General features: G+C 38.4%; 6 protein-coding genes across 16 annotated transcripts in view; 2 read left to right on the forward strand and 4 right to left on the reverse strand.

The window, feature by feature from the left end:
* Positions 1 to 19,896: 19,896 nt before the first annotated feature.
* Positions 19,897 to 23,401, forward strand: LOC110884647. Of its 3 annotated transcripts, XM_035976384.1 has the most exons (4): positions 20,361 to 20,448; positions 20,516 to 22,153; positions 22,244 to 22,435; positions 22,577 to 23,401. In XM_035976384.1, exons 2-4 carry the CDS (start codon positions 20,541 to 20,543, stop codon positions 23,118 to 23,120), a joined length of 2,349 nt encoding a protein of 782 aa, XP_035832277.1. In that variant the 5' UTR covers positions 20,361 to 20,448; positions 20,516 to 20,540; the 3' UTR covers positions 23,121 to 23,401. The 3 variants fall into 3 exon arrangements, with proteins under 3 accessions (XP_021988068.1, XP_021988073.1, XP_035832277.1); XM_022132376.2 differs by having other exon boundaries at positions 19,897 to 22,153; XM_022132381.2 differs by having other exon boundaries at positions 19,899 to 22,153; positions 22,589 to 23,401.
* Positions 23,402 to 23,994: 593 nt separating this feature from the next.
* LOC110884658 (putative pentatricopeptide repeat-containing protein At3g49142) lies at positions 23,995 to 26,231 on the forward strand. Its single transcript, XM_022132388.2, has one exon. The coding sequence runs from the start codon at positions 24,176 to 24,178 to the stop codon at positions 26,141 to 26,143; it is 1,968 nt and encodes a 655-aa protein (XP_021988080.1). The 5' UTR covers positions 23,995 to 24,175; the 3' UTR covers positions 26,144 to 26,231.
* Positions 26,232 to 26,267: 36 nt separating this feature from the next.
* Positions 26,268 to 37,844, reverse strand: LOC110884667 (cellulose synthase A catalytic subunit 1 [UDP-forming]). Of its 2 annotated transcripts, XM_022132394.2 has the most exons (14): positions 37,682 to 37,844; positions 31,302 to 31,497; positions 30,940 to 31,124; positions 30,747 to 30,867; positions 30,479 to 30,668; positions 29,929 to 30,195; positions 29,507 to 29,852; positions 29,300 to 29,437; positions 28,490 to 28,615; positions 28,174 to 28,386; positions 27,746 to 28,010; positions 27,459 to 27,655; positions 27,037 to 27,387; positions 26,268 to 26,879 (listed from the first exon to the last, which is right to left on the reverse strand). In XM_022132394.2, exons 1-14 carry the CDS (start codon positions 37,769 to 37,771, stop codon positions 26,292 to 26,294), a joined length of 3,273 nt encoding a protein of 1,090 aa, XP_021988086.1. In that variant the 5' UTR covers positions 37,772 to 37,844; the 3' UTR covers positions 26,268 to 26,291. The 2 variants fall into 2 exon arrangements, with proteins under 2 accessions (XP_021988086.1, XP_035832271.1); XM_035976378.1 differs by lacking the exon at positions 37,682 to 37,844 and having other exon boundaries at positions 31,302 to 31,518.
* A 1,437-nt stretch (positions 37,845 to 39,281) lies between these two features.
* Positions 39,282 to 47,605, reverse strand: LOC110884626. Of its 5 annotated transcripts, none has more exons than XM_035976387.1 (7): positions 47,365 to 47,605; positions 47,015 to 47,143; positions 46,859 to 46,926; positions 42,173 to 42,174; positions 39,870 to 40,240; positions 39,592 to 39,686; positions 39,282 to 39,470 (listed from the first exon to the last, which is right to left on the reverse strand). In XM_035976387.1, the coding sequence occupies exons 1-7, from the start codon at positions 47,373 to 47,375 to the stop codon at positions 39,454 to 39,456; spliced, it is 693 nt and encodes a 230-aa protein (XP_035832280.1). In that variant the 5' UTR covers positions 47,376 to 47,605; the 3' UTR covers positions 39,282 to 39,453. The 5 variants fall into 5 exon arrangements, 2 of the variants coding, with proteins under 2 accessions (XP_035832280.1, XP_035832284.1); XM_035976391.1 differs by having other exon boundaries at positions 47,370 to 47,603; XR_004864604.1 differs by lacking the exon at positions 42,173 to 42,174 and having other exon boundaries at positions 47,365 to 47,603.
* Positions 47,606 to 50,299: 2,694 nt separating this feature from the next.
* On the reverse strand, positions 50,300 to 57,677 carry LOC110884615 (peptidyl-prolyl cis-trans isomerase CYP95). Of its 4 annotated transcripts, XM_022132344.2 has the most exons (14): positions 57,523 to 57,634; positions 56,402 to 56,521; positions 56,084 to 56,138; positions 55,749 to 55,837; positions 55,408 to 55,432; positions 55,280 to 55,318; positions 54,988 to 55,061; positions 53,972 to 54,089; positions 53,719 to 53,864; positions 52,906 to 53,272; positions 52,590 to 52,693; positions 51,498 to 52,413; positions 51,330 to 51,380; positions 50,300 to 50,872 (listed from the first exon to the last, which is right to left on the reverse strand). In XM_022132344.2, the coding sequence occupies exons 8-14, from the start codon at positions 54,043 to 54,045 to the stop codon at positions 50,512 to 50,514; spliced, it is 2,019 nt and encodes a 672-aa protein (XP_021988036.1). In that variant the 5' UTR covers positions 54,046 to 54,089; positions 54,988 to 55,061; positions 55,280 to 55,318; positions 55,408 to 55,432; positions 55,749 to 55,837; positions 56,084 to 56,138; positions 56,402 to 56,521; positions 57,523 to 57,634; the 3' UTR covers positions 50,300 to 50,511. The 4 variants fall into 4 exon arrangements, with proteins under 4 accessions (XP_021988036.1, XP_021988032.1, XP_021988043.1 ...); XM_022132340.2 differs by lacking the exon at positions 54,988 to 55,061 and having other exon boundaries at positions 57,523 to 57,677; XM_022132351.2 differs by lacking the exons at positions 56,084 to 56,138; positions 56,402 to 56,521; positions 57,523 to 57,634 and adding an exon at positions 55,569 to 55,618 and having other exon boundaries at positions 55,749 to 55,838.
* Positions 57,678 to 70,836: 13,159 nt separating this feature from the next.
* The window catches only part of LOC110884607 (GTP-binding nuclear protein Ran-3), a 2,801-nt gene continuing 2,514 nt past the window's right edge, over positions 70,837 to 71,123 (reverse strand). The window contains exon 8 of the mRNA XM_022132329.2: positions 70,837 to 71,123. This exon is cut by the window's right edge and continues 9 nt beyond it. Coding sequence (XP_021988021.1) covers positions 71,063 to 71,123 — 61 coding nt within the window. The 3' untranslated portion in view covers positions 70,837 to 71,062.

Consider the following 71,123-nt stretch of genomic DNA (forward strand, 5'->3'; position numbering starts at 1 on the left):
GCCTGTCGACAGCGGCACACGAACAATCTTCTCAGAACAAACTATCTCTGCGCGATGCTTAGATAACCAATCCATACCCACAATAATGTCGAAGCTTCCAAGTTGCATTGGCGTGAGGTCAATAGGAAAAACATGGTCGTTAAGGTTCAACTGGCAGTTGCGGAGAACAGAATCAAGAACAATGGGTTCACCACTGGCAACCTCTACTGTCAATGGTTTACCTAGTTTTGTTCTAGACACGCGAAGCATTGGCTCAAAAGATAATGACACAAAACTCTTATCGGCACCCGAATCAAAAAGAACAGATGCAGGCTGATTATTAATAAAGAACGTACCGTTCACCACTTCATTGTCTGCTTGTGCCTCTTGAGCATTCATGTTGAAGACTCGCCCTCGAGCCTGAGCCTGATTCTGGTTTGCATTCTGGTTCTGGTTGGCTAGCCTTGGGCACAAGTTTCTGTAGTGGGTCAGATCCCCACAGTTATAACAAGCACCTAGTAGGTAGTTTGGTCGTGCAGCCTGACCCTGTTGCTGAGCAGGAGGCTGAGCAACTTGTTGAACCGGGTTCTGAACTGCGCGATTTTGAGCAAACCGACAAACATCAGCAAGATGACCTGACTTCCCACAGTTAGTACAGAAACGGCACTGATGTTGCGGCTGATGGTGACTGTTGCATCGATTGCACAAAGGTGCACTTCCTGAATAGGGCTTCTTTGCTGGAGGCTGTGCGGCTTGGTTGGGAGCTGCCTGGTTAGCTTGGGCAGTGACAGCATAGTTTTGGGAAGCCTTACGCTTCTTTCCCCTTTTCGATGAACCAGAATCCCTTCCATTTTTGTTTTGACCTTTCTTGCTATCTTCCTTGTCAGACGACTGTTTCTTGCCCTTGTCACCCTTCCTGTGTAATTTATTCTTTCGAATCTGCGACTCAGTCAGTGTCGCTGATAACTCGATTGCCTGACGGAGTGTGGTAGGGTTGCTACCAGTAATAATGTCTTGTACCGAGTCAGGCAGGCCGTCGATGTACCTTTCGATGGCCTTGTCGAGTGGGGCAACCATAGTCGGGCAAAGTAGACTCAACTCCTCAAACCTATCAGTATATGCCCTGTGCTCGCCACTATCTTGCTTCAAATCATCAAACTCTTTCTCCAACGCGCGTTGCTCATGACGAGGACAAAACTCCCTCATCAGAAGAGCTCTCAGTTCAGCCCATGTCTGTGCTAGAGCAACATCTGCACCACGGTCTCTCATTACCCCATTCCACCATGTAAGAGCTCTCTTTTGAAACACGCTTGAAGAAAACTCGACCTTGCGATTATCCGGACACTGCACGTGGCGAAAAGTATTCTCGATGCTCTCGAACCATTGAAGAAGCCCAGTTGCTCCCTCAGAACCACTAAACCTGAGTGGTTTAGCCAAGTTAAAGTTCTTGAAATTGCATGTACCATTGTTGTTGTTGTTGGCCTGGTTCCATTGAGCAAAGAGATTTGGGAATTGAGCAGCCATCTGCTGCGCAATAATTTCTGCCAGCTCGGCAGTTGCTATCTGGTGTTCGCGTCGAGGAGGCATTCTAAAAGAGGAAAAGATGAAAGGAAACGAGTGAGATGATTGGATGAAGAGAATGAGATGAAACAGAATCAACAAAAGCAAAGATGGTGGTTACGCATCGCAAAGCAAACAAGCGACACGAAATGTCTAGTCAAAGTAAGTGGGTCAAAATAATGTATCGCGAAGACATGTTCGCCTATAAGTGAACACTCGCCCCAAGAGTTCCCAGGTAAGAGTGACTGGTCCGATTATGTGGATTTGTACGAACACTCTAGCCTTAGACAGAAAACTCAGGGTACAGGCATTCACTCTTCCAGTTCGCACGTGTTCACACTATTAAAACCCAAAAACCTTGACGAGATTTTGAAAATTCAAAGGGGTTCAAAACCATATAACAGAGGGTTCAAAACCTAGTAATCAATCATCCTAGAACAGATGATTAATTTTCAAAGCGGATTCGGAATCGAAGTTCTCGTTGTGGTTATCACCTAAGGATAGGTGATGTGCATGTTTTAAAATCTAAACACAAGCTAACTTGTGTTAGGGTCCTAGAAAGTTATAGTCTAGGTCAAAGCATTACTAATAACCTAATTCCCTATAACCATTGGCTCTTATACCAACTCTTCTGTCACACCCCGGCCGCGTATAACATGCAACCGCGGCGGAAACGCCGGGGAGTGTTGGGACAGAATTAATTGTTTCATAACCATGGAAATTAAAGTTACATTTTTATTTATCAAACAGAAGTATTACATTGTCTTAAACAGGAAACAAAGAGTTCATAACATAATTAAACTAGTCTATCTTCATTTTTAGTCTCTAAGGCACAGGTCCGCCCTAGTGTCATGATCATCATCCTATGCAATAGCTCCTGAAAACACATGTGAAAGTAGGTACGTCAGCATAAAAATGCCTGTGAGATACGTAGGTTTTGTGAAAATGGGCTTCATGACTTGAGTTTAAAGAAATGTTTAATCACAGTCAGTCATGAGCCTTGTAATTTGTCTTGCTTTGTAAACCTTTTGAAAAACGATAATATCAGATGATATGTATAGATAAGTGTAAGGTTAAACGAGTAACCAAGTAAAATGAGTTGAATAAGATAAGTTGTTTGTAAAAATAATGTCTTGTGAAGAGTATGTTATTTGTGTAAAATGTAATGTGTCTAAACTGAAATGACTTAGATAACGCCACGATATGTAATATTATACAAGCATTTATATATAGGAAGTACCAGCGGCGTATCCACCATGTTTGTATCATATTACATACGCCACGTTACTCCAACCATTTACCCAAACCAACCACCATGTAAATTGTTCATGTATAAATCAATTGTCAAGTGTTATTGTGTAAACCATATCGAAATGTCTATGTTCAATGTAAACCACCAAGTATGTATATCAATGTCAAAATGTTTATGTTTAATGTAGATCATGTAATGTGTACCCAAAATATATCTTGTATGGTAAGTGAGATGTATCAACTAAACCATATGTAAAATGCACAAAACAAGGTGTTGAAGTAAAACATGGTTTAAATCAACGTTATGTTTTGTGGAACAATGCATGCTCTACTGATATTAACATTTATGCGGTATTGTGAAAAATGCATACATCCAAGCCTTGAGACTGTGGCGATAAACCCTTAAACAAATTAAAGGTTTATCTAAGTTATGTATATCGAATTCGGTCATTCCTTCCAATCTAAACAAACCCAGGATTTCAGGAACGGGAGTTGTCAATTCCTATGGTACCACTACCTACTAACGAATGGCGTGATCAATGTTAATGAATGTATTGTTCCATGTTAAACAAACCAAATGTCATACCAAAAATGAAGGCATGTGATGTAAACAATTGTACTAGGTATGCACACAATGGGCATAAATAGCATGAAATGCAATGTGAAACAATGTACTAAGTACGCACACAATGGGCATACATAGCATGAAATGTAATGTAAAGCAATGTACTAAGTACGCACACAATGGGCATACATAGCATGAAATGTAATGTGAAACAATGTACTAAGTACGCACACAATGGGCATACATAGCATGAAATGTAATGAAATCATGTACTATAATGTACTAACGAACATAGCAGGTATATGATGTGAAAACAGGGAAAGCATGAAAGTAACAAGTAGGCACATGTGTTTCACCCCAAAACAATTTAGAAAACAGTAAAAGAGGGGTTCAATGTACTCACCTGAGATTACTTTGAATTCCTTGTGTAATAATCACACAATGCTAGAGATCACGGGATATCAAACGGCACCTAATAGGTAGCTATATTAATATACCGGACCAAAATCGGAGGATCGGATAGTATGCGGGTTCGTAAACCAAACGAGTATGGAGACTCGTGAAATATGGTTTAACAAAGCCTAAATACTAAAATGAAACCTAACCTAAGTGCTTGCGACCCATTACGACCCGTTTAGGTAGCTTATGCTACCTTAACGCATCGTTCGCGTAGAACGCGTTTGGAATGCCTAACATCGTGACCACAAGGTATAACCTCGGAAGGTTACAGCTATGGTCACCTAATGTGTTTGGTCGGATCCTAATGATCGACCAAATGGGTCGGGTTCGAAAGTATAAGCGATTGTTTAGATCGCTTACCTTACGACCCTATATATGCACTAAACTAAAAGTGACGAGCTAAGCATGTTAGGACATGCTTAACTAAGTTTAGAAAACAGGTTTGGCATCAAAACAAACGGCTTTGATGCTCACGAGTAGTTTGGTTAGAAAATACGCAAGAATGCGCATTTTGGCCGAAACTACGACTCGTCACTGAGCCTAGATAACGTGGTAATCAGTAGGTATAGTCACTACGGACTATAACCATCGTGATCACGCTCACGTTATGAAGTTCCATGAACTTTGTGTTGACCATAGGCTGGTCACACAGAAAGTCAAACAAAACTTTGACTTTCGGACTTGAAAAGCGAATAAAAGAACGAAAGAACACTTACGAAGGGTCCCCGAATGCTAATCTAGATCAAAATGGCTCAGGTATGAAACAAAGGTTCCAACTTAGAGCTTTTGATCAGATTTTTTGTGGGTTTTAACCAAAAGGGGGGGTATTTATAGGAAAAGTAAAGCCATTAGAATCGTTTTTTGAATATCGTGCCACGATCTTAAGCGTACAATTGTCAAGATGTTGTGGTGGCTCAAAATGACCCTTAACTCCTGAGATGGTGAAAGGGCATTGCCCTTTGGAGTGTTTGAAAGGCCAATTTTAGCAAGAAAACAAAGTTTCTGTTACTGAAGGGGCCATGCGGCCCGCATCAGGATCAGACAAAACTCAGGCGGGCCGCCTGGCTATGTCTGATCTGCACAAAGTTTCAGAATTGGCAGTTTTGGTCCCTGTTGCATGTTTAAGCCATTTCCGACACTTCTAAGGCCCGTAAAGCCAACTTTAAGGCCCTAAAATGATGCCTAAACATTGTGGACATGAAACATGCTCAAAAATATTCCGGATGTTGGTTTGTTTGGTCGTACGAACGCGATGTTCGCTTAATTACGACGGAATGCGCATAAGCGCGAAAAACGATCCAAATGACGCGACGAATGGATTTTTCTCATGCCAAACACTAAGGCATAATATAAGGGTGCTTACATAAATTTTTGGATGTCCGGATGTATTCAGAACGTACCGTGAAAGTGCAAACTTGTGCACTTTTTGACACTTTTAGTCCCTGAATGATCCAAAAGTTTATTTTAGCATACCAAACCCCTCAAAGCCTATTTCTAAGCTATGTAAAGGATATTTATGGTATGTTTAACTTATGGACATGTTCCGGAATGTGCGTTACAGTTCAAATTGGCATACTTTCGCAGTTTGTCAAGTTTAGTCCTTGTAAGCGAATTAACTTGTTTTTGCCATACCAAAGCCTTCAAAACTTATTTCTAAGTTATGTAAAGGTTATTTAAGGTATGTTGAGTATACGTTGATGTTCCGGAGTATTTGTCGCATTAAACCGAGTACGTTTATGCACCAGTTTGCGTATAATTCTCCAGAAAGCGATGTAGAGTTTAAAATCCATCAAAAGTCAAAACATGAAAAATGTAAAACACAACCAAACAAACATTGGGATCAAATAATATTGTTTTATTGATAATTGAACTGCTCATAATGATTACAAGCACAAATGTTACAATAGGACACTATATGACACAACTTAGCACTTTAACGGAATGGTATCAAACCGAACAACCGGACATTACCCGAAACACCAAAATAATGCTAGAAGCATTGTTTTTATTTTTATGAACTAGTTAGGGTCCCCGAACACCCTAACACACTATATATTACTTAACACACCACAAGACACTAACTAAACCTTTGATTTCCAACCAAACCACTAACAATCTAGTTGAAACTCAACCAAGCACCCCCCCCCCATCTTACGGTTACAAGGGGTGGAACCCACCCCCTTGATTTCCTTGAATTGTTTATGTGATTATGTTGGATCATTAAGGGACATATTGACCATTAGATAATGAGATGTTGGAAGATTTCTATTTAAACCACAAGTCCATCACCATTCATCATTCTCTAACTCAAACAACACTCTCACTCTCTCCTCTCTTCCTTTGTTTCGCCTGCCAACCACCATCACCATACCACCACCTTAAACTCATTTTCCATTCATTACACAAGCATACATAGGTGTTAAAGTGCATACAACGAAGCTCGGTGTGTTCGGAAGTTCAAGGACCTCTCTAGATTTCTTTTATCCACCCGTTTTCTCTAGTGTTTCTTCCCTAGCTTAAAAGCTAGTGGTAAGCTCCTTTGATCTTCATTTGCTTCATATTTTTGATGGTTAATAGTTAGGTTATGATGAAAACTTAAAAACACTAGAAGATCATATGCAAAAGTCTTGAACTAAAAGCTAACTTAATGATGAAATATTGTTAAAATGAAGATGTGATGATATGAATGATGTTGTCTTGTATTATTGATGATTTCTTGTTGCTTGTTTGATGATTACTAGAGATATGATGTTAAACATCATGGTTAAAACTTGTTAAAGTAAGATTAAAAGCTTAAGTTAACAAGTTAGGAGGTGATTAGTGATTTCCATAAAAGAATCACCTCCATGTTTGAGCATGAACTTGGTAACAATATGTTTTCTTGAAAAATTAGTAAACAAAGTAAGTTGGTGATCGTATGGATCCGAGACTTACAAATGGTTTTTCCTAAATAAACCAAGAGTAGAAGATAATTTTTGAAAGATTTTGACTTTTGTAAAACCTACACTATTTTAGTAACAAAATAAGCGTAGAAATATTTTTAGAACAAGAAGATCCAATAAATACACATTTTTGCAAAATGAGTTTACAAGTTGTAAACATCTAAAAACCCTGAGGATGAGATTTTAACAAAAGTAAACACACTTTGGAGGGTAACTAAACCCACTAAACACCCCACTAAGTTACTACGCGTTTTTACTAAAAACCAACTTCATGTTATTATGTAAAGTGCATTGTTTTTGCACTTGACTAGTGCAATGTTGTTGGTAACTTGTTGTTGATTGATTGAATGATTTCCGAAAAGAAAATGATATGCTAATAAGCATGGACACCTCCATTTACAAAGGAAACTCTGGCGAAATTTTCTAAAATTTCAACACTTAGAAAATATTTTTCTAAACAAGCGTTACAAGTATATTTTATAACTTGTGTTTCGGATATAAACTTCGCCATAATTTTTGGTAACAAAATACAAAGTGTCGGAGGTTGGTTTTTGTTAATAAGAATGGGTAAATATATATTTAGAAGAGAGTGAAAGCCCTGCCAGCAAACGAGTAGAGTACGCTACCTCCCACTTTCGATGGCACTGGAGGAGCAATCAACCTTCTACACTGGATCTGAAAAATCGAATATACATTCGAAGAGAGTGAAAGCCCTGCCAGCAAATGAGTAGAGTACGCTACTGGCATGTTGCAAGGGAAAGCGTGTTCTTGGTGGAACGCGCAAGTTCAGATGCTCGGGTTGGCAGACGCGAATGCCACCCTCTGGAGCGACTTCAAGGATTTGATTAAGGAAGAATTCTGCCACCTGGACGACATTCTGAAACTTGAAATAGAGTATTATGGGTTGAAGATGGAAGGATCAGAGATTGAGGCGTACACAAAGAGGTCCAACGACTTAGCTGCCTTATGTCCTAACTTGTCACAACCCATATCTAGACGAATCAAGCTATACCTCAAAGGCTTAGTCCCGGAAATCCATAGGTCTGTAATTGCGGCCAACCTTTCCACAATCCAGCAAGTCATTTGTTTGGCGCACCAGCTCACCGATCAGGCGGTGGAAGAGGGCAAGTTGCCCAAGCGTAACGTTTCCAAAGCAAACACTCTTAATAGCAACAAGCATATTTGGAGTGATCACCAAGGTGAGGGTCCTAACTCTATATGACAGGACCCGCACAGGAAACTAGTACAGCAGGGGCTGAACTACCAAAATCAGGGGGGATACCTAGGGAATAAACCGAGATGCCGCAAGTGCCAACGGCACCACAGCGGGGCATGTGCGGGATCGTGTTGCCAGCGGTGCAAGAAGATAGGACATATGGCTAGAGACTGCAGGAGCCCATATCCTGCAAACCGGAACCCGCAGCAGCATCAGCAGGGTAGCAAGAAGGGGTGTTTTCGATGTGGTGCTGAAAACCACTTCAAGAGGAACTGTCTGCAGATGAGACAGAATCGTGACAACAGCGGCAACCAGGGCGACGGGAACAATAACGGAGACAATAAGGATAACCGCAGGACTGGTGAACATGAGTTCCTGAATAGACAAGAGGAAGAAAGAAACAACCCCAACGTTGTGGCGGGTAAGTTCCCACCAGACAATTTCTTTGTTTCTATTTTAGTTGATTCGGGTACCGATGTTAGATATGTGTTCCTAAGAGTTAGTCAGGTGCTTAAGTGTACCCCATTACCCTTAAAACACCAAACATGTTGTAGAACTAGCTAATGGCGAAAGTCTTTAGGGCACACACACAATTAAGGGTTGTAACCTCGTCTTAGCTGGTCAGACCTTCTCTATCGATCTTATTCCTATCGTACTTGGTAGCTTCAACGTTGTTATTAGGAAGGATTCGTTATCTCACCAGCAAGCGGAAATTCGTTGCAACAAGAAGATTGTCCGCATCCCTCGTTCTGGTAAAGAACCCCTCGTAATTCGTGGCGACAAGAGTGGTGCTGTTGCGGGCATCATCTCTTTCCTTAAGGCCCAGAAGTGTTTGCGAAAGGGCCATACTGCTATCCTAGCCCTCGTTTCTGATACATCCTCGGAAGAAAGGAAGATAGAAGACATACCTATTGTACGTGATTTTCCTGAGGTATTTCCTGAGGAATTACCTGGGCTTCCTGTAGGTCCCTCTTCGGAGGATGACGAACCTCAAACCTTGTTATACGAACCCACTAGCGAGTGCGGAATCCAAGCTAGCAAGCAAACCGGGTTGAGACAAGCATAAACACAAACACACAAGGATTCACCGATTAACACCACTGTATTAATACGAATGAAGGTTCCGGTTACAAGCACAATGTTTACAAATCTAACTTGCAAACTCTCTAGTGTGTGTGTGTGTGTTTTGATAGAATGCTCTCAAACTCTCTCTATGTGTGCATCTATCTCACAAGCCTCTCAAGTCCCTTGTCTTGTCTAGCTTAACACAACACACTACATGGGTATTTATACCCACACACAGCAGGTCTGGTCAAAGGATTAGACAGACTGTCCGAAGGACTATCTGTCGACCACAATTTCCATCGAAGGATCCATATATACTTCGAAGGATAGCATATCCTTCGAAGTCCATCAGTATCCTTCGTGGTTTATCTTTCGAGCCAATCGAAGGATAGACATAATCCTTCGATTGCTCATCCTTCGACTCAGACACTTCACATAATATATTTCTAACTGTTGCGCCAGGTCAAACCAGGAGGACGGTTGACTTGGTCAACTTACAGGACTGACTAGGACATCGTTTACATATAGACCGAATACAGACAAAGTACAGACATAAGTGCATCAACAAACTCCCCCTTGGCTGTAGCTTTGTCTTTATTCTCTATAGGTGTAGACTCGTCTCGAACTTCGATGGTCTTTGGTCTTCGAGTTCTCGTTCCGTGAGTCGTGTCCACAAATATGTATCAACACTTCCGCCTCATCGTCAAGTTGAATTTCAAATCGAGCTAGCTCCTGGAGCAGTGCCCATAGCTCGAGCACCTTATCATCTAGCTCCATCAGAGCTTGAAGAACTTCTACGCGACTATAAGAACTCTTGTACAAGGGTTTTATTCGCCCTAGCTCTTCGCCTTGGGGAGCTCCAGAGTTATTCGTGAAAAAGAAAGACGGTACCTTCAGAATGTGTATTGGCTACCGCGAACTCATCAAGGTGACCGTGAATAATCGTTATCCCCTTCCACGCATTGATGACTTATTCGACCAGTTGCAAGGGTCGAGTTTCTATTCCAAGATTGATCTAAGATCAGGATACCATCAGCTGAGAGTCCGAGATGAGGACGTCTCCAAAACAGCATTCCGAACTTGTTACGGCCATTACGAGTTTCTGGTTATGCCTTTCGGATTAACGAATGCACCTGCGGTCTTCATGGATCTCATGAACCGAGTGTGCAAGCCTTACCTGGATAAGTTCGTCATAGTGTTCATCGACGACATCCTGATCCATTCTAAGAGTCAGAAGGAACACGAGCAACATCTGAGGCTTATTCTGGAACTTCTTCGAAAAGAGCAGTTGTACGCCAAGTTTTTGAAATATGACTTCTGGCTTCGCGAAGTCCACTTTCTAGGCCATGTGGTAAACAAGGATGGAATTCATGTGGACCCATCCAAGGTTGACTCAATCAAGAACTGGCCTGCACCCCGCACACCAACAGAAATCCACCAATTCTTGGGTTTGGCAGGATATTACAGAAGATTTATCAAGGATTTCACAAAGATTGCGCAACCTCTCACCTCACCGACTCAGAAGGGTGTCACCTATCGTTGGGGTGATGCACAGGAGTCCGCATTTCAGCAATTAAAAGATAGACTTTGTAGCGCGCCTATCCTCTCATTGCCTGAAGGCACAGATGATTTTGTGGTTTACTGCGACGCTTCCATTCAAGGACCTGGTTGCGTGTTGATGCAACGTGACAAGGTCATTGCCTATGCATCGCGCCAACTTAAAGTTCACGAAAGGAACTACACTACGCACGACCTGGAATCAGGAGCAGTTGTTTTCGCACTAAAGATATGGAGACATTACCTATACAGTACCAAGTGCACCATTTACACCGATCACAGGAGTCTCGAGCATATCTTCAAGCAAAAGGGATTAAACATGCGACAACACCGATGGGTCGAGCTCTTGAATGATTATGAATGCGCTATCAAATACCATCCGGGCAAGGCCAATGTTGTGGCCGACACCCTCAGTCGAAAGGATGCTATACCTAAGCGTGTACGTGCGTTACAGCTTACCATTCACTCTAGCCTCCCCGCTCAAATTCGTGATGCTCAGGTTGAAGCATTGAAAGCAGAGAACATCAGGGCTGAGTCCTTACGAGGATCGAGGCAGCGGCTAGAACAAAAGGAAGACGGCGCCTACTATGTAACAAGGCGCATCTGGGTGCCACTTTACAGAAACTTACGCGAGCTTGTGATGGATGAAGCGCACAAGTCTCGCTATTTAGTACATCCAGGTGCGGATAAGATGTACCACGACTTAAAGACTACATACTGGTGGCCTGGCATGAAAGCCAACATTGCAACCTACGTCAGTAAATGCTTGACTTGTGCTAGGGTCAAGGCCGAATACCAGAAACCATCAGGCCCACTCCAACAACCAGAGATCCCGAAATGGAAATGGGAGCAAATTTCCATGGATTTCGTCACTGGCCTGCCTAGGTCTCAACGCGGAAATGATACCATTTGGGTGATCGTGGATCGACTGACTAAGTCTGCACATTTCCTGGCTATCAAGGAAACGGATAAGTTTTCTACTCTAGCAGACGTCTACCTAAAGGAAGTAGTATCAAGGCACGGAGTGCCAACCTCCATCATTTCTGGTCGTGACTCACATTTTACATCTGAACTGTGGCGAGCTATGCACAAGTCCTTTGGTTCTCGATTAGACAGGAGCACGGCATATCATCCGCAAACGGATGGGCAATCTGAACGCACCATCCAAACCCTCGAAGACATGCTTCGAGCATGTGTAATCGACTTTGGCAATGGCTGGGAAAAACACCTCCCATTAGTGGAGTTTTCGTATAACAATAGTTACCACACTAGTATCCAGGCCCCTCCGTTCGAGGCATTATACGGACGGAAGTGCCGATCACCTCTTTGTTGGGCAGAGGTTGGCGACAGTCAAATCAGAGGCCCAGAACTCGTAGTAGATACAACCGAGAAGATTACTTAGATACGGCAACGAATGGCGACAGCTCGTGACCGTCACAAAAACTATGCTGATAAGCGAAGAAAGCAACTCGAATTTCCTTGGAAAGGTGTAGTTCGTTTTGGCATGCGAGGCAAACTCAATCCGCGTTATGTCGGACCGTTCGAAATCATTGAGAAAATTGGCAAAGGTGCTTACAAAATTGAATCTACCGGTAGAAGTCAGCGGAGTTCACAACGTATTCCACGTGTCGAATCTGAAAAAGTGTCTGTCAGATGAGACCCTCATAGTTCCCTTAAAGAAACTCACTATTGACGACCAGTTGTGATTCGTCGAGGAACCAGTAGAGATTACTGGTCGAGATGTTAAGATTCTCAAGCGTACCAGAATACCTCTTGTTCAAGTCCGTTGGAATTCCCGTCGTGGCCCAGAGTATACCTGGGAACGAGAAGACCAAAATGAAACTCAAGTACCCGTAGTTGTTTAAGAAAAGTGCAACCACTACTGAGATTAAAGCTACTGCAGAATTTTGGGACGAAATTCCAAACCAACAGGGGGTGATATGACACCCTAGGAAAACCAACGCAACTCAACTAGCTTCCTCAGTAACCACGTGCTAAATTTCGGGACGAAATTTTCTTAACAGGGGGAGAATGTGACAACCCTCAAAATTACATGTATTCCGTACGATTCATTAATGTTAATTAAAGTACTTGGTGACTGTGCTGAATTACTTAACTGCTTTCTGATTTCTGTGTCATACTTACATGTGCATGTTAACATACTAGTCGTGTGCAGAAAAATTACTAAATAGTCCGGTATGCTTTCCTGAGTGTTGAGAATTAAAAATGTTACAAAAAGATATATATAGGACACTATATGACACAACTTAGCACTTTAATGGAACGGTATCAAACGAACAACCGGACATTACCCGAAACACCAAAATAATGCTAGAAGCATTGTTTTTATTTTTCTGAACTAGTTAGGGTCCCCGAACACCCTAACACACTATATATTACTTAACACACCACAAGACACTAACTAAACCTTTGATTTCCAATCAAACCACTAACAATCTAGTTGAAACTCAACCAAGCACCCCCCCCCCATCTTACGGTTACAAGGGGTGGACCCAACCCCTTGATTTCCTTGAATTGTTTATGTGATTACGTTGGATCATTAAGGGACATATTGACCATTAGATAATGAGATGTTGGAAGATATCTATTTAAACCACAAATCCATCACCATTCATCATTCTCTAACTCAAACAACACTCTCACTCTCTCCTCTCTTCCTTTGTTTCGGCCGCCAACCACCATCACCATACCACCACCTTCAACTCATGTCCATTCATTCCACAAGCATACATAGGTGTTAAAGTGCATACAACGAAGCTCGGTGTGTTCGGAAGTTCAGGGACCTCTCTAGATTTCTTTTATCCACCCGTTTTCTCTAGTGTTTCTTCCCTAGCTTAAAAGCTAGTGGTAAGCTCCTTTGATCTTCATTTGCTTCATATTTTTGATGGTTAATAGTTAGGTTATGATGAAAACTTAAGAACACTAGAAGATCATATGCAAAAGTCTTGAACTAAAAGCTAACTTAATGATGAAATATTGTTAAAATGAAGATGTGATGATATGAATGATGTTGTCTTGTATTATTGATGATTTCTTGTTGCTTGTTTGATGATTACTAGAGATATGATGTTAAACATCATGGTTAAAACTTGTTAAAGTAAGATTAAAAGCTTAAGTTAACAAGTTAGGAGGTGATTAGTGATTTCCATAAAAGAATCACCTCCATGTTTGAGCATGAACTTGGTAACAATATGTTTTCTTGAAAAATTAGTAAACAAAGTAAGTTGGTGATCGTATGGATCCGAGGCTTACAAATTGTTTTTCCTAAATAAACCAAGAGTAGAAGATAATTTTTGAAAGATTATGACTTTTGTAAAACCTACACTATTTTAGTAACAAAATAAGCGTAGAAATATTTTTAGAACAAGAAGATCCAATAAATACATATTTTTTCAAAATGAGTTTACAAGTTGTAAACATCTAAAAACCCCGAGGATGAGATTTTAACAAAAGTAAACATACTTTGGAGGGTAACTAAACCCACTAAACACCCCACTAAGTTGCTACGCGTTTTTACTAAAAACCAAGTTCATGTTATTATGTAAAGTGCATTGTTTTTGCACTTGACTAGTGTAATGTTGTTTGGTAACTTGTTGTTGATTGATTTAATGATTTCCGAAAAGAAAATGATATGCTAATAAGCATGGACACCTCCATTTACAAAGGAAACTCTGGCGAAATTTTCTAAAATTTCAACACTTAGAAAATATTTTTCTAAACAAGCGTTACAAGTATATTTTATAACTTGTGTTTCGGATATAAACTTCGCCATAATTTTTGGTAACAAAATACAAAGTGTCGGAGGTTGGTTTTTGTAAATAAAAATGGGTAAATATATATTTAGAATATATATATATATATATATATATATATATATATATATATATATATATCTTATACTAGAACACTTGTGGGGATACTTGTTTATTTTGTGAGATAGTTATATTATTTTAGGGTAAAATAATCTAACTTAACAAAGTACCTTGACATTAGAATTGTGTGGTACGTGATAGAAGTAATGAGTAGATAAACCGTACGTAGGATACGTGTTATGCATGAGAAACTGATTGTTATTTGTACCTTATTAGGACGTGCTTGATTTCCTGATTTATTTGAGTAATTAATCTAACCGAGCAAACCGAGGTGAGTTCATACACTTTCTAAGGCATGGGATTCCCGGTGGATTGGGAATGGGTTAAAGAATTAAAAACGGAATCTGCATATCCTCCTTGGGTAGGATATGTACGGCCATCCTCCTTGGGTAGGATGCCAATATTAATCCTGCGTATTCTCCTTGGGTAGAATACGTACGTTCGTCCTCCTTGGGTAGGACAACAACCTTAAAACTTACTAGACAAAACTCTATCATTAAGTCCCTCATTTTATATTGACTTAATCGCCGAGGCCGATGGCGAGCGGGTCATTAGTTAATAGCGCTATTAGGTTTAACAAACCTCACACCGTGTCGTTCGGACGGGCGTATACTAATGGACTATGGCAAACTGTCAGTGATGATAGACACTGACGTAGGGCATAACTTATTTTCGTTAGTATTCGATATCATAACGGTCTAGTGGTTCACATGGGGAAGCCCCCACTAAATATGGTTTGGGAAAGAGAAATTGGTTAAGCATATTTTCAACTATGGGGTAACCCCCACGGCAAGTAAGCCAACTAAATAAAAACTATGTTTTCGGAAACAACTTAAAACATTACAACCAATCGTGGACTCACTCAACTTTGTTGTTGACTCGTTGTTACATGCCTTACAGGTCGCTAGATGCTTATGGAGCTTGCACGAGGAGGAGGTCGTGGTGGGATATGGACTGTTATGCCTCGTACTTAATATTTAATCTTTATGAACCTATTAAACTTACGTTTTGAACTTTAAACTTATGAACTATGGAACTTATGTTTTTGGACTTACGTTTTAAGCTTCCGCTGCTAACTTAAAGTCGGTTACTTTCTTTTGGTCACCAATTGTATTGTGGTTGATTTTATTTACTTAAAAACGTTGTTCAATATGATTGGTGGCTCGATCCTGGTCAAGTCACGCCTCCAAGCGGTGATACTCCGCATGGTGGATTTTGGGGGGTGTGACAAATGTGAATATGAATTAGTAATAATCGTGATATAAAAGATTACTGTCGATTTTGAAATCAAAGAAGATATACAGTTTCCTTAAAAAAAACTGTTAATTTGTTTAGGATATTAAATCTTCCATAAGTAAAATAATGGGTAAATTACTTTTTGAGTCCCTGTGTTTTATGTGTTTTAACCACTTGAGCACAAAAGCAAAAAGTTTAACGACCTGAGTCCCTATAAGCATTTTCCTTAACCATTTGAGTCCAAATTTCTAACATTGTTAAAATTTTTGGTTAAATATTGTTAAATGACCAAAATACCCTTATATTTAAAATAAAACTTTAAGATCACCCACCCTATAAAATCTAAAAACCCTAAAAACCCATTTCTCCTTTTCCTAAAACCATAGCCACCACCATTCCGGCAACTCTTTCCGCCACAAACATCCACCATTTCGGCAACTCCTTCTGCCACAAACATCCACCATGTCCGACGTTGAGCTCCACCGTTCCGATAAGAAGAAAAAGAAGAGCAATTGGACTCTACTTCACTCTGCTAACACCCCCCGCCGCCACCGAAGATTACTTGATCAAACCACAAAGCTTCACACCAGCAATCGACTCTGCTAATCATATGTTTCTCGTAAAACACATTCAGATTACCTCAGATTCTCAAGGTCTTGTTCATGGTTCTTTTAAACAATAAGAATAGTTTTACTTATTATTATGTTTGAGTTTGGTGATTTGATTGCTCGATTCTGTTTTATTTGATGATGGAATGGAATTCGTATACAGCATTTTCAGTTGATGTGTATGATTGGCAAATTAGGGCTTAAGTTACCTACTGTAGATCATGATATAAGGTAAAACGTTGATGGATTAGTTGGGGGTTACATTACTCTGCCTCTCTTGTGTTTTGAAATCATGTGCGACAATGGTGGAATTGGAAGGATGTGGTCAAACAAGTGCAAAAATGGTTCAGGTTAATGGATGATGTCACGAAGGATATGGAATTGAGGTTGGACATGGAGTGTATGATTTATGTAGGATTGATGTCACAATGGATCTGGTTCCGCAGCTTCTGCTTGTAGTTGAAAATGATGGTGAAATTGTTTTAATATATAATATTAAAATCTTTATGCATTAAATACTTGTTCCCTATACTCTTGTGCATATAATACTTGTACTTTGTGTATAAATGACTAAATTGCCCTCATAGTTAACAGACTTGGTAGATGGTGTTAGAAATTTGGACTCAAATGGTTAAAGAAAATGCTTATAGGGACTCAGGTCGTTAAACTTTTTGCTTTTGGACTCAAGTGGTTAAAACCCATAAAACATAGGGACTCAAAAAGTAATTTACCCTATAATAATAATTCAATAACCATTATGCCCCTTTGAATAAAATAACTAAATGACATATGTTACAAAGATATTACTTCTTACACTTTGTAGGAAAAGTATACTTCGTAGCCAACTCTTACCATCACATCCAACCCCTAAATGTAGGCCGATGTGATGTTATTGTTCATTTATAAATTTTGGAGGACATTGTTCACCTTTTATAATTAAAAAATATATTTTGAAAGTGGTTGTAAGTGAAAGAGAGAAAATGTAATGATTTTTAGTCTAATTTAAAGTAAAAAAAGAGGAGTTGGAACACTTTCACAAAGAAATACATAAAAAAATCTTGAGTAAACTGTAATTTTACCCCATGGGGTTTATGCCAATTGGCACTTTTACCCCCCCCCCCCTAACGAAATAATTGCAATTTTACCCCCCAACGTTTGGTGTTATGTCACAAGTTTACCCCCTGCCGTTAAAAAACTTAACAGTTCTGTTAATTGGTATATAAAATGACTATATTACCCTTTCATATTACCCCCTATGTTTTGTTCTACTCTGTAAGGTGGTGTTTGTTTTTTCAGACTCAAAAGGTTTGCAGTCTGCAGACCACATCTGCAGGCATCTGCAGGAGAAGAGGTGGACCAAAGGTCTGCAGTCTGCAAGTAGAATAGGGTTTGTTTTTTTAGTTCTAAAAAAAACCACTTCACAACACACAAAAATCCACCACTACTCTTCTTTCTCTCTTTACTTTCTCTCTCTCTCTCTCTCTAAACTCCTGCTGATTACCAGATCAATCACCAAATTTTAGGTTTTCTTCTTTTTCCATGCTGATCTAACCTCTCTCACACAGCAATCACACAATTTCACACACACCTAAAGTTTCATTCAAAACCTAGCAGATTCCATCATTATTCATCTTTTCCCTTTCTTTTCTCCCCTTTCTCCTCACAATCTACATTTTCTCTATAATATTCAATCATTGTTCATCTTTTCACTCTCCGAAACACAAATTCATACATAAAAATCTCATATTTATCTTTCCTTTTCCCCAACTACTCCTTGAATCTTCGCTCCCCCACAAGCAATTAAATTCAAACCACATTAAAAATCTTATCTTTTTCTTAAGATGTAAACAGTTACGAAGATGAAATCGAAAACCTAATGGTCCGCCATCGCCGTAGAGTTTTGTCAGATCTGGATGTCCAGACGTCGTGAAAACGATTGGCGGATCGTGAAAACGATTTGGTTGACCAGGAGAAGAGGCGGTGGAGGAGAGTGGGTGTCGGCTGGAGGTGGGTGTGGGGCGGCGGAGGTGGAGGTGGTGGCGGACGGTGAGTGGAGGAGAAGGGGTGAAGGAGAAGGGGTGAAGAGGTGTTAGGGTTTTGTGAAGAATAGGAGGTCCTGCAGACCCATGAAGACATTGGTCCATGTCTGCACCAAGAAGTGGTCTCGCAGACCTTTTTTAATGAAAGGTCTTCCAGAAAACAAACACTCTTCAGACATAAAGGTCTGCGTGCGGTCTGCGCGGCGCAGACATAAGTGGTTCTGAAGATCTTTTCAGGAAAAACAAACACCACCTAATATTACCCCCTGCCACCACTGCCACCGCCATTCACCACCACAACCACCACTGCCACCTCCAGCCACCACCCTCAACCACCTCCAGCCACCACCCTCCAACACTCTCAACCACTTCTCTCTCTCTCGCCGTTGTCCATTTAACTCAAATCACACCCAACCCTCTGCAGACTGGATCAGATGCTGGATCGAATGAACAAGATAAAGGGGTGAACAAGAAGTGTGGTGAGGAAAAAAGAAAGAAGATAACAAGAAAAGTTAAATCTGGATTTAGTGTGAATCAGTCAAGGGCACAGGCAAGAGCAAGAGCTAGAGAGAGGACTAAAGAGAAAATGAATGTTAAAAAGCTTGATAAGGAGTCCAAGAGTGTTCATGTTGACTGCTGTTCTTCAGATTCAACACTCAACTCAAGGTTTTAGAATTAAATTAAATCGCAAAGCGATTATAATGACAAGATTGGGGAGTCGATTATGGAGGATAAGATCTCAATGCTGTATATTTATCAGCACGATCTTGCTGTGTCTAATGATTCGAGCTCTAAGTTCAAAGGTTTGCCTAAATTTACAGATGTCCACGAGGGGTTCAAGACGGAGGTTGTGTTGATGGCCGCCGTGGTGACAGAGGGGTTCAAGACGGAGACGAAACCGTCTGGTCGCCGCCATCGCCGCCGTGGTGACAGAGGGGTTGATGGTGGTGGCGGTGGCAGGTGGGTTAATGGTGGTGATGGTCGGTTGATGGTGTTGACTGTTGAGAGATGTAAATGAGATCTGTGTGTGTGGCGGTGGAAGATGAAGGAAAAACAGGGGTGGGTTGAAGGAATTGGGTGTGGAAAATGGGGATTTGGAGGTGTGTAATGGGAGTGAATAGTTTGAAAGCCATGGAAGAAGAAGAAAGCATAAACCTTTTTGGGTGGTTGTTAATTGTTAAGGTTTTCAACTCACCAAAGCGGACACAAAATAAAATAATAATAATAATAATAATAATAATAATAATAATAATAATAATAATAATAATGGTTTGGCAAAATTACCTATTTACCCTTTGACTCTACTATTGTTATGTTGACTGTTAAGCAAAATTGACTTCGGGGGGTAATATTGCGACACAACACCAAACGTTGGGGGGTAATATTGCAATTATTTCGTTAGAGGGTAAGAGTGTCAATTGGCCTAAACCCTAGGGGGTAAAATTGCAGTCTACTAAAAAAAAATTTAAACTATTTTAATGTAAAAAGAAAAATAGTAAAGAAAACACGTTGGATATTCAAACTCATGTGATTCTCCCGCCACTGGCAACATATCCACTTTGGTTTGGCGCAAGTTAGCATCCTGCCTGGATCTGCAACAAACATCCTCCTCTTCTTCTTCAAAACCCCAAATAAATAAATCTCCATGAGAAAACCTTCTACTTCAATGGCGGACGCTATCGATTTCTCCAAGACACACCGCATTGTTCTTCTCATAGACCTCAATCCATTACTTCAAAACCCTAACCCTAATTTCCTCACCTCCCTTCTCGCTACCTCGAAGATCCTTCTATCCTTCCCTTCGCTTTCTTCTTCACTTTTCTCCTTCAAGTTCTTCTTCTCTTCTCTCTCCACTCTCCTCTCTGCATCTACACTCCACCGTATACTTCCCCATCATTCTTCCGCTTCTCTCTCCTTCAATTCCCCTTCACAAACCCTAGATTCTCTTTCCAACACTCTCAGTTCTATATCTGTTTCAAAATTGCCGTATTCCCCTTCGAATTGCTCGCATACAGCCGCCTCTCTGCTTCAGCTCCTTCGCGGTCATGACTGGGAGTCTGATTTTGAGAATGTGTCTGGTAAGTCTTATTGTGATCCTGTGGATATTCGATCGAATTTAATTATATTGTTGTCTCCGGTTTGTAGATCGTCGAAATCATTAGCGGAGTTTATGTGTGTTGATGTAAGTAATAATTGTTTAGATGGTTGTCGAAGGAGATTTCGTGATTGCTTTCGTGCTGTTAGTGATGCGTTTAATGGTAAGGATATTCAGTTTTGTTGGGTTGATGTTTGTAGCCATGTAGAGGAACCGGAAATTAGTGAGTCTGATTTTATCCAGAATGAGATTAGTAAATTTGGTTGGGGATTTTGTTCAGCTGATTTCATCGTTCTAGGTTCTGCTCTTGTTTCTTTTGGGTTGATCTATCCAAATATTGCGGTGTCATCTAGGTTAATAGATTCTTGTAGATTAGATAAGAGGGTCCTCGGACAATTAGAACTTGAAATTTTGGATGTTAGTGGTAAGCCTTTAGAGTGCAAGTTCTGTGACCTTGAATTGCTGCGTTCGAAGGCATCGCCTAAGCCAAGATTCAATGGCAGTACTAAACGCCAGGAAGTTGGGAGCTTAAAAGCTCAACGTCTCAATTCGTTGAACACGTTTCTTGGTAGTTTCAATGATGAGATTATGAAATTGCACATCACATCCGTTCAGAAGCATACCGAGTATGAACATGTTGGAGAATCTTCCTCTAACTTTATCTTAGTTCAATCTGCAGAATCTGGCCAAAAAGGGAAGGATGGTTTAGACAATAGTTTTACTGACAGGGTTTTTGAATTACTTGCTGGAGAAAAATCTGAGTTATTTGCGAAACATACTGTTCCAACTTGGCAGATATTTCTTAGTTTTTTGTACAAGGAAGGTTATTGGGCTTTGCTATCGTTATCTAACGGTAAAGGGGATTCTTACATGGGAATTCTCAAACCCTTCACAATTCATTCAGCCGTCCTTTCACTTGTAGATAATAACCATAATTTAGTTCAAAATGCTTGTGGAACGAATCTTCTCATCAATAAGAATGTTTCTCAAGTTGACATAGATCCTCAAATGAGCGTTTTTCCATTGGGAAAATATGGTCATGTAGGTGATGGAAAGAGAAGAAAGATGAAAAAACATATGTATCGGGAGCTCACATGGAGCTCGTTCTGTAAGGCAGCGTATGAGTTTTTGGATGTGGACTTAGCAGAGATTTACTATTCTTATGGAATGCAAAAGTCGAAGACGTTAAAGTTTCTAAAATGCTGGATGAAAGAAGTGAAAAAACACAGATTATCTTTAAACAACACGCCACCTGGACCATGCCAAACGGGTCCAGATTTAAATCAACAGAAAGAAACAGATAAAAATAAAAACTTTGCTGCAAATGCAAACTATCAAGAAAGCGATGAACCTTTTCAAATGCATATCTGTTCTGATAAGTCAAGAATGCAGGATGATGATGCTTTAGTATCATGTTCGGAAACGTCAGAATCATTTTTCAGGGATTTACCTAAGAAAATTCAACATGGGGTTGAGTCTATTGGAGTTGACTTAAAGATCTTGGCAGAGAGACTTGTAAGTTCATCCCTTTATTGGTTACATAAAAAGCACGAAACCATGAAAAATCTTGATGAATCTTGCACCATTGAAGTTGCTGAAATCATTAAGCTATTGCTGTGCGAGCCCCAAGATATGAAGGAACATAAAGATTATAATTCAAGTTCTGCCTCAGAATACCTAGTCCGAGAGTATCCTTCAGTAGTTTTATTTGCTTTATATTGTTATATATCTTAAATAATGTCTTCATTCAAGCTTATCATTTTCTTAATATACTTTAGATATGAATTACAAATTTTGCTACGGCTGGAGATACTTCAGTCAAAATATGTACGAGGTATGAAGGGATCTATGAGGATGAAACTTGTGAAACAAATTTGCTCTCTTTTGGAGATCATTCAGTACCTTGTGGAGGGAGGCTTTCATGGTGATTTGAGTCTTTATGATTATGTTGAGAGAACCATAAAATCAAGGTACTCGCATCTACATGCACGTTTTTTGTATACAGCTTTAGCCAATTTAAAACTTCATATTGTGTCTGATCATTTGTATGATGCAAGTAGATATAAAGATGGTACAGTTGGCATTTAAAATTCTGGTTATGTAAATGAAAGTATAAGTTTCAGGTATTCAAAGAATCTCGGAGACGTGATAGACAAGATCTATGATCAAATGGACCTCTTGCCATTTGGTGAAGAAAATGAAGATCAAGCTCTCATGATTAACGATGAGGATAGCATTCAATCTTGGAGAGAGAAACATGAAAGAAATGACATGTCAGCAAGTAAGATGATTCAAGATTCATTATCTGTAGAAGTCGAATCTTGTCATCTACTTGAAAAGGTCAACACAAGTCGTGAAGGTCAAACGAAAGAGGACCATGCCCGAATGTTAAATGAGGCTCGGGAGAGAAGAGAGAGGGCTAGAAGGTTTGCATATTTCACAAGGCGAATGCCTGATTTGCAGCGTGTTTGGGCTCCGAAGCAGTCAACGGCCATGAAAGTCAAACCCGAGCCCAAAAGGAAGAAACAGATGGGGGTCAGTTATAGTGTTGTTTGTGAGACTCCATTTGGTAACAAACCTTCATGTCCTACTGGACAAAATAAAAGTGAACGGGCTACACCAGTTTCCAAGGCGTTATTTCAAGATGACAGGTGAACTAATAATGCAAATCAAATGATTACTAATCAAGCCTGACCATTATTAGAGGAGACAGAACAAGCTGATGGTGCTCAAAGTTAGTCATATATGTTTTATATTAACCTTTTTCTTTTGGTTGTAAAGTATTGAATTATAAGGTTAATACAAATTTTTAACCACCAGTGTCTGTTCTGTTTGGTAACTCACATGTGATGTCCAGAATCCAGACTAAAGGTTATGTTTTGTAAGACAGGACAAAAAGCTAGCTTGAACCGTTACTGTCCGGTTTTACTGCTTCACACTTTTAGTGACATCATAGTAAATGTTTTGTATGTAATTTGCAGATTTATTGATGATTGTTGTTAAAATATTATTTTAGTAATTAGAGATGAAAATTGAACCCAAACCTGTCTGAAAAAACCTGAAACGTGTGGGATAGGTATTTAGATAAATATACCGGGTATGAGATTAGTTTTAAAAGTTTTTACGGGTTTAGGACTCATAGAATGTTAGGTAATACCTATCTGATTACCAGAATCCGTTTACCGGCATCAAAACAGAATACGTAATGTGTTAGAATAATCTTTAGAAAGTATAATAAATAGTATTTTGAAATTGGTATAAACTTAAATAGTAATTTTAGAAGTGTAGCTGAATATTTTTTATTTTCAAATTGATTTGGTAGTTTAGTGTTATGATATTGTATCTTATAAAATGACATGAATTCAAATCATTACTAGAATAAAGGTTAGTTGAAGTTTATTTTTCTAAAAAAAATAAAAAAAAATAAAAAAAATAAAAAAAAAACTAGAATAAAGGTTAGTAGGATTTATTTAGAAAAAAAAATGTTGTTAAAAGAAAAGCTGTGGGCTTTTGATACAAGTGTTGAAAGGCTCATAATAACCCAAAATTTAACCACCGGCTTGCAAACCATTAAATTACATCAAACGTAGCCGGAAAAAAAGCTCTGATGGCCGGAGGGTCGCCGGAAGGTCAGGAACCCCTATAATTCCGCCGATGTTCGTGTTTAATATCTCCGTTCGATTTATCAACTTAGGTATAAAAATGAATGTATGATCATTTTCTTTCAAAACATCATGTCCCTCACAGAACACTTTTGCCTCAAAATCTTGGACAAGTGCCCAGATATCCAACAGTTGAGAAGAATACACTGCAGGTTAATTATTGCTGGAAACCTCGCCTCAGCTTCGCATGTTGCTCTTAAATTAATGAAAGCTTATTCCGAATGTCGCCAAATCACAGTCACCCGCCAACTGTTCGACGAATTTCCTCAAAAAGATGTTGTCTTTTTTAATGTCATGATTAGAAGCTACGTAAACAATAAACTCTTTGAAAGAGCACTTCATATGTACAGAAGCATGAACAGAATTCACATTTTTCCAGATCATTTCACAGTTCCTCAAGTTCTAAAAGCATGCTCCGGGTCTGAGAATTTGTGGGTCGGGTTGCAAACCCATGTTTCTGTTTTTAAGAAGGGTCTGCATTCAAATCTTTATGTAGGGAATGGCTTGATTACAATGTATGGGAAATGTAATCGGTTGTTGGAAGCTCGCAAGGTGTTCGATGAAATGCCTGGGAGAGATGTTGTGTCATGGAACTCGTTGGTTGCTGCGTACGCTCAGAACGGGATGTTTCATGATGCGTTAGAGGTTTGTAGGACGATGGTACATTCGTCTAGCTTGAAGCCGAATGCGGGCACGATGGCTAGCCTTTCACCTGCTGTAACATGTTCGACTTCGTCGGACAACTTAATATTTATGAAGGAAATGTTTATGAACCACGCTCGAGATAGTTTAGTTTCTTGGAATGTAATGATAGCTGTGTATGTTAATAATTCTATGCCTGCAGATGCGGTTAATCTTTATCTGGAAATGGAAAGTTGCGGGGTTGACCCTGATTCAATCACGGTTGCTAGTGTCCTACCTGCTTGTGGGGATCTTTCGGCTTTATCGCTAGGAAGAAAGATTCACGAATATGTAAAAAGGAAGAGGCTTCTTCCAAATCTAACACTAGAGAATGCCTTGATTGATATGTATGCCAAATGTGGATCTTTACACGACGCACGGAAGGTGTTTGACGAAATGCAAACCCGAGATGTTGTGTCATGGACTTCTATGGTTTCTGCTTATGGCATGACTGGTGACGGTCAAACTGCTGTAACCATCTTTTCTGATATGCAGCGATCGGGTCTCACCCCTGATTCCATTTCATTTGTTCCGGTCCTATCCGCCTGCAGCCATGCTGGATTATTAGATCAAGGAAAGCGATTTTTCAAGCTAATGACGGATGAATATAAAATCGTCCCAAGACTTGAACACTTTGCGTGTATGGTTGATTTGTTAGGACGTTCGGGGAGAATCAATGAAGCTTACGAATTTGTTAAGAATATGAAAATGGAACCAAATGACAGAATATGGGGCGCGTTATTGAGTGCGTGTAAAGTTCATTCTAACACGGACATTGGTCTTGTTGCAGCAGATCATCTATTTCAATTGGTTCCTGAACAAGCTGGATATTATGTTTTGTTGTCAAATATATATGCGAAAGCGGGTAGATGGAAAGACGTGACGACTATCCGATCAAGCATGAAAGTCAAAGGAGTCAAAAAGGAGCCCGGTGTTAGTAATGTTGAGCTTAACAATCAAGTTCACTCATTTCTTGCTGGTGATCAATCACATCCACAGTCGAAACAGATCTACGAAGAATTAGATATAATTGTAGGGAAAATGAGAGAATTAGGCTATGTACCTGAGACAGATTCTGCACTTCATGACATCGAGGATGAAGATAAAGGGAACCATCTTGCGGTTCATAGTGAAAAGCTTGCTATTGTGTTTGTTATCATAAATACCGAACCTTTTACGCCTATTAGAATCACCAAGAATCTACGCGTTTGTGAAGATTGTCATATTGCTGCTAAGCTCATTTCCAAGATTGCCGAACGAGAAATTATTCTTCGGGATACAAATCGATTTCATCATTTTAAGAATGGTTTTTGCTCGTGTGGCGACTATTGGTGAGATAGCAAGTATTAAACCACAACTACTGATATGGTTTTATGAATGATTTGTTTTACATCAATTTATATAATCAGAACATGCAAAATTATATCGTATTCGTTACATAGATAGCAAACTACAAAAAAGGGGAACTAATTCATGTTTAAGTTTAACAATCGATCCCACATTGGCCTCTAATAGAATCAAGCTTATCGTCCGACGTAAACGGGTCAATTCGGACCCACAAAAGGGAGAAAATGGAAGCCAGTAGAATCGACCATACAATAACAATGGTGGGGGTTCGGTTTTGGCGACCCAACAAACCTTTAAGAAACGGGTACAAATGAACGATCACCCATATCGCAAAAAACAGTTTCCCGAACAAAGGGCCCCACGACTGGTAACCGCTGTTGATTGCAGATGAAACGCCGGAAACGATGCCGACTAAGTTGACGATGAGAACGGTGGTGGGCGGGATGAGGAGGGAAGTCCATTTGAAGATGTATAGTTCGGCAAAATCACCGTCTTCGTCATTGGCTTTGGATGTGACGGTGAAATTGGTGTCGATTCCGGCGAGAACTTTGAGGAGACCTTGAAAGACGGCAAAGAGATGAGCGGAAGTCCCACCGATGACCCAAAATTGTTCGTTTCTCCACCAGTCTTCGATGCTCACGCCACTCCACCGGAGCTCCAAAATTCCGGTGGCGAAAATGGAGATAAAGAGAAGAATAAACCACATACTAGCATAGTTGCTTATCTGTAAGAATACACAAGACAAATGCTTCACAAGACTTAAACTGCATTATCTTTTGGTTGACTGTCAAGTAATTCCCAATATCAAAAGGTCAAAATAAATATGTTTGACCTTAAAAGTCAACTAAATATTTTAGTAGTTGACTTGACAATTGACATACCTCAGGAATAATAAACTTTCCAGTGAGAAGGCAGACGGCAGGAAGTATACAGTAAGCAAGCAGTGGAAGTGACGTGAGAGGATAGACGATGGTATTTATGTAAGCAAGCCGTTCCAATAGTTTCAATTTACCATTATACCCATACCAGATCGGACAATGCCTGCTCAGCAAGATCTCAATTGAACCCAAAGCCCACCTGAGGACCTGGTTCAGACGATCTGAAAGATTAATTGGAGCTGAACCCTTGAAAGCAGGACGTGGGGGCATGCAGTATATCGATATCCATCCCCGTGCATGCATCTTGAACCCCGTTAAAATATCTTCCGTCACAGACCCGTAAATCCATCCAATCTGAATGTGTAACAAAGAACATGATTATGCAGTAAACTCAGTTGGCATAACATTTATAGATACAAAATTACATCTTTGCCCCACTCGGTTTTATCTTCGTAACCACAACTAATAACGTGTATAGCTTCCTTTAGAAGAATAGCAGGATCTGTAGAAGGCGGAAGTCCCCCCATTTCCATAAACGTTGCAGCAACAAAGACAGGAGACTGACCGAACCGTTTCTCTAAGCTTTTTTGAGACATGAGTAAAGATCGTTCTTCATCATATCCTGTGAAAAATGTAAAAAAAAAAAAAAATAGTCAAAATCAATGATGCGCACTAAATGAATTAGTTATCGCGTTGATGTAAGAAGTCAAACCTTCAACGCCTTCATCGATATCATCCATGTTAAACATTGGAGTGGTTGATTCGGTTCTTCTCATTGCTCTATTTTTATCCATGTATTTTTTGTTAATATTTCTAGACTTTTTTCGTGAACCGCAACAGCTTTTGATTATCATGTTTGGTTCTAAATCGGCCTCTGTTAAGACGGGATCGTATCCGTAAAGAGCTTGTCGATTGAAACAACAACCCGTCCCCACGTAAACTGGACCCTGAATACCGTCCAGCCCTTTCAAGTTGATCTGTATAGAACAAGTTACAATAGTGAAAATTAAACGACCAAAGTCCATTTTAACCTTTTGAAAGTCAAACAAATTATCATTTTTGACTTTGAGCCTTTGAGGGGTTGTATGTTTGACTATGTAAAGTCAAAACAAGAACAGTTTAGAATAGCAGGGAACTCACATCAAAGAAAACGATATTGCGATTAGCATATCGATCGTGCAAATCGATACCATCGAATCTTTGAGGGAACTGAACGTAACATGTTTTCTTTCCATAAGCGGGGTCCATCATGAAACACATGGCTTCTTTAAGAGCTTTGCTGTTATTAAAGTAGTGATCACAATCGACATTCAAAAGATATGCACCGTTTGTCAAGACTGCTGAAACCCGAATCTGGAATACCATAAAACATTGCATGAATACATACACAATCAAGCACGTAACAGATACAGATATTCGAATTCTTTTTGAATATTTTAAAAAGTAGAATACAAACCAAAGCGTTCATGGCACCGGCTTTCTTGTGATGTTGGAAGCCCGGACGTTTTTCACGAGAAACATAAACCAAACGAGGTAGCTCGTTTCCATCTGTATCGACACCTCCGTTGTGCCCCAAGAACACCTATTTAACAAAATAAAATTTCAAAATAATAAACATCACCGCAAACTAAAAGCAGCAAATTTCGACCCATTTACTTACAAATAAGAGTTAATTACTGTTTTTGTCCGTGTGGTTTGTCAAAAATCACTATTTCAGTCCATTAGTTTAAAAATTGCGATTTCAGTCCCTGCTGTTTCACTTTCGTAACCATTTCAATCCCTGTGGTTTCACTTTCGTAACCATTTCAATCCATTATTCTGTTAAGTACAGGGACTGAAATGGTTACGAGGTGGACTGAAATGGTTACGAAAGTGAAACTACAGGGACTGAAATCGCAATTTTTAAACTAATGAACTGAAATAGTGATTTTTGACAAACCACAGGGACAAAAACAGTAATTAACTCTACAAATAAAAGAGTAAACTTCCGTTTTGCTCCCTGTGGTTTGGTCACTTTAACGGTTTTGCTCCAAACCTTTAAAAATAGCCATTTTGCTCCCTAATGTTTCGGTTTTTTTGCCAGTTTGCTCTCTGTCTCTAACTCCATCTAAATTGTTTGTTTTTCCATTTTGCTCCCCGCAGGGAGCAAACTGGCAACAAAACCAAAACATCAGGGGGTAAAATGGCTATTTTTAAAGTTTTGGGGCAAAACCATTAAAGTGACCAAACCACAGGAAGAAAAACGGAAGTTTACTCAATAAAATACCTGGATCATTCCTGGATGATCTCGGGGGTTATTTCCGGGCCATGGAGTTCCATCTTGCATTGTCCAACCTTCTTCAGGCGTCTTTTGGGCTTTTGCTACAAGCGCATTGATCCGCACTTTAAATTCTTCGTATTCTCTCTGTCATGGGATTAAAAGGAGTTTTTCTTATGTATTTTCATGTATCTAATACAATCATAGAAAACTTGCCTTCATTGCTCGACGTTCTTTAACGAAAGAAGGCTGAATCTTGTCCTTGAGGTAATCTATCTTTTGAGCAAAATAAAACTCGGGGGCTCGGGGTTCGATGCTATGTTTTTTACAAAAAGGGACCCACTTTCTAGCGAATTCAGCTGTTTCTGAAAGCGACTCAAACGTAAGCATTGCAGAACCATCATCAGATACATAACATGAGACTTTGTCAACAGGATATTCAACTGAAAGAATCGATAAAACGGTATTAGCAGTGATCAGGGGCGGTTCTTTTAACGGGTCCACTGTACTCACAAAAACGTCTATTGGTGCCAATTGTGATGGCTCGCCGTCCCTATCATACCTGTAAAATGGGAAATTTTGGTCACAAATGAGTAGAAAACTGTTTATAAGCTGAAACTTAAATTGCGTTTAATTACCTCAATGCGAGCCTGTCAAGATAGGTCTGGCGTTCAACGGGGGACCATTTCGGAAATTGATCAAGAAGCCAAGATAAGGCAAACCACACCTCACAAATGACGGAAACAAGCCACAATGGATAAGCATCATTAACCGGATGAGTGACACGGTATTGCAGAAAGAAGCCCAAAATAATTAGCCGTAGTATAATCACGATCCGATATGGGGTTAAATGAGAAGATGAAATGGGCACCACGCGGCTCATTGATTGGCCAGGATCGTCAACCCTGTAAGCAACACATTAGCATCTTTACGGATTGCTGAATAACCTTGAGTCGAAAAGATATCGATAGCTGCATACACTCAGGGGCGCAGCTTTCAAGGGGCCGCGAGGGGGGACCCCCGAACTTTTCGCTCAGTAGTGTTATGTATGTACGTTTCGTATAGAATTTTTTAGGTATATACGTTTTTGACCCCCAGTTTTATAAAAAAAAAATTACTTATATAGAATTTTTAGGTCCAGTGATTTCCGACCCCCGGTGGAAATTTTCAAGCTTCGCCACTGCTTACACTTGTAATTCTTCTCCATTGGATCCCGTGCCTTCAATTTCACCACCGCCACCTCTTCCTTCACCACTGTACCTATTTGTCATTTGATTTATATTCTTCTCTTGTTTTAGTTTCCATCCTTCAACCCTTTCTTTCCAGTCCACATTTCCAAGCCCGTAACTATTCAAATCCTTTACGATTCTTACGGGAACTGTTAAAACGGCACTGTCAGTAAATTTATTTTATTTTACAGTTTATAGTACAAGATTTTCATGTTAACAAAAAGCACCTGGTTGTCTTGGATCTATATATGGAAGTGAGTGTACAGGTTTGCCACCGGGCCCTAACGGGCCCGATGTGCTTGTTACAGATAGATTGTCCGGTGTCGCACTTGGAATTTCACCAGATACCTGAAATTTACGCTGTCAGTGTAAGGTTAACTACTTAGGGGGCGTTTGGATGCATGCTTTAAAAGTAGTTACTTCTTGGCCGTTAGTGAGACGGGGAATCGGTTGCTGAGATTCATGTCTTCTAGAAGATGAGGAAAATTCAGAGTCTTCTTGTTGCCATTGGTGTCTTGTTTTTCCATTTCCTTGAACATAATCAAACTCATTTTCCAAGTCGTCAACATCATCCTCATCTTCATCACCATCAACACGTGGGCTGCCTAAAAAAAATCGATTTTAATTTTTCAAAAAGAATTAAACAAAACCATCCCAATAAAGTTATCAATTTTTTTTTAATATATATATATAATTTTTATATTTATTTATTAATAACGCCTTGTGAGGCAAAGGGAAAACGCCTGGAAACTCGTTTCCGTCTTTTAAAACCTTGAGCTAACCTTTGTGTCTTTTATATCGAGTCTTGCATTGAGGGCAAGCTTGATTTCCATCTCTTCTTTCATAGTCATAGCAAGGTCTACAGACCGGAAAAGCACACTCGTTGCAAGCAACAAAAATGTCGCCATTTTCAGTGAGGCCAAGTGTGTCACCACATATTTGACAGATTTGCCCATTTAAATTGTTCAAAGGCTTAGGCTGCATGGTTAAAATATTATAGTTACTCAAATTTATTCAGCAATGTAGGTGTTGGGGAATTTCGGTTTTCCGGACGATCAGAGAGGCGTGTAATCACTCTCAGATCAAATTATTTCGGTGGTTCACCCGAATAATTTAGTCGGATACAACTCTGATTTCGAGAATTGAACCTGAGTATGTGTTTTTGAGTGAAATTGATGAACTAGAGAATTGTGACCAAAACTTAGAAACGAATTTTAGGGTTTCTTGCAGATAACTGCCTCTGGCAGTTATTTTCGAATTTTAGTAAATTGCATTAAAAAACTGCCTTGAAATTTTGTCTGAAAATTTATCATAAATTTTCATAAATTTTATTTTCTAAGGCATTTTCTATAAAGCAATTTAACTATAAGGCATTTTCGACCCCAGCCAGGGGCTCTGCCCCTTGGACCCCGCCAGGGGCTGCCGCCCCTTGGACCCTGCTCCCAGGGGCGCTGCCCCCGGACCCCCGCCAAGGGGGCGCTGCCCCCTTGGAACCCCCGTAGAGTACGGGCTCCGCCCGTACACCTCGAATAATAATAACTCAAACAAGCGTGCACTCCCGCACCTCCTAACTTGCTTGATGTGTATTATTATTCGCTTTGATCACCAAGTCAATCCCGATTACACTAAAATATCTAACATTCCTCCCCCATTTTAGCGTAATCCTTGATTAACTTAAACAAATTCACAACAATCAAACTTATGCATAAATGAAATATCGCGACGATTGAATTTCACATTAGTATATTACACATTCCAAATATTCGAATATAGGGGTGTCGCTAAGGATTGAACCCTTTCTATTCAGTGAATACATGAAGATAATATACACACAAGTTTACATACTCTAATGTTCTTTCTTGACACTATTTTTACTAGCCTGTGTCCCATCCTTCAATGAACATATCAAAGCCAAGTCCTAGCTTCTTGAAGCGGCTAAACTTCATGCTCATATAGGTAGCTCTTTATTCTTGCACCTGCATATGCAATTTTTCAAAGAACTATTAAGAAGAAGACCTTCAACCTCCTTTAACTTGCAGGTCTGAACACATACCTTGGGATGATGCTACTGATGTGTTCCAATTTCTAGATGTTAAGCTTTCCACATTGAATTCAGCACCTAACGTCATATTAGGTGGGAATTGGGTATCTTAACACGAGAAATCTCAGGTGGACTTTAATCCCATCCCTACAGCCGCCTTGTGCACAAGATCTCTACATAACTCTTTGGTTAAGTGGTCGGCTAAATTCTGTTGAGTTCTCACAAACTCCACCGATATCACCCCTTGCGTGATGAGCTCACGAATCATGCTGTGTCTAACACCTAAGTGTCTAGACTTCCCATTATACACTTGGCTATATGCCTTAGCCAAGGTAGCAGCACTATCACATCTAATAGATATTGGTGATATAGGTTTGGGCCACAATGGAATCTCATAAATCAAGTTTCTTAGCCACTCAGCTTCTTTGCCAGCTGCGGCCAATGCTACAAACTCAGACTCCATTGTCGAATCAGTTATGCAAGTCTGTTTCTTAGATGCCCAAGATATGGCACCTCCTCCGAGCAGAAAGGTCCATCCACTCGTGGAAGAATGATCTTCCTTATTTTTAATCCAGCTTGCATCCGAATAACCTTCTAAAACCGAAGGAAATCCAGTATAGGTCAAACCATATTTCATGGTTCCTTTCAAGTACCTAAATACTCGATTCATTGCTTGCCAATGACTTGCACCTGGATTGCTAGTATACCTACTAAGCTTTCCAACAGCATATGCTATATCCGGTCTAGTGCTAATCATGGCATACATGAGGGATCCAATGGCCCTTGAATATTCAAGTTGGCTTACAGCTACACCTTCATTAGGTGAGAGCTTAAAAGCAGGATCCATTGGAGTGCTAACCGGAGAACTATCATGAAAATTAAACTTTTTCAATATCTTCTCAATATAATGAGATTGAGAGATAGATATGCCATTGTTCTCCCGTTTGATCCTTATACCAAGGATCACTTCCGCCTCCCCCAAGTCTTTCATATCAAAACAAGATGACAAGAATTTCTTTGTTTTATCAACTTGATCCTGGTCAGTACCGAAGATCAACATGTCATCTACATATAGACAAATTATGACTCCTTTCCTAGAATCATCAAATTTGCTATATACACACTTGTCTGCTTGGTTTAATACAAAACCATTAGACAAAACCACTTCATCAAACTTTTGATGCCACTGTTTTGGTGCTTGCTTTAAGCCATATAATGACTTAACTAGCTTACACACCTTATGCTCATTGCCAGGCATAACAAAACCCTCTGGTTGTTTCATATATATCTCCTCATCCAAATCACCATTCAGGAAAGCAGTTTTCACATCCATTTGGTGAATTACAAGATTGTGTATTGCAGCCAAGGCAACCAACAATCTAATAGTGGATATTCTTGCTACAGGAGCATATGTATCAAAGTAGTCAATTCCTTCCTTTTGTCTAAAGCCTTGGATAACCAATCGGGCTTTAAACTTTTCAATTGAACCATCTACTTTCATCTTCTTCTTGAAGATCCATTTACAACCAAGTGGTTTACACCCAGGGGGCAGATCAGACAGTTTCCAAGTATTATTCTGCATAATAGAGTCCATCTCATCATTTATAGCTTCTTTCCAGAAAGCTACATCTCGAGATGCCATGGCTTCACTATAGGTTTTAGGATCTTCCTCAATATTGAAGCAATATTGATATTGAATTTTAATTTCATCTCTAGATCCTTCAACCAAATATAGCTGAAAATCATCACCAAATGATTTAGCTTTTCTTGCTCTACCACTCCTCCTAAGTTCCGGAGGAGTATCAATCACTTGATCAGCCATGTGAGAGTTACTAGAGCTTGGAACCATGTCTCTAGGTCTAGGCATTGAAGAGAATCTATTCTCATCATACTCTGCAGTTCTTGCCTCAATAACCGTATGCACTGACACGTAGTCATTTGGTTCTATAACATAGAACCTGTGAGCAAATGAATGCTCCGCATACCCAATGAAAATGCAGTCAATACCTCTTTCCCCTATGTTCCTTATCTTAGGATCAGTGAGCCTCACCACGGCTCTACATCCCCAAACTCTCAGCTTATGCAGCTCAGGTGGTTTTCTATACCAAAGCTTAAGGGGTAGTCTTGTTCCTTTTATTTGGAACCCTATTTAGTAAATAGCAGGCTGTCAACATAGCCTCACCCCAAAAGCCCTCACTTAGGCCTGAATAGGACAACATGGTATTGACCATTTCCTTTAAAGTCCTATTTTTCCTTTCCGCCACACCATTTTGTTCCGGTGTGTAGGGAGCTGTGGTATGGTGTATTATTCCAGTAGATTGGAAATACACCGGATCAAAGTACTCACCACCTCTGTCCGTATGTAGGGTTTTGATCAACCCACTCCGATGAAGCTCTACTTCTTGTTTATAGATCTTAAACTTTTCAAGAGCTTCATCCTTAGCATGCAACAAATAAACGTAACAAAATCTAGTAGCATCATCTATAAAAGTTACTACATATTTTTTATTACCTAGAGATGGTGTAGCATGAAAATCACATAGATCACTATGTATCAAATCTAACACTTTAGTTTCCCTATGAACATGTTGCATGAAAGGCTTTTTGGTTATCTTATTCAACTTGCAAACATGGCATTTGTCATTGTTTATGTTAATAGGCGAAACTAAACTCATTTTAGACATTTCTTTAACTCTTTTATAATGTACATGTCCTAGTCTAGCATGCCATAATTCCGATTCAGTCAAGTTGTGTCTACTAGTTGAAGCTATGCAGTTTGCATTACTAGTTGAAGGTACATCATTAACATTACTAGTTGAAGCAACACAAACAGATTCATTCATAAACGAGACATCAACATTTAACATAAACATACCATTACATAGATAACCAAAACCAACAAAGGTACCATGTCTTGACAAGATATACTTGTCACTTTCCAATACTTGTTTGTACCCACAATTATTCAACACAATGCCACTTAACAGATTCTTTCGAATCCCGGGCGCATACAAAACATTGTTCAAAAGTAAAGTTTTCCCAGAAGTAAACACAAGATTAACAGTTCCTATTCCCTTGATTGGTTCAGTTGCAACATTCCCCATCTTTATGATAGACCCGTCTTCGATTGGTTGAAAGTCTTTAAACCAACGAAGATCCTTGCATACATGACTTGTTGCACCCGAATCAACCCACCAAGCAATGTCATCATCCTGCACATAAAATGCCTCAGAAATTAGTGACACATAATTCTGAACCGAATTATTAAATTGTACTAAATTCTGACCTTGCTTGCCCGGGTCCTTGGACCCGCTAGAACCAGCCTCTTGCTTGTCATTTGAACCAGACTTCTTGTTTTTCTTCATCAACTTACAGTCCTTCTTAAAGTGACCCACCTTACCACATTTCCAGCAAGGGTAATTCGGCTTTTTGTTTGAACCCGAATTGTTGTTTCCTTGAAACTTGCGTTTCCCTTTGAACTTACTGTTTCCTTTCGATGATTCACCTGTCTCAACCATATTCACAGAACTTGATCCAGCCCGTTTCTTTTCATCATTGACCAACACATTTTCCTGTGCTCTCAAGCCTTCTTCAATTCTGAAGTGGCTTCCAAGTTCAACCAAAGTTAACTCTCCTTTCTGATGTTTCAGATTATGTTTAACATCTCTCCAGGAAGGAGGTAACTTGTCAATGATACTCGAAACAGAGATGGATTCATCCATCTTCATATCATGTTGGGCAAACTGCCCCAGAATACGTAGCAATTCATGATATTGTTCCATCACAGGCCGTTCATCAACCATTTTGTAATTATTGAAATTACTGACAAGAAACTTCTTACTAGAAGAATCTTCTGCCATGTATTTGGCTTCCAACGTGTCCCACAGTATCTTTGCAGTTTCAACATTTTGATAAACATCAAATAAGGGATCAGACATACCGTTCAGGATGTGGCCAAGACAGATATAATTGTCGTTCTCCCACTTCGACCTCTTCCTGATTTGCTCCAGATTTCCCTCCTCTTGTATTTCCGGGATTGGAGTAGTCAACACGTACACAACCTTCAACGAACTCAGAAGAAAATGCATCTTCTTCTGCCATCTTCGGAAGTCCACACCTTCGAACTTCTCCAGTTTGTTCTCCTTGATTATCATATCCTTCATCGATCCGCTTGCCATCTTCACAGAAATTAATTTGATCTTTGTTGGGGAATTTCGGTTTTCCGGACGATCAGAGAGGCGTGTAATCACTCTCAGATCAAATTATTTCGGTGGTTCACCCGAATAATTTAATCGGATACAACTCTGATTTCGAGAATTGAACCTGAGTATGTGTTTTTGAGTGAAATTGATGAACCAGAGAATTGTGACCAAAACTTAGAAACGAATTTTAGGGTTTCTTGCAGATAACTGCCTCTGGCAGTTATTTTCGAATTTTAGTAAATTGCATTAAAAAACTGCCTTGAAATTTTGTCTGAAAATTTATCATAAATTTTCATAAATTTTATTTTCTAAGGCATTTTCTATAAAGCAATTTAACTATAAGGCATTTTCGACCCCAGCCAGGGGCTCTGCCCCTTGGACCCCGCCAGGGGCTGCCGCCCCTTGGACCCTGCTCCCAGGGGCGCTGCCCCCGGACCCCCGCCAAGGGGGCGCTGCCCCCTTGGAACCCCCGTAGAGTACGGGCTCCGCCCGTACACCTCGAATAATAATAACTCAAACAAGCGTGCACTCCCGCACCTCCTAACTTGCTTGATGTGTATTATTATTCGCTTTGATCACCAAGTCAATCCCGATTACACTAAAATATCTAACAGTAGGGAGGGTAACAACAACATCAACAAGTCATATTTTCACAGATGGGGTATTCATATACGGAAGACCAAATCTTCTTCCCTCCAGTGCAGCGTTAATGTCTAAAATACCCATGAATAAGATAAGAGGGCACTGAAGTATACCACTGTAGAAGAATATTAGTGATTACAGTTTTCATGGACATAATGATTAATGAGCCTCTTTCCCTTAAGTATAATAGTCAAGATCAAATAAAGAAAAGCTTTTTACACATCAATTTAATTTGATTTAATTCATAATTTGAAAGAAGACATAGATACATACATACCCCTGGCCCTCCAAAATCAGAATCATGTGTTATTCTAACCAACTCATTCCTTTTATGAGATCCAGCCACCAATCCTGCGTTTGCCTGCATATCTTATCTTCTTCGGATTCATAAAGAAGAACCCCCCACCCCAGATAAACTTTTTCTTGAAAGAATCAGTTGGTCATTGTCTTGAATACAAGAAGCCGTTTGGATGTTTGTCTTTTCAGTTGATTTATACTATACCACTTTGTTTCCGATTATATCACGGGACAACGACATTTAAAACACTAAAATATTATATAATGAAGTTATACAAAATATTTCTTTATGTATTTTTATGTGTAGGTTGATAATAATAATAATAATAATAATAATAATAATAATAATAATAATAATAATAATAATAATAATAATAATAATAATAATAATAATAAAATAACAATAATAATAATAATAATAATAATAATAATAATAATAATAATAATAATAATAAATTCAGCATCTCGTAAAAGAATGATAAATGGTTATGAAAGACTAAACAAATTTGGGTTTATTTTCTTTACTATGAACAAAGTGTTGTATTTCTAATTTAACTAGAATAAGTAATGTCACATTTGAGGGCATATGAATCAATAAATCTACTCTTGGTTGGGCCATTACCAACATTCATCTGAATTATATTCATGACTAGAAATATATGCATTTAATGGTTTTTTTTTTTTTTTTTTTTTTGTGCGGTGCTTGATTTGTATATAATCCGGTATGGGTATGATACTAATAATTGAGCGGCAGTGTGATTTACTAGTGAACACTAATCACCATCTTTCATCTTAGTGTCACGTCAGCATCTCCTTCCACCATCTCTCTCCTCCACTATCTGAGGGGTGTTGTCACTATCCCCTCCACTATCCTATTGTTTTTTTATTACGTTTTCTCCAATTCATTTATATACTTACCCTTTTTTTCAAACGTTTATGAGCATCGTGAGGAGAATTCCACCATCTTCACTCCTCACTAACAAGAGGGGTGGTGTTCACTAGTGGCTATGATGTCACATCATCTCCATGAAACCCCCCTCCTCCACGATCAATACCACACAACCTTATTTGCATATGGGTTTGAGTGTTTAATCCGTCTCTAAATATAGAAATACCATAGTACGTTAATCGGTAATCAGTTTTCGGTTTTGTTTCTAATTTTGGGAAAACAAACTGAGGAACCCGAGTTACATTTAGCTGAATCTCATTTACCCAAATCCAGTAACATTCGGATTGCAACTAAAACCAAAGAACCCAAATTACATTTTTATTTTATTGCATTTTTTGCTTGTGACTTGTTTGTTAAAATTGGGTTTCGGTTTAGCCAGCTTTGATTCGGCCCGGTTTTTAGTTTCAACATTATTCAAACCAAGGGAACCGAAACACAAACCGATGAAACCCCTAGCAAAACATATACGAAGACAGTAAACACCCAACACATGCATTTGTCGAGTTATTTGCTTTTTTAGTGTCAGATGGATTCAAAATTACAAGTTAACATTTAAGATAAAGATGAAATGGGTATTTGTTAATACTCTTAAGCATAACCTGTTTAACAAAAAAACCACCCACAAACAAAATTCTTAAAACTCCATGTTTATTCTCAAGAAAAAAGTTAAGGTTATGTCCTTCATAAGTCATCCAAACTTCTTAACAGATCCAAACTCCATTACCATCCACAAAACAAAACAAAACAAAACAAAAGACAACACTGCAAACCATAAGGGTAAAATTCGTCTCTCTCCTCCAGCTTCATGGATTCTGCAATCCTGAAACATTACAAATTTATTTACGCCAGAATGTAAATCATGCGTATTCATAAGTAACAACAATTATATATATATATATATATATATATATATATGTGTGTGTGTGTGTGTGTGTCCTTACCAGATGCAACCAAGTTGGTTGAAACCAAATCCTTCGGCGCCTTGCACTTGTAGCATTGCACTCGGGTACCATAATTGTGCGCATTGCAGTAAGGGCTGTAAGAATCAAGTCATAAGCATCACTCAACTTTTACTCTACAAAACTAATGAGATTTGCATATTTAAACGCCTTATCTGCTTATTGTGTTTTTCAACGTAGATGCTAAAAATTATATGCTTCTGCTTATAAGATTATGCTAAAGTTAAACTAGAAAAAAAAAAAGAGGATTATGTAAATACCGTAGACAAAACCAGTCTCCAGCCGTCCACCCTCGCCGACTGATTTTTGCAACCCTTTGACTTTGACCAAGGAAATTAAAACTTACTGGAGGAAAAACAGGGTTACGGTATCCAGCACTGCCATTATAAAACGGAATGCTTTTGATTATGCCACATCTGAAGCAATATTGCCTGGTAGCAAAGTTGTGGGCCCGACAGAGCCCAGCATCACAAAACCAGTCTCCAGGCCTATAGGCCCGGATCCGAGGCCCAGGAGCACAGGTGTTTTCCCTACCAAATGGCCCACTGCACCTCTGGCATTTTGTTCTCCAATTGAAGTTCGGAAGTTGGCATGTCCTGCAAACCCAGCCTCCTTCCATGCTCCTTTTCTTCTGTGCATTACCAAAATCGACATAATTATGAGTTTGTTTTTGACTCCATATATATAGGTGTGTGTGTGTGTGTGTGCGTGCGTGCGTGTATAAGTTTTCTAATTTTATTGATATACATAACAGAAATATAACGACTACTTTTTGGCACACAACTTTAGCAGGATAATGCGCCAATCTTGTTTTTTTAAGCTTAAAATATTCATCTCTATATATCTTGTCTCGATAGAGCATATCAGTAATAAATTCATGTCTAGTTGTAAATATCATCAATTTAAAGAATCGGGAAGGCTTCATGTGTTTTGACAGTAAACAATACTTGAGCAAGACGAAGTAAGTAAGGGATGAAAATGATGATAAAAATAAAAATAAAAAATGGTAACGTAATTATCAAATAAATAATTAAAATACCCATAGCTTAAACACGAAAGTTTGACTGTCGCAGCGGGATCATCTATACCATCTCACATCAGCATCTCATACAAATTGAAATAATCAAAATTTAAAACACACGGAATTCTTTATACACATACATATGTTTGTTAGCCATAACTATGAGTAACCTATCGATATTACAACAACAAGATTCAGAATATTAGGTCTTTAAAGGGTTTAAGACAATGTTGCTAATATAAACATTTTTTTCACAGAAATTAGAATAACAAGTAAAAATACATGAATGAACAAGTGCAGTCATAAAGAAAGGGTAATTATGATGATTGATAAATAGTCATACAGTTTTACCAATCTTTTTGACCCTGCAGGAACATGCAAAACCCTTGTATATCATTCAATCAACTAGATGAACTCTTTGTGAATTATACATAAAGGGGCCAGATTTAACCAATTACCTGAGAATGGGTCCATTGGGGTTATATTTTACTGCTAACGGGTTGAAATGGGTAAAACAAGAATTAAAAAGGAAACATGGTAAACAAGATAATGGCATATGTAAGTGTATACAACCTCCTATTAAAAAATGATCCATTATATAATAAATTAGGGCTGCAAACGAACCGAACAAACACGAACAAATCCTTGTTCGTGTTCGTTTGTTAAGAAATATATGTGTTCACGAACTATTCACGAACAAGATTTTATGTTCATGTTTGTTTGTTAAGGAAATGAACTTGTTCGTGTTCGTTTGTGTTTGTTTGTTAATTTTAGGCAACAAATGAAAACGAACGATAATGAACACAATTGAGCACAAACGAATGTTCATGAACACAAATGGTAACAAACGAACACAAACAAACGTTCATGAGCAAAATATATAATACATCGACACTTATTAAATATTTTATTTGTCAGAATTTTGAAGTATTTAAATAAAATATAAAAGCTAAAAACACTAATGAACTATCAAACACAAACGAACACGTTACCGAACGTTCACGAACATAAATGAACGAACGCGCCCTCTGTTCATGTTTGTTCATTTAACTAAACGAACGGAATTTCTTGTTTGTACAAACGAACACAAACGAACTTCCCGCCGAACAGTTCACGAACTGTTCGCCGAACGTTTGGTTCGTTTGCAGCCCTAATAATAATAGTTTTTGTGAGGTTATCTAATACATAAAGTATTTTTGGATCTCTAAAAAAGACAAATGAATAAATAAACGTGTTGGTGGGTCAACCTAACTCACCCATTTTGTCACTAAGACTGATGACTTCATTAGCAGCAAAACACAATTAAGTTAAAGAGGCCTAAAAGAAATAGAGGCTCTCCATAGTTCAAACATATTGAAATCATATTCATTCGTTATGAAATGAGAAAATTTTGGATCCAGTACGTTATGTAAATCCAAAATGGGTTTCTGATAGTTCTTCTAAATATGACGTAACAAGTGATTACACATAAGATTCAATTACCCACACGTCGTAATCTAAGCAACATCACCATTCTAGTAACGCTCCACAAATAATAATCACTTCTTTGAAATTATAAAAAATCACCTTAATTGACGAGTTGGTTCATTGAACTTACTAATAAAGACCTTACATTGTTCTTCATCAAATCAAAACATAAATAATTATATTCCATACATGAAGTTTGATACCATTAACCCTATTAACAAAACGCAAAGAAATCATGTTGGCGTAATCGGGAAATCCCGAATGCACTTACTCCAAACAATTGAAGACGATTCTTCCGATTTGAAAGATAAATTACAAAACAAAAGCATTGTGAGAAAGAAATCTGAATAATCAATTTGGACACAAACTAGATCTAAGTGTTACATCATTTAAAAAAAGATACCTTTTGAGCAAAAGCACAACCGAAGGATGCAGCCGCACGTACAAGACTCGACAATGTTCAAAACAATGAACAAGGTCAAGGGCACAATGAAGGGAAAAGGGCACAATTGAGAAAAGGGAATAAATAGCAAACCAATTAGGGATTTAAGTAAAGAAGTCCAAATTTGCAAAACAGACACAACTTTATATAAAGATTACAAAAGTTAACCCAAAATAGTTTCCTAAACGATATACTTAAGTGTTATATTCGAAACATGTGCTTTCGGATTTTCAAATATATAACTTTTGCCACAACACTTTCATATTTTCCACATTTTTCCTAAGGTTCACAAATCTAAAACATCCAAATTTTGTCTAAACACTTTGTAGGAGAATAACAGGAACAACAACCGTACCCAGTAAATCCCACAGATAGCAAAGCTAGCTAGTGGTAAGGTCTGGGGAGAGTGGGACGTAGGCAGGCCTTACCTCTACCCCTAGGGATAGAGAGGCTGCTTACAGAGAGACCTGTAGCTCCAAAAACAAACAACATAACTAAAAATAAAGAAGCAGGAAGCTACCAAACAACAAAGAAAGTGATGAAAGGGTGACAAAGTAAAATAGAAACACATATAGCATCATGAGACAACATTAATACATAGATACATGAAGACAATCACCTGCAAAGTCCACCTAAAGTGCAGGGAAAATCTAAGGATCTAAACAAAGCTAAGACACATATGTACCCCCTTAAAAGTCCTTAACCTTAATCCTACGTCTCCATCTCCATGAACTCCTATCTTGGAGCATGTCCTCAAAGAGGTATTAAGATGGCTAAAAAATACACCTAATAATACATATGCCAAACAAATATTTTGCTTCCCTAAGGTCACATCACTTGTTTGCTTTCTTATTATACATAAACATTGTACTGGGGAGTGGCCAACATCTTTAAAAGGCAGAGGTTTAAGGATTACTCACTCCAAGAAAGAGTATCTTTATTATGATTTCAGTGGTGTTGGTGACGTCGGGGACACTTATATCACTATCGAGGGTCAAGTGGTTCTACAAGTAACTAAGTTTAAGTACTTAGGATTGTTTGTTCAACGGGATGGGAAGATAGATAGTGACGTAACACACTGCATCCAGGTTGGCTAGTGTAGGTGGTAAGCAGCCACTAGGGTGTTGTGTGACAAGCGGTTCCCAACTAAACGAAAGGGGAATTTTATACGGTTGAAGTTAGACTTGCTATGTTGTATGGGATAGACTGTTGGAGCATCAAGAAGACACGGGCTCTCAAGATAGAGGTAGAAGAGATGAGGATGTTGAGGTGGATGTGTAGGCACACAAGGCTAGATCGGATAAGAAATGAGATTTTTAGGGAACGATTAGAAGTAGTTAGTGTGTTAGAGAAGATCAAGGAAGGGAGATTGGGATGGTTTAGGCATGTGAAGAGAAGGTAGACAACAACGCCAGTCAGAGCAGTGTAAACCTTCATTGTAGAGGGGAGGAGTAGAGGCAAGCCTAAATTGACTTGGATGAGCAGATTAGACGGGATTTTATTAAGTGGCATCTCTCTGAGGACATGGTGCAAGATAGGGGTTCATGGAGACGTAAGATTAAGATTTAGGACTTTTACGAGATGGTAGCCTAGTTGTGTTTTAAGGCCTAGATTTTTCCTAAATGTAAGGTGGAATTGGCATGTGATTGTCTTCATGTATATATGTTTATATGTTGTTATAGATGTCTATGTGCTATCTTACTAGGTTACTCTTTCACTCCTATTGTTAGTTGGTGGCTTTCTATCTCTATAGTGGTTGTCTATTTGCTTGTATGTTGTGTATTTGCTCGAATGTTGTTAGTTTTTTTAGCTGGGGGGGTCTCTTTGGAAGTAGTCTCTCTATCTCCATAGACAAAGGTAAGGTTTGCCTACACTTGACCCTCTCCTGACCCTACCAATAGCTTTGCGATTTGTGGGATATACTAGGTACGGTTGTTGTTGTTGTTGTATAACATTGTACTAGAAAATGACATCTAGCTAGATACCCTTCCAAAAAGATACCTTTTGAGCAAAAGCACAACCGAAGGATGCAGCCGCACGTACAAGACTCGACAATGTTCAAAACAATGAACAAGGTCAAGGGCACAATGAAGGGAAAAGGGCACAATTGAGAAAAGGGAATAAATAGCAAACCAATTAGGGATTTAAGTAAAGAAGTCCAAATTTTCAAAACAGTCACAACTTTATATAATGATTACAAAGTTAACCCAAAATAGTTTTCTAAACGATATACTTAAGTGTTATATTTGAAACATGTGCTTTCGCATTTTCAAATATATATATTTTGCCACAACACTTTCATATTTTCCATATTTTTCCTAAGGTTCACAAATCTAAAACATCCAAATTTTGTCTAAACACTTTGTAGGAGAATAACAGCAACAACAACCGTACCCAGTAAATCCCACAGATAGCAAAGCTAGCTAGTGGTAAGGTCTGGGGAGGGTGGGACGTAGGCAGGCCTTATCTCTACCCCTAGGGATAGAGAGGTTGCTTACAGAGAAACATGTAGCTCCAAAAACAAACAACATAACTAAAAATAAAGAAGCAGGAAGCTACCAAACAACAAAGAAAGTGATGAAAGGGTAACAAAGTAAAATAGAAACACATATAGCATCATGAGACAACATTAATACATAGATACATGAAGACAATCACCTGCAAAGTCCACCTAAGGTGTAGGGAAAATCTAAGGATCTAAACAAAGCTAAGACACATATGTACCCCCTTAAAAGTCCTTAACCTTAATCCTACGTCTCCATCTCCATGAACTCCTATCTTGGAGCATGTCCTCAAAGAGGTATTAGGATGGCTAAAAAATACACCTAATAATACATATGCCAAACAAATATTTTGCTTCCCTAAGGTCACATCACTTGTTTGCTTTCTTATTATACATAAACATTGTACTGGGGAGTGGCGAACATCTTTAAAAGGCAGAGGTTTAAGGATTACTCACTCCAAGAAAGAGTATCTTTATTATGATTTCAGTGGTGTTGGTGACGTAGCGGACACTTATATCACTATCGAGGGTCAAGTGGTTCTACAAGTAACTAAGCTTAAGTACTTAGGATTGTTTGTTCAACGGGATGGGAAGATAGATAGTGACGTAACACACTGCATCCAGGTTGGCTAGTGTAGGTGGTAAGCAGCCACTAGGGTGTTGTGTGACAAGCGGTTCCCAACTAAACGAAAGGGGAATTTTATAGGGTTGAAGTTAGACTTGCTATGTTGTATGGGATAGACTGTTGGAGCATCAAGAAGACACGGGCTCTCAAGATAGAGGTAGAAGAGATGAGGATGTTGAGGTGGATGTGTAGGCACACAAGGCTAGATCGGATAAGAAATGAGATTTTTAGGGAACGATTAGGAGTAGTTAGTGTGTTAGAGAAGATCAAGGAAGGGAGATTGGGATGGTTTAGGCATGTGAAGAGAAGGTAGACAACAACGCCAGTCAGAGCAGTGTAAACCTTCATTTTGGAGGGGAGGAGTAGAGGCAAGCCTAAATTGACTTGGATGAGCGGATTAGACGGGATTTTATTAAGTGGCATCTCTCTGAGAACATGGTGCAAGATAGGGGTTCGTAGAGACGTAGGATTAAGATTTAGGACTTTTACGAGATGACACATAGGTAGACTAGTTGTATTTTAAGGCCTATATTTTTCCTAAACGTAAGATGGAATTGGCATGTGATTGTCTTCATGTATATATGTTTATATGTTGTTATAGATGTCTATGTGCTATCTTACTAGGTTACTCTTTCACTCCTATTGTTATTTGGTGGCTTTCTATCTCTATGGTGGTTGTCTATTTGCTTGTATGTTGTGTATTTGCTCGAATGTTGTTTGTTTTTTTAGCTGGGGGGTCTCTTTGGAAGCAGTCTCTCTATCTCCACAGATAGAGGTAAGGTTTGCCTACACTTGACCCTCTCCTGACCCTACCAATAGCTTTGCGATTTGTGGGATATACTAGGTACGGTTGTTGTTGTTGTTGTTGTTGTTGTTGTTGTATAACATTGTACTAGAAAATGCCATCTAGCTAGATACCCTTCCAAATGATGATTGTAATGTAACAAAATACAAGAGATAACACTTTCTTGCAAAATATACATTCTCAAACATGGCCATCGCATTTCAAAGCCTAGATGTTTACGAGCCCTCACTTGCGTACACGATTTGGCACAACTATGTTTCTATGTGAAGGACTTGCCTTTGTGATGGAAACTAGGGTTTGCAGTGCCTTCTATTTAGCTTCATCATCACTCAGAAACGGTGTTGATGAAAAATAGTTAAGCTATATATAAGAAGACAGAAACGTACTTTTTTGATGACTGAAATATCTTTTCTTTGTAACAATCACCATAGGCATATATAGCATTGTTTGATGACTGGCTGCATAGTAAGTACATAAAGAGCAAGATGAATGGTTGCAAGCAAGTAAGTAGATCAAGGTTGAATGGATCTGATCGATCATACCTGACAAATAGGTTAGGTAAGCAGCTGCTAGACTCCAGACCAAGCCACATATTTGGATTGGAGGAAGAGTTTATCATCGAATGCACTGAATAATATTGTCCGGTTCGGTCCGGTTGCATAGAAGGCAATCTGTTGGTTATTGCATAATAATTTGTTTGATTAATATAAGGAGGGGTGTACATTGGTATGAAACCCTAATCAATCAAAGGAATAATAATCATCACATTAAACACACATACTACGAGAAAAAAGTAGTGTTAGCAGGTTTGTTTTTCTTTGAGGCATTATAACAAACAGTTGAAGTGCATGAATTGTTCGTATCAATTTGCACAAAAAAACATGAACATTACTTTACCAACATTCTGCATTTTGATGTAATCTAGTTTCTTGTGAATTTGGTTTACATTCATCCATTTGGGCCCAAGCTTGGGGCGTGTCGGAAGGTGTAGTCTTCGTCGGCGTTGAGGCCGCCGCGTCGGTGGTGAAGTCGAAGGCGGAATCGCTTGTCAGAGTTAGGAATCTACCATGCTTGTTTTCCGATCACACCATTTTCGATTTGCTTAAACCAATTGGGTTTGAAATACCAATTATGTCCTTGTTTTAATTGAGCTTAACTCAACTATTTAACTGAGTTTGAATTAAAGGACATAACTTGTTATAAAACCCAAGATTTTAGACATAGTTTGTACTTTTGTTATTTTTAAAGGGCATGTTTCATAATTTTGGTAATACAAAAAGAACACAAAATGTAATTTACACTTAAAAATATTTTATGATAAATTTGTAATAGATGAAAAGAATAGGAATTAAAATTAAAAGAAAAAGAAAAATAAAATCACAAATTGGCAAAATATGTATTATTTTTTTAACAGCAAAATCAACTTTCATTATAAACTATCTACCCTAGCAAGTTACTATAGGGTCGGCAAACAATTACATCAGCCAAATCATACTAACTAGGATTATTCAATATCAAGTTTAGACCTCTTCCCCAATCAAGTGTCACCAACTTTAAATTATTTTTTACCCAAAAAAAATTGTAGACTTTAGTTCCTCTTTTAGGATCGCTAAAGAGGCTAATTTATATGAAAACACAAGATTGTTTTTGGTCTTCTATATCGCCTAGCAGGGCTGAAAGTATGATAGCTTGCACCACTTTACCTTTTACCTTGTTCAACTCTATAAACGGGTTTCTACAAATAACGAGCATCAATCGCAATGGCTTGTCGGTAGTAAAACGTTGAGCAGAAACCTGGTGCTCTAATCGTGGTAAGCAAGAAAGGAAAGTTACTAATAATTGTTAATGGTGATAGAAGTATAGTTTCTATTGTTAGTTAGCAGGATTAAAAAAGATCTCCTCTTGGCTTTCTAGAAAACGGTTAGACTATTCGTTGTGGTTGAATTCATTTCGTGATTATTTTTACCAAATTATTAGCAAGATTTTATGCGAGCTCTCATCTCGTTCACAATTAAAACAGTGAAAATAGGTTGATGGTATTTCAAAACTAGGGGTTGGGTTATAATACAAAGTGGTTTAAAAATAAAAAGTGTAAGAAGGCACAACATGTGACAAGTGTCCAAGGGGGAATCAAGTGGGAAGAATAATTTTGTCCAATGGAATATAAAAAATATGCACATGCAAGTCACATGTTATCCCCCCCCCCAACACACACACACATTTTTTAAAAGTCCGTAACTTTTGTATACGATCTTTGTTTTTTTTAATTATACCATAAAATCGAGCGTGTTTTTATCTTTAATATTAGTACTCTATTATTATAGTTTTCAAAAAGAAAAATCCAATTGCGTATTACACAATGAACATAACATAAAACACAAAAAGTATCAAACTAAAAACACAATAGAAAGTAAAAAACCAAAAATGGACATAACGTCAAACATAATGCGTTTCAAACTAAAAACACAATAGAAAGTAAAAACCAAAAACACAATCGATGACAACAGATAAAAGACACAATGGACATAATGTAAAACACAATGAATATCAAACTAAAAACGCAATGGAAAATATATTAAAAACACAATTGATGACAGCAGATAAAAGATAATAAACCCAAAACTAAAACACAATGAACAACATACTAAAAACACAGTGAACAAAGATTAAAACTCAATGGATACCATTTTCAATGTGTCATGAATTATGTGATAGATTCTGATAAAAACGTATTGACCAGAACCCAAATTAATATGGTGTTATAAGTTTTGATAATAACACAATGTATAAAAACCCTAGTAAAAACGTAATGATCAAAACCCAGTTGAAAAACACAATGACCTGAACCTTTAACACAATCCAAAGAAAACCTAGTAAAAGTGAAATTTTTATTTTATTTATATAGCAATATCATACACATATTAAAGATTAAAAAACGCGTGTTATTATGGTGAATTTTTTTTTTTTGAAAAAAAAAAATGTCGAAGTTATAGACGTTTTAAATTGATGGGAAGATTGACATATGTCTTGCATGTAAAGAGGAAAAATTAAAAAATGTAAAATCTCTATAATATCTCTCCACTGGGGTAACTTTGTAAAATAGTAATCAAGTTTCAAAAGTGTTCCAATCAGGTCACTCAACATTCATCTTTCATTAAAATTAAGGGGTTTTTCATCCATTTCATAGGTAACCGTGGTGATGTGGCTTGTTGTTTCTTTTGATGTTAACGTCGAGTGATGACGTGGATTTTAACTTGTTTTTTTTTAATTTTTAATATAATTAAAGTGTTTTTATTTTTATTAAATATAATTTCATATATTAAAATAATCCGACAGTAGCATCTTATGCTTCATTTTTTTCTGACACATGGAAAAAAAGACATGGCTCGATTTGAATGTTAAGTTATCTAATTAGGACAAAAACAATATGAGTGACCTAATTAGAACACCTTTAAAACTTGGTTACTATTATGTGATATATATTCCCTTTGTATTTGTATTTGATCCAAATATCATATGAACCCAGCCCTTGTATTGTATCTGCAACCTATACAGAATTCACCCAACACAATAACACTCCTTTTCACTCAGGGGTGTCACCCAACACCCCTGCGACAACAGCCCGTCAGGCCAAAAAATATTATGCGTCTGGTCATTGGCTAGTTTTTAGTTGTATCCAAGTAACAAAAACAGCTAATTATGATACTAATCCCACTCTAATGTCAATTGTAAAGCTCTGCTCTAGTCTATAGCTGAAAAGCATAAAAAACAGCAGCATTATTTGATGGCCTGCAGTTTTTATAAGAATAAAAGCACGTGTGCTGCAATAAACCACCAAAAAGTGACCATAAAGATACCATGAAAAGCTTAAAAACAAAGATCCAAACCTCTGAATAGACATTCAATCGTCCTTACCTCGGTCTAGCAGCAAGAAAACAAGTGCAGAAAACAGTCTGTTATTCAAAACACACCCTACAGCTCAAGTCTATAAAATCATCAATACTTAAAGATAACTCATGCATACCAAAACCCATGCCTATCACTTCTGACCAGAGTCTGGAGAACCGTCTCCATAGGATACTAGTCCTCCCTTAGCAGGCGGGCTTCCAGAAGATGACCTAGACCTAGACCTTGACTTTGATATCGATTTTGACTTTGACTTTGATCTTGACCTACTGGTCCTTCTTGGAGATGGTGAACGTGAAGACTTTGGTTCATAAGGGCTCCTGCTTCTAGAAGGTGGGGTTATGCTACGTGGCGCCCTTCTCCTTTCGACCGGTGGCGAAGGCCTGTATCGAGATGTCTCAACGGGTGAGCGGCTGCGGCTGAAACGGCGGCGGTAGCGAACAGGGCTTCGTGATACACTTGGGCTTCGGGTCCTGCTTCTTCTACCTCTGTACCTGTAAACAAGTGCATTACATAACATCATTAATGATGAGATTTTGGTAAATAAACCCAGAGCATGTGTAACAAATCAAAACTTATTTATAAGTAAAGTACACGGACAGTCCCTCCGGTTTATCAAAATTTTGAATATGGTGTTTAGCTTTCCAAAAGTACACAGATGGTCCCTGTGGTATGCACTTTGTAACACATTTAGTCCCCAACCAACAAATTTAAAGGTTTTAGCATGTCCAAGTTATGGACTAAACACGTTACAAAGTGCAAATCACAGAGACCATCCATGTACTTTTGGAAAAATCTGAGGACTAAATGCGTTACAAAGTGCAAACTATAGGGACCATCTGTGTACTTTTGGAAAGCTAGGGACCAAATCCAAAATTTTGGTAAACCACAAGTACCATCTGTGTACTTTTTGGAAGACGAGGGACCAAATCTAGGCTAGAACTTGTATACCTTGGTGGACTTCTGTCTCTCAAGGGGCTGCGGCGCCTATAGCTTGAGTACCTGCAAATAAAATGGTCCGATGAAATAAACTAACCTGAAAGTCGCATACACTGAGCATACATGTATATAATATGGTGTCTCCCTACAAGTAAACAACAAAAACACGTAAGTTGATACCTGTCACGGTCGCTTCTGCCATAGCGATAAGATCTGACTGGTGAACGATCTGGAGAATGGTATCTACGTGCATAAGAATATCGATTACTGAAACCCCTTCCTCTTCGGATACGTTTAGGAGACCCATCAGGAGAAACACTTCTAGAAGGTGACCTACCCCTGCGCCCCCCAACAGGGCTTCTCGAATAACTACGCCGGCCGCCCCTAACAGGTGGCCTCATAGGGCTACGACTCGGGCTCCTCCTTAACGGAGCTCGACCTGAGCTTCTGCTTAAGCTTCGCTTAGAGGATCTCACCGGGCTTCGGCTTAAGCTTCGTTTAGAGGATCTCACCGGGCTTCTGCTTAAGCTTCGTTTAGAGGATCTCACCGGGCTTCTGCTTAAGCTTCGTTTAGAGGATCTTACCGGGCTTCGGCTATAACTTCTTCTAGATGATCTAACAGGACTTCTGCTCAGAGACTTCCGTAAAGGCTTTCTATTTCGAGGCGGCGATGGTGACGGTGTAGGACTCCTGCTCACACTATTTCGGATTCGGGGTCTTACCGGGCTTGGGCTTAAGCTTCTGATGTTTTTGGCCCTCACTGGACTTCTGCTGATGCTTCTAACTGGACTCTTGCTGCTTTCACGTCTAGGGGACCCACTGACACTTGGACTCCTGCTCATATTGCGTCTTGGGCTCACACTTGGGCTCCTCTTAGGGCTGATACTCATGCTCTTGCTCAAGGCCCTTTGAGGACTCCTGCTTCTACTTCCGTCGTTTGCAACATTTGGTCTCTCAGCAACCTTCACATCAACTCCATTGCTTGGTCGATCACCATTTTCTTTAGGATATTCACCTTCCTCCTTTTCAAATGCATCTTCGGTTTTATGACGAACAGAACCGTCTTCAACTTCAGCTGATGGAGATTGATTCACATCTGGATATGTTTGGAAGTGAAGAGAAGGTTTAAAAAAATATACTTGTAGCAACCAAACAGAATCCAATGTAAATTAAAAATATTTAAAAGTCCCTTTAAAAAAAATATTTGTTTAACATCCGTAAATTATCATACAAGGGAAGTTGAATGGTATGCTAAAAAAATAGTCAACATACCAGTGATTTTAGCCAAGTTATTATGCTTCTGATGTGGCTTTCTAACATCACCGTTATCTTCAGAGCCATGTTCACTCTCACTCTCACTTACGCTATCAGAAGCCCTGAAATTAGAACAAAACAAAATAATGATGTTATATATTCTTATGAAAAGTCTTTATGCACGTATTAAAAAATAGAAAAAGAAAACCAATACAATATATGCACCCCATCTACAATGAACAATTGTAAAATAGGAACTACCAACAATGGTGAAAATAGTATCAGGCACATTGTTAAAAACTTTGAAATTTATAATATATATATATATATCAACCTTTTTGATTTGCGTTTGGACTTCTTATCACGCTTCCTGCGTTTCTTGTCACGTCTCTTGTCCCTCCTTTTACCACGTTTGTGTCGGTCCCTTCTAGAGGATCTCTTCTTTTTCTTACGTCTATCATCACCAGAAGAACTAATATCTGATGATGACGACGATGATGTATCAGAGTCAGACTCGCTGTCAGAATCAGATGACTCTGAATCAACGTCTGTAGAACTGTCTGATTCACTTGAAGAATATCTTTTTCTTTTCTTTCTTCGGTCTTTCGAAGACTTCTTGTGCTTTCCCTTCCGCTTTACTTCATGACTGTGAACCTCTGATGATACATCTTTGCCTGCTTTTTTGCTTGCTGTTTTTTTATCTATACATGCATTCAAAACAAAACAAAACATAAATTGAAGTAAGTTGAAGAGAGAAAAAAAAGAGCAAATTGACAAACTTGCAACTACACCCATAACTTGTAAAATAGTTTTCTAAAGTTAAACAGGACGTTTTCCGATTAAGATCATGACTAAATAATATACTTCGAACACTTTTTGGAGAAAAAAATAGAAGAGAAAAACGAGCATTTTGTTTAATTCAAAAATATCAAGAAACCAAATATTATTTTATATTCGTTTTTTTCCACATGGTAACAAGTTCTTTTTATTTATTATTTTTTTTTTGTTACTTCATTGTTCAAAAGAAACTCACAAACATGATAGCAATTTCATTACCGACAATCATATAACAGAAGACTTAATGTTAATATATAGAAGTCAAAAACGTAAAATCAAACACAATATACTTAAAACTCATCTGCCATACCAGAACTTTGATTCTCACTCTCGCTTATTTCACCACAGTAGATGATCTTCACTGTCACGGTTGGTCTTCCATCTTCATCACCCACATTTTCAATTTTCTTCAATACATCAACTCCTTGCACAAGCTTACCAAAGATAACATACTTCCTGTTCAAAGAATGTTGTTATAATTTCAAGTTTAACTCTTTACTACCGACATAAAATTGTAACTTAAGAAAAAAAGAAAAATACTGTGACGCTTAAAATTAACAAACCTATCAAGATGACGGTTAGCAGCAAAGGTGATGTTGAATAAAGAACCACGTGAATCACGATCAGAAATTGCCATTGTTAACAGACCGGGGGCATCATGTTTCAGCTTGGAGGATTCATCTGCAATGTCACATCCGGATACTATTATTATTAATCTTAAATAATGAAAAAGACAACCAAAAACCTAACTTGATGAACATATTAGGATAGTGACAACTCTTTATTATAAAGTCGTTGCAGATCAACTGCAAAATGCCGCAAGTAAGCTAACCATAAGATCATGCCAGACCAACTATATATGAACCACTACTCTATTTGAACTTCCCCAATTCTGTAATTGGGCCCCCGTTACAATTTTCAGTTCACTATTTAAGTTCATGAGTACATCAAAATTGTTGATTTAACTAAAAAAGAAATCTTTAGTCTAAATCATGAAAAATTATATAAAGATCGTTAAGTTTAAATACAAAAAGAAGTTTCTTTTATCAAAAAAAACAGACTACCAACACTAGAATAGACGATCCTTTTTAACAAAAAATTTTAATGCAAGTTTACTTGAAATTATATAGATATATAATGTTTTCTTATTTCAATACTTAACAGGTTGAATAAAGTTAAACTGTTAACATCTAGTTCTCAAGGGTTACACTTACACCTTACTTAGTTAAAAAAATGCACTTGTATTTATATATAACAAAATGGTAACTTAAAAAACACTTTAGCCGTGTTTTTCGTTTCTAACAACTAGATTAATAAATGTTACTTTTTATCTTCAAAAATAAAGGAAGTCATATGTAAGTGGACCTAAAAAGGCAAAAGGTAATGTCAATGATATGAATTACCCAAGATTCTCTTTCTTCAACTATACAAGTAAACAATACAAGCATGTAAGAATGCACCTATTTTAACATGCCACTGAGAAAAATATCTGCATAAGTGATACAAAAACCATATACTACTTTAACCGCATACCATACATTTGAAACAAAGGCACACAACAAAATATTCATACACCCACCATTTCAAGACAATTACAATTCAGTGTGGGTCGAGCTCCCATGCAGCGAGAATGAGACCAATGTCAGCCCCCACCTTCACAGGCAATGCAAAAAGGAAACCCATTTTCTCTCAAAATACAAGTGGCATAGTGTAAATACAAATAAATATACCATAGATAAACGTTATGCTTATTTCTAAATCTTTCACATACACTTTAGGAACAACTTAGATGATAATTAACTACTTAGAGCAAATCAAGATCATCAAGGTCCAAACGGATACAACAAGCAGAGAACATATAAATTTCTCACCTGGAAATTTTCCACCATATATGCTCTCTCCATAACTTCCTGCAAAAAAATTCATAAAAAAAAAATTAGACTTACGTAAAAGCAAACAAAAAAGATAAAACAAAAAGGTGACAGCAATATACGCATACCGTCACGTTTAAAAAAATCACCACCCTGCAAGAAAAATAACATGAATTAGTCTTCTAGTAGTTATATAAAACACTCATTGCCGAAAGAAGGCTTTGTATGGTAATCTTCAGAACTATGTGATGATATTTAACATTTTAACCAAACAGATATTAAATACAACCTTAAAAACTACATCACAAGAAAAGCAGTTGTGACCATCAATCCTGTATCCTACAGTGTAAACAAGGATATAGCTGACTAGTTTTGATCAGACCACCATGAAGACTAGCAGGACTAGAAGGAACTAAGTAGAAAATAATAAAACGGTATAATATATTAATATAACTGATAAAAAACATACCTGAGCCAAAGATCCTTTAATTATGCGATGGAAAAAGGATCCCTTGTAGTGCAGGGGTCTTCCAGTTTTCTGACTATTCCCCTTTTCTCCTGAAATTTAATTAAGCATGCATTACTATATGTTGATGAAATAAACAGTCCCAAAACCCACCATACTTAATAATAACAAAGACCTTACAAACCTGACCTTCAAATTTTACACTGTATATTGATCAGTGAAGTAAAAAAATATAGTTGACCAAATCATATATCTTTAAGATTATATAATGATAATAGATCAGAAATGTCACAAAAGTTTCAAAACACGAGTACCAAGATATGGTGTAAATATTTTACCAGTACAAAGTGCCCGGAAATTCTCAGCGGTTTTAGGAACAGTATCTGAGAAGAGCTGCAAAACCATACAGAAAAATAAGTTTATAGCCATTGCAATGCCTTAACAGTAATAAGTTAGCATTTTTAGCATTACTATGTAAATGACAGATCAGAAGTAAATATACATCACGAAACTGAAAAAAAGAAACAAAAAAATTGTCATTCAGGGCACAAGAAACACCTGAAAACCCATTAAAAAATAAATAATCGGTCACGGCAACATCTAAAAAAACAAATAAATAATATTAATAAAAACTGGTCATGGCACAAAAAGAACACCTCAAAAACCATTCTTTCAATAGGATCTCCATCTATAGACACGTCCAAGTATACAAGTGGGTTCTTCTTGCTCATCTTCCTTGTATTTTAGTTAAGTCAATCCAGCATTCCTCAAGCACTCTGCGTCACAAATTTAAAGAGAAAACATATTAACAAATAACTAAGATCATAATATGTGTAAACAATTTAGTGTCACATCCTGTGAAAGAAGTTTTAACAATAAGCTGTGTGAAAAAATTATAAGTTCATATATTCATATGTTCAATAAACTATATTTTCCCTACTAATACAACAGTCACTGCATCCCAGAAGATATCCACAACTGATTTTGAGAAAGTAAGCTACAACTCAAATGATAATGAAGTAAATAATTCTATACAAACAAATGTAGCTTAAAGAAGCTCATCAACCTAGACTCATTCTTGCCTTGGATAAAGTACAGAGCATGCAAAACTAAGAAACTAATAACTAATAGCCGCTTCATGCATTACAAAAATTAACTATTACACACTGACACGAGAAACCCTAATTCAACTTCACAGTTCACACAACAGTTGAAACATCAAATTTTTCGTCACAACGATTAACCGAGATAAAGCATCATTTAGATTACATAAATCTTCTATTTAGCTTTAGCTTTCTATGCCAGAGCACCACTCTTAGAACTTACACGAAAAAAAAATGACAAATCAGTGGAAAAAAAAGATAGCTGGCACCAAATTCTACCTCGAATCATAGATCGAAGCCTAATGAGGTTTTTCTCTACAAATGAATAATATATTGAGTGGCAGACAACAGATAAGCATGAAGAGAAGCAGTTATATATCCAGTAAACAACACATTAAGGCGCTAATTGAAGAAAATCCCCAATGAGCAACGCATACCCTAAACCCTAAAGTGAGTTAATCGAAGACATCGTATGAAGCAAGCAACATAAAGCGTCCACTTTACAGATAAATCTAGAGATAAAAGTCGACTCCATCGTATGGTTAAATTGATTGGATAAATTATAAGGATGTGGTGAATCGATGGTTAATTTTCCGTAAATAAAGATGGAATGGACGTAAACAGGTGAGATTTGAATGATTTGGAAGAAGTAATCTGATTGCGAGTGGAGATACCTGATGATGTTGATGACTGCGAGGTGTTGAGTGTGTAGTGCTCTCTCTCTCTCTCTCTCTCGTGTCGTCTCCTCCACAGGAAACCACAAATACGATGATGAGTCTCTCTGTGTGTGTGATGAAAACCTAAACTTAAACGAGGCAGCCCAACCTAGCTCCTTCTACTAGCGTTAAAATTACCAGATTACCCCTGGTGCTCAATTTATGTAATTATTTTATAGGAGGTCTGTTTGGGTTTCGTTCAGGGGAAAAAAAACGGCACCTAAGAACTTGTTGTGACCCACGCCCAACGCCCCTCCTATTTGATATGTGCCATGTTCGATTCCATTTTCTCACGTTGCAATTACTTCATGTGTTTCCATTGTTTCCTATTTTTATGGTTATTATTAGTTAGTGTTTAGAAGAGTGGGTTAGTGGTGTTAGTGGTTTATTTTTCTTTTATTTTGTAAGCCTATAAAAGCCATTCATGGTTTTCTTATGATTATCAATGAAAAATGAATTAGAATGTTCCTAGCTTCTCTCTTATTTGTTCTTGATCTGGTCTCCTTCAACCTCCGTTTCTAGTTCAAGTTATCACAATTCCAATTGGTATGGTACCATGACCCTTTCTTTCAATGGCCCCCTGTCATTCCTTCTTTTACTCCTTGTTCACGTCTACCATTTGCCGCACGCCCTAATCGTGCCCCGCCTGTAATAGTGGTCGTGCCCCTGGCGCTAGGCCTGTAAACGAACCGAACGTTCATGAACTTGTTTGGCGTGAAGTTTGTTTATGTTCGTTTATTTAATAAACGAACGAACAAAAACAAAAAAAAATTGTTCGTTTAGTTAAATGAACGAACATGAACACACCTTGTGTTCGTTCATTTATGTTCGTGAACATTCTTTTATGTTCGTGAACGTTCGTTTAAATTTTAATAAATACATAAATAGTTGTATTTATATAAATATTAGGTTTTCTAACTATTTTTATAAATATAACTAATTAGTATATCTATGAACCCTTATTTAGATGTGTTTTCAGATGAAATGTTATTAGACGTGTTTCTTCAATCATGTTAATTTATTTTTTTTTCAAATATGTTCAGTTAATTTTTTTTATGTTCGTGAACTATTCGTTTAGCCTTTAAACGAACGAACATAAACGAACACGAACATGCCAGATTTCTTAATGAACGAACACGAACAAGAAAATGTGTTCGATTATATGTTCGTGTTCGTGTTCGGTTAAAGTTAAATGAACGAACACGAACATGCCTATGTTCGTGTTCGTTCGATTCGTTTACAGGCCTACCTGGCGCAGGTTATTTGGCATCAATAGTGCCCCTCATAACATGTGGTCTTATAGCGTTATCAAAGGAGGCTCTCACTCCCGCATCCCACCTAAGCGTCACATGGTCTTACTCACTCTCACTCACCCTTATCTTATTTTTAGTTGAAGTAATATTTATTAGTTTAAAATTATTACAAAATATAAATACAAGACTAAACAAAATATAAGTACAACAACAACCATACCCAGTAAATCCCACAAATAGTAGAGCTACTTATAGGGTCTGGGGAGGGTGAGATGTAGACAGACCTTGCCTCTATCCATAGGGATAGAGAGGTTGCTTCCAGAGAGACCCTCGGCTCGAAAACGAACAGCAAACCAACACACCAGGTCAAAGAATATAGAAAGAATACAGAAATAAGAAGTCGCTCATACCAAGAAAGTGATCAGAATGGCACAATATAATGTAGATCATGTATAATTGCATACAACATCATTTGGGTATAAACATGATGTAAATCATGTATAATAGCATACAACATCATTTGGGCACAAAGACAATAAGGCAATCACTGGAAAAGTCCCTTAAAGAATAAGAAAAACCTACGTCCCTAAAATACACCTAAGACCTTACTGTCACACCCCAACCAATGGCGGAAACATCGGGGCGTGGCACTGAGCGAAACAGATTGTCCAGAAGTTTCCATAACAACTACGATTACCAATTATTTAAAGCATCATGTCACATACCATGACATAAAAAGTAACATAATTATTACAGGCAAAGTCAAGACAAATTGTTTTGTTCCGACAACTCAGAATTTAAATACAGACAATTCGTTTATTTGTTTCCAGACCTTTCCTCGCCTCGATTTCACAGCAAGCCAAGCATTTAAACATCTTAACTCTTAAGCACCTGCCACATACGTTAAAGTAAAAGTCAATACACATAGTGTAAAGGTGAGCATACAAGTTTAATAGATATAATAGAGTTCGAAATCGTTTACGCATAACCAGCACGTACACAGTGTGAAATGAAGGACGTAAGTTATCGACATGATCCTATCAATACCAATGACTGCGGGTTGACTGCGCAAGGCAGTTCGTAATACATGATCACCACTGTGACCCATTTAATTAACTGTCCTTAACAACCCCTAAATGAACAGGTGCTGAGTCCAAACTATAGTACTATCGTTGCTAAGGCAAATAGATAGCAATCCATGTCCAAACTATAGTACTATCGTTGCTAAGTCACGTATAACATGCGGTAACGGTTAGCGTTAAAGTATTGCGTAGTGTGTTCGTTGTGATTTAGAATAAGTAACGTATGTAACACCCAAAAGTGCGTAAAGCAAAAAGGGTTCGAGTATACTCACAGCGATGATGGATTGAAGGGAGCGCTAGAGCAAGATTAGCCTGATCAGAACGATAGCATAAATGATAAGCGGCGCATAAAATGGAGTAAAGTGTCAGTGGATCGAACGGTAATCTGATCGGGTGGCAATCCGATCGGGTGGTCGGTCGATCGAATGACAATTCGTTCGGGTGGTCACTCGATTGGTTTGTCATCTCACTTGGGATGGATGTGTTTGCGTATGATGGCTTGTACTTTGAAGTTTTCGTTGTAGCATTAAAAACATAGAAGTATCTCTACCTTTCAGGTCGGTCGATCGAACGACCGTTCGATCGGGCGACAATCCGATAGGTTGGACACTTAGGGAGAACAAGTTCACAGCAGTTTGTCACTCGATCGGATTGCATTCCGATCAGGTGGCAATCCGTTTGGAACTAACTATGCATTGAACATGTTAAAAATTATTTAAGTGTTAAAGTCCAAACATCACATGGTCAGACGGCAATCCGATCGGACGGCAATCCGATCGGACGGCAATCCGATCAGACGGCAATCCGTTCAATGTTCAAAACCTCAAAATGTTGAAGTAAAAGTCAAGTGTGGGGCCAAGATGCAAGCCGATCAGGTGGCTGTCCGGTCAAGTGGCAATCTGATCGGACGGCAATCCGATCGGACGGCAATCCGTCCCAGTCGACCTGATCGTCTTCTTCACTTGGTTGTTTTGATGGTTTGTAGTTTTCTCGAGACTGTACGATGACGTGCCAAACAACAGAACCCTCGTCAAGACTTAGTGGCCCGATCGGACAGGAACCACCCTAGTCCGACCAGTTAACTGTTCGAGACGGTGTTTCATGTTAAACCCGAAATCAGTAATCTCGTGGATAGAATCCAGATCTTGAACCAACACATCAACTAGAAGGAGTAGAAGATTAGAACAAGCTCCGATTCTATCAGTTTTGAGTGCATAGAGTGTAAAAGAGTTGAAAGAAAGCTTGAAACCATCTTTCAATCCTTTTCAGCATGAATATATTCAGACCTATACAAGATCTTTGTTTATTTATGTGGAAATCGTCCAGATCTAAGTTGTTCTTTGTGGATTGGAGGCAAAACATGAAGTTCAAAATAACACCATGATGACATCATCCTAGAACACCTTGAATCTTAGTGATTTCACGGTTAAAAGTTTAGATTCAAAAGATAGAAAGGTGTAGGAGTGCGTGTAGATCAAGAAAGTACAAGATTTAGGTTGACAACTTACAAGAATCGCGAGAAATCGGAAGAAAAGTAGGCTGGAGCGAGCTGGTCGAGTGAGAACTGTCAACATCAAGTGATGTTGACATATGAGGGGTATTTATAGGGTTTCCATAAAAGGAAAGTGGGGGAATGGCTGGTCGATCGGGTGGCAGGCCGATCGGGTGGCAACTCGATCGGTTGGCCATTCGAATGGAGTGCTCGGCGCGACGAGTTTTGCTGTTTCGATACGCGTGTTGAGTGTTGCGATGCGATAGAGTTCCCCATTCAAATTACTTTTAATCCCAACTACTATATCTAACATACAATCATCCTAATTTACTTACGTTTAGCGTTTGCGATTCGATTGCGATTGAGTTGCGATTGCGTTTCGATTGATCACCACAACATAAGCATAAATAAAGCAGGCACAAGTAACACATAAAGGCACACATACACGTAAAACAATATCCAGAACGCATAATTCGATTTGCGAATGCGATTGCGATAAGCGCTAAAGCGATAACACATGCGATAAACTTCGATTAAACCTCAATTAGTAATAAATACTCCACATAATACAACTAACGTAAAAGCATAAATAGACTATCTACAAATCAAAGAAGTCAAAACAGTAATTGAGCAAGGAGAGACATATCACAATTAACAATCTTTTCTTCCTTTGACTTCGATCTTGACTTTGACTTTCGAAACACGGGATGTTACACTTATTGCGATATCCTCTAGAAGTCCTTAACCTTAATCCTACGCCCCCACGAAGTCCTATCGTGGACCATGTCCTCAGAAAGATGCAACTCTAGTAAATAATGCCTAATTTGCTCATCCCATGTCAGTTTGGGTCTGCCTCTTCCTCTCCTCCCCTCCACAATAAAAGTTTCCACTACTCTAACTGGTGTCGTCGCTTCTCTCCGCTTCACATGCCCAAACCATCTCAATCTTCCCTCCTTAATCTTCTCTGATATACTAGCCACTCCTAGTCTTTCCCTAAAACCTCATTTCTTATCCGATCTAACCTCGTGTGTCCACACATCCACCTCAGTATCCTCATCTTTGCTTCCTCCATCTTGCATGCTTGTGCCTTCTTGATAGCCCAACAGTCTGTTCCATATGGCATAACTTGCCTAACTGCTACCCTTTAAAATTTCCTCTTTAATTTAAATAAACATAAACAAAATATAAATATAAGATTAATGTTTATGAAAAATTAAAACATTGATGATAAATAAACATAAACAACTACTCGTCATCACTGTTTAGATGATGTAAACGATGCTTGTAAAATATGTTTAATTTCTTGGTTACATAATGTAAAACAATTCACTTTTTTCTAATGTTCATCAATTTCCTTAGGGTGTTCGGGGCACTTAGCGGGGAGGCGTGCGGTGAGTGAAGTCCCCGAGCGGAAACACCGCCGCCATCAAATCGGGGAGTGTAAGTGGGGTGGGGGAGCGGTGTGTGTTCACCGCACAAGAATTCATGTTTTAAAGTTGGGCAACGGTCGGATATAATAAAAAAAATCAATTTTAACCAATATAAATAACCAACTTAAATCTAACTTTTTACCACACTCATTCTCAATCTTACTCTAAAAATCTTTCAAATACAACACAAACCCAAACCAAGCAATGGAGAACCAACCCCGCGAAGCCAAGAAAAAGTCCGTCGGCTCTAACACTAAGGGACGCGGCTCGCAACCGTCTCGTGGTGGTTCGAGCGGTGCAAGTGCACAATCACAACCCCCTTTCGGATATACTTCACAACCCCTGTTTTTTACCAACAACCTTCACACCCCTCCTTTTACAACACCCAACCACAACCCCCTTCGGCTATTTTCAAAATTTGTTATCAATGGATCCTCAATCCCCCGCCTTCGACCCGTATGGGTTTCGTTCCCCACAAGTTCCATCTCCACGAGAAAATGTTGAACGTCCTCTACCTATTAACGAGGACGACGAAGTTGTATATTTTTAACGTTGTATATTTTTTAACACTTGTTATTTTATAATATGTAGGATCGCACAAGAGAAAGCGGGTGTAGCGATCTCAACGTGATGAAAATCGCTTTAAAGGATTTTCAAGATAGATATCCGAGCGGTTTTCAACATGTCGAGGCATGGGAGATCGTTCGAAAACATGACAAATGGGCCCAAGTCCCATTGTTGGGTGAGGAAGGGGAAGGTTCGGCACAAAAAAAGAAAGCTCGTTGACGTGGACCCTTCCATACCCGATATGAACGAAGACCCCTCGCCACAAAGAACACAACGGCGAGATAAGCGTCAAGCGACATCGTCCGAGGGCTCGGCCGAGTTGGCGGCACAATTCAAAGAGTACACCGCCATGAAAGAAGCGAAGCACGCGATTGAATTGGAGGCGATTGAATTGAGGAAGAAAAGAGAGTCGGAGGCTCGCGATCTCATAACGGAACAACGCGAGACGATGAGAAACTACGCGCACGATCGAGATATGAAAACATTCCTCAAGCCGCACGACGATGCTCCGCCGGAAATGTTGGCGTTCATCCTCGCCCGAAAGTGCTAGATCGCTAACAAGTACGGGTGGCCGTGCAATTTCTAAAATTTTTATGTAGTATTGCGATGTAATTTTTATTTTATTAAATGAAATGTAGTTTTTTATTTTATGAAATTATGTTTTACTTTTTATAAAAATATTTTCTTAATTAAAAAAATAAAAAAACAAGTCCACCAAGAGAGGAGTGCCGCCATCAAATTGAGGGTGTGAGGGGAGTTAAGAGGACAGTTGACATGACGCGTGCTGATTGGCCGTGAGTAAGAGAGGGCACTCCCCTAAGAGAGGAGTGCCACTCTCACCCTTAAAAGCTAATTTGATGTCGTTGGCATTGATGTGATAGATCGCTTGACCTTTGTCTTCCAAAATCATATTATGTAATATGATGTATGCATCAACTATGTTCCTTATTTTCTAGTTTACATTGTCACGCATGATTTTGTGTTTTTTTTTTTTTTTTTGACGTGAACTTTTCAGCTTGCTACACTAAAGTTTGCCCCATGGCTACAATTGTTGTGATAAACTTTTCGGTCCTGCCGGATGATGAAGGTGATAAAGATGAATCCATAATTAAGGAGAATATACTAGGATGGATGAAGGGAAGTGTTGCAAAAAATATTGGGATTAAGTTGGTATTTGTAGGTTTAATAAATAGATATCTGCAAATATTTTGTTTCATTGTCATTGTTTAACTATCAAACAAGTTTTTAGATGTCCTTCATAGCTGATAATGGGTTCACACAGCACGGCTGGCCGTTGCAATGTTCACACGCGAGTGAGCAGCCATGTCACGTCTCATGACCCTCTATCACGAAACGCAACATGTGGCCTTATAGTATTCGTCTTATATTTGTTTATGTATGTGTAGACTATTTGTTTGATTATTTAAGAATAACAATTTTATTTTTATTTAAACATATGAGCATTATTGATAAGCAAATAGTTGTTAACAATCCAAAACACCCTTTGATTCAAACTTTTAACATTTAGAACACTGTATTGATGAGGAAAAGATATCGTTGTATGTCTCATTTCTTTTGGAGCTGGAGCGATTATATGACACGTATATATATTCTAAGTTAAACTCAATTTACTTGTTTATAATTTTGTGCATTATCATTATTTTTTTGTCGAGATTCGGTGAGAAATAAGACGAAGAACCTAGACAACAAGACATACACAAACATTGTTAGACCACTAGAACTCCACATCCGGAACATCCTTTTCACATGCCTCACCACGTCGAAACGTCCAATGATAATCGTCAGCACAATCCCCATTTATCACCTTCTTCTAACTTCGGTCTCAACCTCTCCTTCCCTTCTCTTGCTTACAATCGCCATCGCCTCCCCATTCCCATGTCATTAGTCATTTCCATAGTCAAACCACCTCGTAGGGGCGTGTGAGGTGCATCTTTTTCACCGGAAACATAAAATCAGGAGACGAGGAATAAAACAGAGATGGGGCGTAGTCACAAAGTGGTGATCAGGAATGGGGGACAAGTGTTATGGTTATGTCAAGTAAATCATAGGCCTTGTGAGTTGTCAAAAGGGTAAACTGCATTTTATACAAACACAACCTTTTTAAAATCAGACCCCGTAGATGTTACTTTTGTCAAACCGAACCTATTTGTGTGATTAGATCAAAGCAACCGAATATGTTTTGGATAACCAGCCATAATTAAAGAAGTGAACTCGAAGGGGGCTTTGAGAAAAGTTGGTTATGTTTTGAAGCACACCAGGCAGGTGTTGGTCGTTATGCCGCAGAGAGAGACATCCATGCATAAATAACAGTTAATTTTCAGATCAAGATAACCTCTGTGATGTGATCCAATAATTAATTAATTACAACATTACACAGCAGAATTCAAATTGAAATGGGTAATCAAATTGTGGTTCAATTTAGGAAAAGTTTTTAAAGAAATTCAGCTCAATATGCTAAATTGATGAAATTATAAATAAGATTAGTTTCATAGTGGGACGATTTACCGAGACAATTTTATTCTGGTCTTGAATTTGTTTGATGTCGCCGGAGGAGGAAGAGACACGACGATGAAAATAGGGTTTCGACTGGAAAGGGCATTCAACGTAATTATCATGCAGATCAGGGGTGCATCTCGGAATGCGAATTAGACGTTTTTTCTTTTACAAAAATTATCCATAAATATGTTTATACACAAATTTAACACTTGTCATTTGCCGACGAGATTTGTATTTTATGTTTACAAATCTTACTCGTTATGTCATTTGCGTCTAATCCAGTTAAGTTTTATAGTTAAGTTAATTCATGTGCAAAACACATGAAAGTAGTTTAGCCTTTTTCCAAAATTACTTCTCTATTTTATGCATGTTAAACCATAAAGCCCTAACGTTACCTGATTCGAACGTGGCTAATCATCCGCCTCCTCATTACCTAACTCGACAAAACCTTGATCAAGATGAGGTTGAAGCATTCTACAATAAGTTGAACTTTAGAATTTGAATTTGTATGTTATAATTTTGTTCTTATTGTTGTGATTTTGCAAATTTAGCATCTATTTTCTATCAAATTGCATCATTATGGTATGTTTTCAAGATTTCATATGAAAGAGGTATACACGAACTTGATGGTATTTTGGAATAGGCTACGATAAGAGATGTACTAGGTGTTATTACCACTATTTAGTTCCAAAAATTGAGTAAGATTTTGGTCTAAGAGCCTTGGGTAGATGAGATCGGGTTTGCACAATATGTGTCTTAAGGAGCATAAGTTGATGAGTGTTTATGTTGAACATGACACAACCGCTATACACACATAATTTTTTTTCCTCACCAAGTAATATTAGTATTAAAGAGATACCACCTAATGATGGTATAGGACCTTGGTATAGCTAAGAAGAAATTATTGTTGGTAAAGTACTAATGAAGTTGGATGCCAACAAGAACAAATTGTTGTTAGTATAGCATAGATGATCCAAACTTATTTGGTGAATACGAATGAAAATATGGCTGGCAGATAAGTCTAATGAACAAGATGAAGCACTCCTTTGGGTTGCAGATGATAGTAAAAACCACTCCTTTAAACAACATAGAGATGAAGATGACACCAAAAACCAGTCTTTTGAACAACATATGAATGAAGATGACACTGAAAGTGACTTCAAATTAGATAAGGGTGATAAAATATATGTATATGAAGTGGATATATATGAGAAACTTTAAATTGTATTGTATACTAATGCAGGCAGATGTTGATAACAACTGGCCTAATGATCAATAAAACCCAAAGATCCATGTTAAAGCACTTGTCCAGCAGGAACAGTTCCAAATGAAGTTTGAGGTTGTTGTTTCTCAAATGAAACCCTTTAGGGCCAAGAACATTGCTAAGGGATTATTTTGGAACAAACTCCTGTACTAGAGTTAACCTAGAAGAAGTTGTACCTACCTACTTCTACATATCCAAAACCTGAACAAGGAATATTGAAGAGAATGATCTATACATTTTGGGACTTGATGATGAGGCATTCCTTAAAGGCCCATTCCCAGGTCAATTACTTATATATACGTACTTTTATAATAATAATAATAAGAAAAGAATATTTGAATGAATTTGTCCACTTTTTAACAAGGCAATCCATCTAATTTGTCCACTTTTTAACAAGGCGATCCATCTAGGTTTTAAAACTTAAGGTGGCATACTAGTAAATGCCTAATTCCCTTTAATAGAAATCTTAGATGCAAATTGTTCTTTCATAACTTGCGATTTATCAGTTCAATGCAAACTTTGATTATTTGATCCCGTTAGTTAGTAGGTGTTGGCTTGCGATTTACCTGGCTAACTTTGATTTACCTAATTATTTGGTTAGAATGGTATTGGCGGGGTCTCGTGAGCATAACGATAACATGCTAGAATGACATTGGCCGGGTTTCGCTAGTATGTTGATAATTGGTTACTTTATATGTGTATACCCACTTACCCAGATTTATTTCCACCAGAACAAAAAAAAAAGACGGTCAAAATATCGATAGTTAAATTTGTGCTTATGAATTTGCAAGTGTATTTTTGACATGCTATTCTGTTTATAATATTTATTCCTATGAGTTATGATTTAAATTTGTGATTTATTTATTAGTGGGATTGGAAGGCCGGTGTCGGGTGTCAAACTCCTCGGGGGCGCTGTTAGTCGGGATGCGGGTTTTATTAGTAGGTTGGCCGTGAAAAGGGCATCTTGTGCAGTGGACCTGATGAGCTATCTTCCACATCTGTGGGACCCTCAATGTGAGCTTCTCTTGCTGCGCTCTTGCATGGGTGTTGCTAAGTTGTTGTTCGGCCTCAGAACGTTCCAACCCATGTTTGTTGGGGAGGCTGTTTCAGTTTTTGACAAAGGCCTTCGGAGAGCTATCGAGGATATTGTGGTCTGCGGGGGTCCGTTTTTTGGGGATCTTCAATGGAGGCTTGCATCCCTTCTGACCCGTTCTGGGGGTTTGGGTTTATGTTCGGCTGAGGATGTATCTACGTATGCTTTCGTGGCATCGAGGGCGCAATCTTGGAGTTTGCAGGACCACATTCTTCGGGACAGTGGTATTGCCGGGTTAGTTTCCGATTATGTGTGTGCGTTGGATTGCATGCACATGTCCCTTCCGGATTTCGATATTGGCGGTTTCTCTAATAAGGACGCCCCCCCCCCCGCCCTAAAGCCCAGAATGCTTTGGCGAGTGCCCTATTTAGTAGAATTGTCCCGAGTTTGGGAGAGAAGGTTAGTCTATCCCCTCGTCAGAAAGCCGTGTTCGATTGTCTCCGGGCTCCTCATGCTCAAGATTTCCTACCCCCATTGAAGGACTAGGCCAACACATGTCGGCAGTGGAATACCGGGCAATTCTTAAGTATCGGCTAATGATCCCTCTGTTTCCGGTTGATGAGCCCTGCCCCGTTTGCCGCAAGGTTTGTTTAGATACTTTTGGCGAGCATGCGGTTCATTGTAAGGAGTTGCCTGTTTTTAAATACAGGCATGATTTGGTAAGGGATATTCTGTTTGATATTTTAAAGCGGGCAGAGATTTCAGCAAAAAAGGAAACTCCGGTGAACTTTCTGACGGATTCGCTCGATGGGAGGTCTACTCTTCGACCAACTGATATTCTTGTGTTTGGGTGGGCCAGGGGAAAACACGCTTGTGTGGACCTTACAGGAGTGTCCCCTCTTGTTGGGCTCAGGGATAACGGGTTTGTTGCTGGCCAGGCTGCATTGAAGGCGGAATCAAGCAAAGTCGCTAAACATGAGAAGGTTTGTTTAGAGAATCAACATGTGTTTATCCCATTCGCCTTTTGATACATTTGGTTCCCTAGCCCCTGAGGCTGTGGAATTCCTAAACAGGGTTCAACGGGTTGTGAATAGTAATCTCTCAACCTTTAAGGGTCGTTTCGTCTTTAGCAGGATTGGTTTTGCAATTCAAAAGGGGGTTGCGGCGCAGCTTGTTGCCCATTTACCTGCTACTTGTTTGTAATTTGTTACTTTGACATTTTAATGAAAATTTCAATTTAAACCTTAAAAAAAAGTTATTAGTTTATTAAAGAGTGAACTGTAAGAATTGTCCTTTATCTTTATGCCTCTTTGCAGGCGGGGTCCTTTATGTTTAAAAATGACGAGTTTTGTTCTTTATGTTTAAAAATTAAGCACGTTTTACCCTTTGGGTCTAACCTAGTAAATTTTTTTCGTTAAATCTTGTCATGTGCCTTGCACATAAGGGCAATTTTGTCATTTTATCTTTTAGGGACTAATTATATAAATAAGTAACCATTTTATTAAAAAAAACACTTTAAAAGAAAGATTAAAAAAAAAAACAATTCTCCCTCTCTACTCCATTTCCCTCCTCTCTACTTCATCTCCCTCCCTCTTTATTTCATTCAAGAAGACAACCACCACAACCTCCTTCATCACTACCACAACCTCCTTCCACCTGTTTCCACCATAACTGCCACCACCACCACCACCACAACCTCCTTCCACCATCGCCACCACTACCACCACAACCTCCTTCCACCACCGCCGCTACCACCACAGCCTCCTTCCACCACCGCCACCTGTTTCCACCATAACCACCAACCCACCACCGTTGCAATGGTACCATCAGCACCCGTCCACTATGCCAAATTTACACAAACCCCCAAATTTCCAGATTCAATACAAAACCCCAAATTTTTTCAGAATCAACTCAATTCAACAAAAATCCCCTAAAACTAGGTGTGGTGAAGTACGTTAAAAGACTCAATTGCCCATATCATTTATAACAAACACTTATACAGCTTTAACGCTTTACATAAGTTTAGGATATAAGTGTGGCTTGTACAGGTCTTATGTGTAAATTTTTGTTGATATGAAATTTGCTGAAACTGATTGTTTGGTGTAGGTAATCGAACTGTTTCAGAATAAGCATCCATATGGAATTTTTTTTGGTGAGTGTAGTACAGATCTCAACATAAAGCTCGATAAATGTTTCTGATAGGTGGGGCAGTGGTGGGCGGCAGTTCGTGGTTGATGGAGGCGGTTGGTGGTGGCGATGGAGAGGGTAGAGAGAGACGTAAAGAAAGGAGATAGATAGAGATGTTCAGAGATGATAGAAATATATACATCATTAAAACATTTTTATTTTTGTTTTATTTATTAAAACATTTTCATTTAAATAGGTAAAAAGACTAAAATACCCTTTTGTGATCTAATTTAACTAAAAAAATTGACTAGGTTAGGCCTAAAGGACATAACGGGCAATATTTTTAAACATAAAGTATAAAACTCGTCAATTTTAAACATAAAAAACACCGCCTGCAAAGAGACATAAAGATAAAGACAATCTTTGCAATTCACTCTTTTATAAATTAATTTGCTTTAGTTTTCCAGAAAGATAACCAACTAAACCTAGGGTTCACAATAGTAGAGATGATTCAATCAATCGAGAATGACATAGAAATGTATGACAATAACATAATGAAGAAGAAGATATTGGGAGCTGTTAAAACTCAACACCCAAACATTGCTTCACAACACCAAATACAAACACAAACCTCACTGCATCCTTCCTACCAAAAGTTTATAATAAAACCATTCAACAATCCAAAACTCAACAGACACAAACCCTCATAAAAATCCGCTTCAACTTTTGGACCCTATTCAAAAGCATCATCGTCGTCATCTGGAAGCGGCTGGCTAGCAGCTGCAGCAAGCTCT

Source organism: Helianthus annuus, chromosome 1 (assembly GCF_002127325.2).
Source record: "Helianthus annuus cultivar XRQ/B chromosome 1, HanXRQr2.0-SUNRISE, whole genome shotgun sequence".
Lineage (NCBI taxonomy): Eukaryota > Viridiplantae > Streptophyta > Magnoliopsida > Asterales > Asteraceae > Helianthus > Helianthus annuus.

Coding starts and splice junctions, on each gene's coding strand:
- LOC110884658 (XM_022132388.2), top strand. CDS start 24,176: ATGATCATTTTCTTTCAAAACATCATGTCCCTCACAGAACACTTTTGC.
- LOC110884667 (XM_022132394.2), bottom strand. CDS start 37,771: ATGCAGGCAAACGCAGGATTGGTGGCTGGATCTCATAAAAGGAATGAG. Junction 29,438..29,506: donor AAGAACGTCGAGCAATGAAG/GCAAGTTTTCTA, acceptor ATCCCATGACAG/AGAGAATACGAAGAATTTAA. Junction 27,656..27,745: donor TATCGATGAAGGCGTTGAAG/GTTTGACTTCTT, acceptor CATTTTTCACAG/GATATGATGAAGAACGATCT.
- LOC110884615 (XM_022132340.2), bottom strand. CDS start 56,476: ATGAGCAAGAAGAACCCACTTGTATACTTGGACGTGTCTATAGATGGA. Junction 56,139..56,401: donor TTGAAAGAATGGTTTTTGAG/GTGTTCTTTTTG, acceptor ATGGTTTTGCAG/CTCTTCTCAGATACTGTTCC. Junction 52,414..52,589: donor TAACTTGGCTAAAATCACTG/GTATGTTGACTA, acceptor AAACATATCCAG/ATGTGAATCAATCTCCATCA.
- LOC110884647 (XM_022132376.2), top strand. CDS start 20,016: ATGAGAAAACCTTCTACTTCAATGGCGGACGCTATCGATTTCTCCAAG. Junction 22,154..22,243: donor TCAGAATACCTAGTCCGAGA/GTATCCTTCAGT, acceptor AATATACTTTAG/ATATGAATTACAAATTTTGC. Junction 22,436..22,576: donor GAGAGAACCATAAAATCAAG/GTACTCGCATCT, acceptor TGTAAATGAAAG/TATAAGTTTCAGGTATTCAA.
- LOC110884626 (XM_035976387.1), bottom strand. Junction 46,927..47,014: donor TTACCTAACCTATTTGTCAG/GTATGATCGATC, acceptor CTATGCAGCCAG/TCATCAAACAATGCTATATA. Junction 39,687..39,869: donor GGAGACTGGTTTTGTCTACG/GTATTTACATAA, acceptor TGATTCTTACAG/CCCTTACTGCAATGCGCACA.